This window comes from Rhinolophus ferrumequinum, chromosome 22 (genome assembly GCF_004115265.2).
Source record: "Rhinolophus ferrumequinum isolate MPI-CBG mRhiFer1 chromosome 22, mRhiFer1_v1.p, whole genome shotgun sequence".
In the NCBI taxonomy this organism is placed as follows: Eukaryota; Metazoa; Chordata; class Mammalia; order Chiroptera; family Rhinolophidae; genus Rhinolophus; species Rhinolophus ferrumequinum.
In genome coordinates this window covers 42,628,970-42,701,058 of record NC_046305.1, presented here as the reverse complement: position 1 = coordinate 42,701,058, position 72,089 = coordinate 42,628,970, and the positions used below count along the sequence as shown (strand labels likewise).

The 72,089-nt window shown below is 40.3% G+C and overlaps 3 protein-coding genes across 5 annotated transcripts in view; 1 reads left to right on the top strand and 2 right to left on the bottom strand.

Annotated features, from left to right (window-relative positions):
• LRIF1 (ligand dependent nuclear receptor interacting factor 1) overlaps positions 1-583 on the top strand; it is a 16,989-nt gene extending 16,406 nt beyond the window's left edge. For all 3 annotated transcript variants that reach the window (XM_033093228.1, XM_033093227.1, XM_033093229.1), the window contains one exon: positions 1-583. This exon is cut by the window's left edge and continues 928 nt beyond it. The gene's annotated coding sequence lies outside the window, so the exon portion shown is untranslated.
• A 20,683-nt stretch (positions 584-21,266) lies between these two features.
• CD53 (CD53 molecule) lies at positions 21,267-43,498 on the bottom strand. Its single transcript, XM_033093983.1, has 8 exons — positions 43,354-43,498; positions 32,793-32,872; positions 31,591-31,779; positions 30,039-30,113; positions 29,315-29,410; positions 24,050-24,130; positions 22,909-22,992; positions 21,267-22,100 (listed from the first exon to the last, which is right to left on the bottom strand). The coding sequence occupies exons 2-8, from the start codon at positions 32,853-32,855 to the stop codon at positions 22,029-22,031; spliced, it is 660 nt and encodes a 219-aa protein (XP_032949874.1). The 5' UTR covers positions 32,856-32,872; positions 43,354-43,498; the 3' UTR covers positions 21,267-22,028.
• Positions 43,499-53,366: 9,868 nt separating this feature from the next.
• On the bottom strand, positions 53,367-54,317 carry LOC117015075 (olfactory receptor 11A1). The gene has a single exon (XM_033093450.1). It carries the CDS (start codon positions 54,315-54,317, stop codon positions 53,367-53,369), a length of 951 nt encoding a protein of 316 aa, XP_032949341.1.
• Positions 54,318-72,089: the final 17,772 nt, after the last annotated feature.

Sequence of the window (72,089 nt, the reverse complement as noted above, 5' to 3'; positions counted from 1 at the left end):
TTAATTTCATGAAAGAAATGTATTATAGCAGCATTATTTTAAAATTCAAACATTTCTTGAGACTGATGAACACTTGTTTTGTAACTTTTACAAAGTAGTTTCATATAATCCAAAATGAGTTTTAGAATTCATGTTATACATTATATTGTTTGCTTAATGTGATATGTTATTGTTTCTAGGCAAAAACTACTTGTTTTTTGAATATGTACATATGTGACCTTGGACTGTGTGAAAAGTAAATGTGAACAATGGTCACATTTAATACTTTTTTAAAATTGTAAAGTGTGGTTTTTCTTAAAACCTGCGAACAGTTTCTATCTGGTTATTTTTCATTTGAAGAGTTTGGTAGTGGTGGGGGGATAGGATTGAAGGGGAAGTAGGAAAAGGTTATTTTAAAAATGATTAACAAATCTCTGGAAGTAAGGTCAAATAAAATATGTACAATGGCAACAGAATAGAAAACAAAATGCTGAGAGGGAGTCGAGTCGAACAAATACAAACTGTTCATCAACTAGATTCTACTACATTTTCTCTTTTGTAACAGCTTTATTGAGATAATTCATATAAAATTTACCCTTTTAAAGTACAATTCAGTGTCTTTTTTTTTTATTACGCACAATTTGCATACATCACCATGATCTAATTTTAGGACTTTTCATCACCCCCAGAAAACCTTATACACATTAGTAGTCACTCCCCTGACCCCCCCCAGCCCCCGCCCCTGGTCCTACCAACCACAGATATGCTCTCTGTCTCTATAGGTTTGCCTGTTGTGGGAATTCATATGCATGGAATGAGTCATTCAAAATATTTTGTGACTTGTTTGTTTAATTGCTGAATAATATCATTGTATCGATATATTACACTTTATTCATTTATGGACATTTGGGTTGTTTACACTTTGGCTGCTAGGGTGTTAGGTTACTATGAAAGTTTGGGTACAATTTTTTGTATGGGCATATGTTTTTAATTCTCTTGGTTTTAACTCTTAAGAGTGTAACTGCTATGTCATATCATAACTCTTTGTTTAACATTTTGAGGAACTGCCAAATTATTACATTTCAGTTAGCTTTCGCTCCCCCTACTCCAACAAAATGGATTTTGTCAAGGACACCAGTGACTTCCATGTTGCTAGATGCAGTGGTCAATTGTCACTCTTCTTAATTTATCCAACCATGGGAGCATAATTTCATGAATCATTACTTGCTTTGAAAAATCTTTAAACATTTCATTATTAAAGAAGCAGTACATGTACATTGTAGAAAATGGAGCAAGCTAAAATACTAAGAAAACTTCATATTCCCATCAAACTAAAATATTAATGTTATTAAGATATTAAATGTTGGGGCTAGAGATACGTAAGTAAAGACTATCAGTAAATACAGAGGGTGCCAAAAAAATGTATACACATTTTAAGAAAGGAAAAAACTATTAAAATTGTAATAATATATTCCAATAACCAAAGATGAATACAAGTCACGTTTGACTTCTGCAATTACAAGAGGTGCTCAAAGTGGTTACCATCAGCGTAATTTTAATAGTTTATTCCTTTTTAAAAATGTGTATACTTTTTTTTTTTGGCACGCTCTGTAGATACCTGAAGTCATAGGCCTGGATAACACCACTTGGGATAGTATAAACAGAAGATAAAATTGGCTCATGTTTGAGTACATTTAAAGGTTGGAAAAAATCGTAAGTGAATTTTGAGGATTGGAAGAAGAGAATGTTAAATACATTGTACTTTAAATCTTTGAGCTTTTTACTTACAAATCTTTTTCAAATCTTTGAACAAAGTAAGCAATATATCAGTGTTAAGTAAATTCAGCTAAAATTATACTAAAGACATTGCATCCATCTTTCATTTTCTTATGTATTCATTTCAGCCTACTTTCTCCTTTTGATTCTTCTGCTTTATTATTAAGGCTTTGCTGCCCACAAAATCTCAAGGACCCATATTCTCATATTGTATTCCATGATACTGAAATGTGGCTTGAATCCTTTACAACAAAATTCCCAAAATTTGTCTATGCTGATGGTCTCAAACTCCTACCTTATCCTTCTGAAATTCACTTAAATTTATCTTTATTGTTCCACTAAAACTGTCCCCCCGTCCCCCAAGGATTCCAACAATTGCTGTCTAATAGTCAATTCTTAGTCTTTATCTTACTTGACCTGTCAGTAGCATTTGACATTTTTTTAATAAGTCTGCCATTGAAATTTGTTCTTCACTCTGCTTCCAAAACACCGTATTCTTGTTTTCCTGCCACCTTATTGGCTGCTCCTTTTCACTGTCTTTGGCTGATTCCTTCCCTTCTCCATGATCTCTTAATGCTGTAGTTAAAGCTCAGTCCTTGTATGTTTTTTATTTTACATCTGTGTTCACTCATATGATCTCATCAAAATGCCCTCTATATTTAGTAACTCCAACATTGTATATCCTCCTTGACATATTCACTTGGAAGTCTAATGGACATCTCAAAATTAACACAGGTCATCTCCAGCTTCCAATTATACACACCTGAAATTTGCCTCAACCAACACCTCTTATGTCAGTTAATGACAAATCTAGGCTTCCACTTTTTCAAGTAGAAACACTTGGAGTCCACCTTGATTTCTCTTTTACTTACACTCTACAATGAGTCTGTTAGAAAATTTTCTTAGTTTATATTCAAATTATACGTGACATCTGATCATTGCTCACCACTTCTGCTGTGATTACCTTACATTATCTTTCATCTGGATTATTGAAATAAACTATCTCCCTGTTTCAAACCAAAGTCCTACACCACAATAGCCAAGTAATTTTGTTAAAAGTATAAGAACGGGGAAAGGACAAAAAAAAAGAAAACAAAACAATGGAAAAATGGGAAAAATGCATGAATAGACAACTCACCATAAAAGATATAAAAATGACCTTCAAACATGAAAACGTTCAAAAATTAAAACTAGAGAAATGCAAAGTAAAATCACGCAAATATCATTTCTCGTTGGTCAGACTGGAAAAGATTTAAGAATATGACAACACATTGCAAGACTGAGGAAATACTCGTAGCTTTGTTCATATATTTATTGCTAATGGGAATGCAATTTGGTACAATTCTTTTGGAGGGAAATTTGACAATGTCTAACAAAATTGCATATGTATTTGCCTTTCAACCAATGGGGCTGGCAGTTCTATTTCTAAGAATCTATCTTGAAGGTATGCCTCCAACAATATGAAAATATATATGCAAAAATTTATTAATTACAATATTGTTTTTAATTGCCAAGTATTGGAAACAATCTTAATGCCCGTACATAGGAGAGTGGTTGAAAAACCCATGGTATGTCCACACAATAGAATACTAAGTAGCTGTAAGAAAAGGAGGAAGAACTCTATGAACTGATAATGTCGTGATTTCTAAGATGTACTGTAAAATGAAAATGGTAAAGCACAAAAAAGATAGAAAATACATAGACATCTGTTCATTTATACAAAATAAATACAGAAAAATATAGTCTCTTTATGAGACTGACTACCCAAGGGAAAGGGAAAGGGATAGAAAGAAGGGGAATGGGAGTGGGTTAGAAGGGATGACGCAGAGTAACATTTCTCTGAACTTTTTTATAGCTCTGACTCTTAAAATTATAGTTACGTCTCGCATACTCTTCACATACCTTCAAATAAACATGATGAAGAGCAACCAGGAAATAGGGGAAGCCAAACTGGAATGCAAATAATAACAAATGGAAGTACATACATTACGAAAGAATAACACGATCACACTTAAGGGGATGGGAAAGAAAGAACTAACCTATGTAACTTAGAAAGCAATATCTTCACTGGGCACTGAAAAGCTAAAGCCTTAAGTGCTGTAATCTAGTTAGTAAAAGTGTTTCTCACAGAAGTATGAATTAGCACTCCTGAAACTACATGTATATTCGAATTGAACAAATAATTTCATATATTGTGGATGAGAGCCAGGTTTCTCATTGTTGAAGGAAGACACTCAAAGGAAAGTAGGAAGGCTAAAACAAACTGTGGTATTGGATTAGAATAACAGACATCAGTATATGCTCTTGGTTTTTGATATATATACACAGGTTAAGAAATGTACACATGCGTGTATGTGTGAGTTAGTGTATATTCACATATTTCTGTACTCTGTTCACTGAGGGCCTAGAAGCAGTGACAGTCCAGATCAGTGAGCACACCTCGCACCAGATCTTGGTTTCTAAACCCCATTCCCCAACATAAGGAACCAGGGCTTGGTGGAGAAGTTGATTCTAGGGCAGGCTACGGCAAGGCAAATACAGGTTGAGCCTAGAACATCTTGTGATGTCAGAAGGTAAAGGAATGCTCTAAAAAAAGATGGACGCTTATCAACAACAGAGGAGCTGATCTGAAGGAGCTCCTAATGGCCCAAACTGGAGTGATTTGAGCAACAATAAATAATGATGGTATTTAACTTTAATGCCTAGAATAAAATATACTCAGCCGATACCAACATAAAAATCATACATAAATGGGGGAGAAGAGGCAGCTCTAAGTAATAAATATACATGTAAACGGGAAATAAAGAATCATCATTGCAAATGCTCCAGTAATAACTGTTGCAGACAAGATTCACCAGTGAATGCTAAAATGAGTGGGCACAAGTTTGAAGAGAAACAAGATTTGCAGTCTTAAAATATTTTTCTAAAGACACTTTATAAAGAGAAATATAGTAACTTTATAGTGGAAAAAACTACCAGACACTATCCAAATGACCAATAACAAGACATACCAACATTGTGAATCCCTTGATATAATGCACAGAGAGACTATTTTGTGTGTGGTAGTCTCCAAAAAATACAAAACCTTTTCGTTATGGATTGAATGTGTCTCTTCTAAAATTCATACGTTGAAGCCCTAACCACCCCCACCCTGTGTGGCTGTATTTGGAGATGGGGCCTCTAAGGAAGTAACTGAGGTTAAATGAGGTCATAAGGATGGGGCCCTGATCCAATAGAGTTAGTGTCTTTATATGTGAGAAAAAAGGGTGCCCCCCACCCCCAACACCAGTGTGAATGCACTGAGGAGCCAGCTCGCTTGCACTGAAGAAAGGCTATAAGAGGAGAGGACATAGTGAGAATGAGGCCGTCTACAAGCCAGGTAGAGAGCTCTCACTAGAAACTAAATTGGCTAGAACCTTGATGTTGCACTTCTAGCCTCCACAACATGAGAAATAGATTTCTATTGTTTAAGCTACCTAGTCTGTGGTTTTTGTTATGACGGCCCAACTTGATTAATACTCTCCAAGCATGAGCAAATATCAGTGAACTCAGATTGACAGGCATTCTACAAAATTACTGATTAGTATTCTTCCAAAGAGTCAAGGTCATAAAAGACAAGAAAAAGAGTGAAATGTTGCAGACTGCAAGAGACTAAGGAGGGCGGGGAGGGAAGGGAAGAAAAAAGAACTACATGTAATATGAGCTAGGATTCTGGAACAGAAAAAAAGAACAAAAGTGGAAAAAAAATGTGAAATTTGAATAAAGTCTGCATTTTAGTTAATAATATTGCACCAATTAATTTCCTGTGTTTTTCTTTATTCTTTTTTAAAGCTGTTTTTCATTTTTCAATTACAGTTGACACTCAATATTATATTAGCTTCAGGTGTACGGCATAGTGGTTAGACATTTATATAACTTATGAAGTGATCCCCCCAATAAATCTATTACCCCTGACACCATACATAGTTATTACAATATTATTGACTATATTCCCTATGCTGTACTTTACGTTCCCGTGACTGTTTTGTAACTGCCAATCTGAACCTCTTAATCTGTTCTCCTTTTTCACCCACCCCCTCTAACCCCCACCCACCTGGCAACCTTCAAAATGTTCTCTGTATCTATGAGTTTCTGTTTGGTTTGTTCATTTATTTTGTTCTCTAGATTCCACACATAAGTGAAATCATATGGCATTTGTCCTTCTCTGTCTGACTCACTCCACTCAGCACAATACCCTCTCAGTCCATCTATGTTGTTGCAGGTGGCAAGATTTCACCTTTTTAATGGCTGAATAATATTCCATTGTATATATGATGTCAGACAATTAAGATCGTGAATTCATCCTAGAAAAAGTGCTACATACCTCATTGCTGAATATCACTACTGTCACCTTCAAAGTACTTCCCTTTGAAAGCTATGCACTGATGCCAGTGCCTAGTTCACCCTTCAAAGCAATTTTGGAACTCTTTTACTGGAATGGCCATCAGAGCTGTCGTCGTATTACCCGTGATGTCCTGAATGTCATCAAAATGTTTCCCTTTCAATATTTCATTTATCTTCGGGTAAAGAAAGAAGTCATTGGGGGCCAGATTAGGTGAGTAGGGAGGAAGTTCAAATACATAATAAATTTACTAGCTACAAACTCCCTCACAGACAGTGCCATGTGAGTTGGTGCATTGTTGTGATGCAAGAGTCATGAATTGTTGGCAAAAAGTTCAGGTCATCTAACTTTTTCACTCATCCTTTTTAGCACTTCCAAATAGTAAACTTGGTTAAGTGTTTGTCCAGTTAGTACAGATTCATAATGAATAATACCTCTGATATCAGAATTCCTCCTGGAATTCCATATTATGGTATGATTTTTTCCCATAGCCCTTATCATCATCAATATTCTGCATATTGTACTTATATCATTCTAGTATTTAATGTTGTTATACAATAGAGTTTAAGCTGCACTTAAGTTTAAGTTAGGGAAGAGGTTTTTAACTGTTTTGTTCACTGATATGTTGCCAGTGACCTTGAATGGAGAATGAAGAGTCACATGAAGGCTGCTTCACTTCCAATGTTGCATTCTAGTTTCAAGGAAGAAAGAAGTGATCAAGAATACAAAATCTGTATTCATGTATTATTGAACCACTGGCCAAACTGTATGACATGGCCACCTCTAACTGCAATGAAGACTAAGAAATACTTTGGCTGGGAGCATTACTGTTCAAACAAAATTTACTTTCTCTTGATAAAGAAGAAAAGGACTGGATACTGGGTACGTGACTAATAGTGTCTGCCACAAAAGCCATATCTACCACATTTTGACAAAAGGTTTAGGTGTATAAAGACAAAGAATGAATACTATAAACTATTCAGACAAAAATATTAATTACCTCAAAGGTAGGCAAAAACTTTCATGAAATTCTACTTTTGTTCAGTAACACTAAAGGGAAGACCCAGCACAACTTTTACAGAGTTCTGAGAGATAAAATGTAAATCAAGACTTTTTTACATATCTAAGTTTTGAATGATATATGATATTGAGAAAAAGATATTCTCAAATATTCAAGAGCCCAGAAAATATACTTATTTTCTCTTCTGGAATAAAATAAATTAGCAATAATTTACATAACAATAATTACTTAATAATAGTAATAACATATACTATTACAACAGCTCATTGTGTCTTCTTTAAGAAAAATATTCTTACCGCTGGGAGGCTTTGAACTACCTATGTCAGCTTGGCTAGGCTAGACTACATTTCCCAGAATTCCCCTTTGCGTACATTTCTAGTTAGAGACTCTTGTGGCGACTTGAAGGGTAAAAGTGAAGCAGTAGTCATTTTGTAGCTCACACACATTGTTTCTGATCTACTGTCATCTGGTTGCCATGAGGGGTGGCCAGGCCTGAAACTACTTCATTGTCCCCTGGATCTTTCTTTAGCTTATCTTACCTCTTGGTCAGGACTGTGTTTAGCTCTGTGACAAAGAAACTTGTCTTCTGCAGGACAAGGCTGAAGACAGCAAGAACTGGGACTGATAACAATCTGCCTTGTGGCCTTCGGCTTGTCCTTGTGTGTTCCATCTTGTTCTTGCTCTTGTTCAGGCCACACTCGTCTTTTTTTCTGACTTCTTGCCCTGTGGACTTCAAGTTCCAGGACCAGATGGAAAGATAATAAATAGAAGACAAGGTGGTCAGATTCCTGGAACAAATCCTTTTACACACACACAAATACACAGACACATATTACACATTCTAGTGGTTCTACTTCTCTGATTGAACTCAGACTGAACTTATAAAAAAATTCTACCCTGAACTTATAAAAAAAATTCTCCAATAATTTTTTTCTGAGTTTTAGAATTTAGCCTTTCAAAGATGGGTCTTAATTCACCTCATATTGATTTTTGTGTATGATGTGAATAAGGAGTCCAATTTTCATTTTGTTCTATATGGTTAACTAATTGCCCCAGCATTCTTAATGAACAATTCCATCTCTTCTTGACTGACCTGTAATACCTACTTTCTCATATAGCAAGTGTATGCATATGTGTGGGTCTATTTTCTGGTCTGCTTCTTAGGTTCTATTGGTATATGTATGTCTCAGTGGATACTTGAATCTTAAGTACAATAGCTTTAATATAAACCTTGGCAAGTACCCTATTTTACTCTTCTTAATCAAAAATATCTTAGCATTTTTTATACTTTGACACTTTTTTTTTAAAGATTTTTTTATTGGGGAAGGGGAACAGTACTTTATTGGGGAACAGTGTACTTCCAGGGCTTTTTCCAAGTCAAGTTGTTGTCCTTTCAATCTTAGCTGTGGAGGGCGCAGCTCAGCTCCAGGTCCAGTTGCTGTTGTTAGTTGCAGGGGGCGCTGCCCACCATCCCTTGCGGGAGTCGAGGAGTCAAACCGTCAACCTTGTGGTTGAAAGCCCACTGCCCCATGTGGGAATCGAACAGGCAGCCTTCGGCCGGCGTTAGGAGCACGGAGCTCCAACTGCCTGAGCCACTGGGCCGGCCCTCCTTTGACACTTTTATATACACTTTAGAATTATTTTATCAAATTCCATAATATAATCTGCTGGACATATATTGGGGTTGAATGGACTCAATAGGTTAATTTGGAGATAATTGACATGTATACAGTGTTGTTCAAAGTTCTGTGCTTTTCTGCATATAATTCTTACACATTTAGAAGGTGTGATCAACAAACACCGTGAATGTTTAAATAAAAAAAATTATTACAGTAAAAGACACATTGTCATTAATCCACCTCAAAATATTCTCCCTCATTTCAAACACACTTATTCCATCATTCTTGCCACTTTCTGAAGCAGTTCCGGAATTCCTCTTTCATGATTGTCTTTAGTTGTGCTGTTGTGACTGCCTCGATTTCCCGAATAGATTCAAAATGTTTTCCTTTCATGGTCATTTTGATTTTGGGGAAGAGCCAGAAGTCACATGGTGCCAGATCCAGTGAATAAGGTGGATGAGGACACACCATGATGTTTTTATTTGACAGAAATTGCCATATCAGAAGTGATGTGTGACATGCAGTGTTGTCATGATGGAGGATGAAGTAAAGACATTCATGAAAGGGGACTTCCAGAATTGCTTCAGAAAGTGGCAAGAGCAAAGTGTGTTCGAAGCAGGAGTGGGGTCAGGGGTTGGGGTGGTGGTGGAGTATTTTGAGGCGGATTAATGCCAATGTGTCTTTTACCGTAGTACTTTTTTTTTATTTAAACATTCACTGTATTTTTTTTATCAAACCTCATATTATTAGATTTATTTTTTATTTACTTGATTAAATTTTTTTTGATATCTGAAAAATACTTTTTGCTAAATACAATTTCTTTTTCTATTAGATTGTTGTTGGAATGTCAAAATACAATTCATTTTGTATACTGACAGTATACTTAGCAACTTTGCTAAATACTCTTAGTAATTCTAATAGTTTATAAGTAGATGCTTTGAATTTCCTACATATGCAGTCTTGTATCATATGTAAATAATGGTGGTTTTTGTTTCTTTTCTATCATCCTTTTATTCTATTTACTTTCTTTGCCTTATTCTATTGCTCTAGTCTAGAACCTCTAGTATAATACTAAATAATTATTTTCTTCTCAAAATAAAGGGAAAATTTTCAACAACTCTCCATGAAGAATGATGTTTGCTGTATTTTTTTGTAAATGCTCTTTTGTAGATTTATTAGAATTCTCCAGAGAAACAGAACCAATAGAGTGTGTGCGTGTGTATACATAGACATATTCCATATATATGGAACAAAATAAATAATAAAAATTTAAGCATAAATTAAATGCATAAAAATATGCAGTAGATAGGATCAATAAGATTAGAAATAGATTCTTCCAAAAAGTCTAGTATAAATTAAAAACTCTGGTAAGATGTGCTAGAAAAAAAGGAAAAGGCGCAAATTACAAATATGAAGAATGTCCAGAGATATTAAACAGAAAAAGTGCATTGTGGAGTATGGAGAAGGATTTTAAAATATTGGCTGATGCGATTGTGGAGGCTGGGAAATCTGCAGAGTAAATTGGCAGGCTGGAGACCCAGGGAAGTGTTGTAATTTAAGTCTGAAGCAGTCTACTGACAGAATTTCCTCTTCTTTGAGGGAGGGAGGTCAGTCTTCTTCCTAAGCCCTTCAACTGATTGGGTGAGGCCCACCCACATTGTTCAGAGCAATCTGCTTTACTCAAAATCTGCTGATTTGAATGTTAAACCCATCCAAAAAATACCTTTATAGAAACATCTAGAATCATATTTGACCAAATAACTGAGTACTGTGGCCTAACTAAGTTGATACATACAATTAACCATCATAATAGTTCCCTTCTGTTACTAAGCCATTAAGAAGTGTTTGTTTTCATTGCTTTGTATGTGTATTTGAATCCCACATCAAATGTTAAGTTCCAAGAGGACAAGAACCATGTCTAAGTAATTTTTTGGACTCCAACACTTTAGACATGCCTTGGAACATAGTCAGTAATCAAGGAATTGAACTGAAAGGAGCTACTATATAAGCAGCGTATGTGCGTTGAACATATAATTCAATTTAAATGCATTTGGGTTATTGTAAAAAGTGAATATCATTGAAAAAAAAGTAGAAAGCTACTTGAAATATGAGCTTACCCTAAAATCTTCAATCTTCCATGTTTGGGGATAAATTTCTTATTCCAGGTGGTAATTTGATGAGAAAAACTAATATTTACTTATTTATATTCTGCATCTTTCCTAGAAGGATTTCAGATAGTGAAGAAATAAAACCAAGATGGATTGAGCTCAAACTCAATAAAAGATCTTTTGTAAACAAACAAACAACAACAAAAAAAGTGTTTGTTTTAATAATCAGTGAAAGTTAAATTTTATCAAATGCTTTTTTGCATATATTGAGGTTACCATGTTTTTCTCCTTTACTTGGTCAATACGGTGAATTTCATTGATTTTCTAATGTATTCCAAACATGATGTTTTATCCAGGAATTTATTTCAGAATTAATTCTGTTAATATTTTGTTTAAAATTTCTGCATGTATTCTCATGACTAAGAACGGTTAGTTTTTCTTTCTCGTATTTTATTTTTTTAGGTTTTGATACTAAGTTTACCTTGGGTGTATTTATTTCTTTCCCTATACTCTGGAGGTTTTTTTTTTTTTAATATATGTAAGATTAGATTAACATCTAACTTAAATACTTGGTAGAACTCATTAGTGAATCCATCTGGGCTTAGATTTTCTTTATGAGAACAGTTTTGACTCTTGATTCAATTTTGTAAACAGTTATTAGACTATGTTTTCTATTTGAAAGAATTTTGATAAATTATTTCCCTAAGATTTCCCCCACTTTAAATCTTTTTATGTATTTTTATAAAGGTGTTCACAATGCTCTTTCTTCTTCCCTAAAACCTCTAGAAGGAACCAGACCTGCTGGCACCTTGACATTTTTTTTTTTCTGAGAAGAAACTTCTTAGTTCGATGTAGTCCTACTTGTTTATTTTTGTTTTGTTGTTTGCTTTGTTGTTTGCTATTTTTATGCTTGCAATTTCTTTGTTGAAGTTCTCACTAAGGTCCTTGAGCATCCTTATAACCATTGTTTTGAACTCGGTCTCTAGTAGGTTGCTTGCCTCTGTTTCATTTAGTTCTTTTTCTGGATTTTTCTCCTTTTCTTTAATTTGGGATGCATTTCTTTGTTTCCTCATTTTGGCTGCCTCTCTGTGTTTGTTTCTATGTACCATGTTTCCCCGAAAATAAGACCTACCTGGACAATCAGCTCTAATGCGTCTTTTGGAGCAAAAATTAATATAAGACCCAGTCTTATTTTACTATAAGACTGGGTATAATATAATATAATATAATAATAATATAATACTGGATCTTATATTAATTTTTGCTTCGAAGGATGCATTAGAATTGATTGTCTGGCTAGGTCTTATTTTCAGGGAAGCAGGGTAGTAGGTAGATCTGCTATGTCTCCCAATCTTGGCTGGGTGGTCTTATGTAGTAGTTGTCCTCTGGGGCCCAGTGGCACATTCTCCCTGGTTACCTGAGCTGAATGCCCCAGGAGTGTCACTTGTGTGGGTTGTGTGTTCTCTCCTGTTATAGTTGAGCCTTGATTGCTATTGGCACATCAGTAGGTGGGATTGATCCTCAGGCTGACTGGCTGTGGGATTTGGCAACATCCACAGCTTATGGGCTGCTGTGCAGGAGGCTTACCCCCACGGTGTGGGACACCCAGTAGGCTGTGGTGCCTGTTGAGACCACCCTTTGTGTGTGCCACTTGTGGGGCTAATCAGGTGGTACTCTGCTGTGGTCTGAAGCCAACCTCCAAATTTGTTGGTTCTAGGGCCTCTTGGGAGGGGTTCCAGTGCAGGCCCAGGTCATCCACTGCCTGTGACTGGCCAAGGGCTATGTGGTAGGAGTTACAAAAAGATCCGGAGTTACAAAAAGATCCGCAGTTGTTCACTGCCTGTGCTAAACCTGGAGATGCATGAGAGAGGCCATGCTGTGAAGTGAGGATGTCTGCCACCAGTACCAGGCCTGGGGTAGCTCCACAAAAAGCCAGGACTCCTGGAGGCCTGCTTCCACCTGCTGGTTCAGCCACTGATTAAGCTGCATGTGGTATGTGAGTTGGGTGAGGCAGGGTCTCAGGGAGTGACTAGAGTGGGAAGAACTGCAGTCAATAGTTTAATGTAGACTCTGGTTTGACGCCAGTGCTGAGCCTGGAGTGACTCAGCAAGTCTTAGAGCACACTGAAGCCAGTTGCCGCCCAGCTGGGGCCCATGGGCTCTGATAGTTTCCCAAGAAACAATGTAATGTGGGAGGGGCTGGCTGCTCATGGAGAAAGTGCCTCTAGCAGATGGGTGAGTTGGGTGGGGTAGAGTCCTAACTGAGTCAGCAGGGCAGAAAAGCAGAGCTTGCCAGGCCGATTAGATTTAGATTTGGCTTGTGGGGATGGGCTCAACATAGGAAAGATGGCCCCACCTGCCGGCTGCACGGGAGTAGGACCCCTCTTTAGGAAACTGCTGACTGTCCTCCAAGCCTCCCCCTGAAGCCACACTCCTCAGTCTGCACCTCACTCTGTATGTTTCCAAGACCACCTGAGTCACGGTCCCTCCGCTGGAGCCCAAGGTGAGTGCCTGCAAGTGAGTGAGTTAAAAAGAATGGGATGTTTAAGAGGACATCTGGGTTTCCTGCGGCCTTCCATCCCACCCAAACAGGTGGAATCCGTACTGTGTTTCACAGGCAGATATGGTGGGGGCTCCTCCTCCTGACACCAGTACTTTGAGCTGGGGCACTAGTGTGGAGGGGTCCTTGCCTCTCTGGGGAATTCATTCAGCTTTTGTTTGTCTGGAAACTCTCCTTCCATTTTGAAGGCCTTCGCACTTTGCTAGATAGTGCATTTTTGGTTGGTAGGTGGCTGAGATATCCCTCCTGATTCTCAACTACCACAGGGAGGTTTGGGGCCCATTCAACATCTCCATGCCTCCCACCAGTCTCAATGTGGCTTCTTCTTTATATTTTAATTATAGGACTTCTGTTTGGCTAGACATTAGATGGTTCTCCAGGTTGATTGTTATATAATATAGTGTAATTTTAATGTGTTCACGGAAAAATGTAGCTACAGTATTTATCTACTCTGCCATCTTGGATCTCTCCCTTAATTTCTCTTTTTGATAGCTTATTGTTGGTATATAGAAACAAACTCATTTTTGTATATTGATTTTGCATCCTGCAACTTTACTGAATTTATATATTAGTTCTAACAGGGTTTTTTTTTGTTGAGTTTTCAGAGTTTTCTATACCTAACATCACGTCCTCTGCAAATAAAGATAAATTTATGTCTTCCTCTCTCATTTGGATGCCTTTTATTTCTTTTTCTTACCTGATTTCTCTGGCTAGGAATCCCAGTACTACATTGAATAAAAGTGGCAAGATAGGACATCCTTGTCTTGTTTCTGATCTTAAAAGAACAAGGTTTTATCATTTCACTGTTGAGTATAATGTTAGCCGTGGGCTTGTAATATGTAATATGCAATGGCCCTCATTATGTTGGGATACATTCCCTCTCTACTCAGTTGAGAGTTCTTATGAATGGATGCTGAATTTTGTCAAATGTTTTTTTCTGCATCTATTGAGATGATTATATAATTTTTATCCTTCATTTTGTTCGTGTGATATATCACATTGATTGATTTGTGGATGTTGAACAATGCTTGCATACCTGGAATAGAGCCTACTTGGTCAGGTGTATGATCCCTTTAATATATTGTTGAATTTGATTTGCTAATATTTTGTTCAGAATTTTTGCATATGTGTTCATCAGGATATTGGCCTGTATTGTTCTTTTCTCATAGTGTCTTTGTCTGACTTGTTTACTTTCTGTAGTGGTAGTCTTTGATTCCTTTCTCTTTAATTTTTTGTGTATCTACTGTAAGTTTTTCTATGAGGCTAACATAAAAAATCTTATATTTACACAGTCTCTTTTAACCTAATAACAGCTTATCTTTGAAAGCATGCAAAAGTTCTGTATTTTTACACTCCCCCATTTTATGTTTTGATGTCACAATTTACATCTTTTACACTGTAGATCCATTGACATATTATTGTAACTATAGTTCCTTTTTAATACTTTTGCTTTATACATTTATATATTTTCTTGTCATTAATTGTAGTCCTTTAGGTTAAGCTTGGAAATTTTCTGAATGTATTTGTATGGGTGGTCTAGTGGTGATGAATTCATTCAGCTTTTGTTTGGGAAATGATCTCTCCTTCAGTTTTAAAGAACTTCCCACTTTGCTAGATAGTGCATTTTTGGTTGGTAGTTTTTTCTTTCAGCACTTTGAATATATCATCCTACTACTTTCTGGCCTGCAAAATTTCTGATGAAAAATGTGCTGTAGTTTATGGGCATAACAAGTTGCTTTTCCCTTGCTACTTTTTTTTTTTTTTTTAAATAATTCTCTCTTTATCTTTAACTTTTGACAATTTAATTATAATGTGTCCTGGTGTGGGTCTTAGGATTCATCTTATTTGGAACTCTCTCTGGGCTCCCTGGACCTGGATGTCTTTATCTTCCCCCAGGTTAGGGAAGTTTTCAGCCATTATTTCTTTTAGATGAGCTTTCTGCTCCTTTTTCTTTCTCTTATCCTTGTGAGATCCCTATAATGCATATTGTACTTGATGGTGTCTCATAAATTCCATAAGCTATCTTCATTCTTATTATTCTTTTTTTCTTTTTACTACTCTGATTGGATGGCTTCAACTTCCCTGTCTTTGAAATTTCTGATCCTCTCTTTCACTTGATCTCTTCTGTGGTTGAACCTCTCTGTGGTTGAATTTTTGGGTCAGTTAGCATGTTTTGAGCTCTGTTATTTGTCTTTGATACTTTAGAATATTTTGTTTCTCTTCACTGAAATTCTCCCTTTGTTCTTTCATTGCTCTCCTGACCTCAGTGAGTATCTTTATGACTATTTTCAACCTTCTATCAGGTATATAACTTATCTCTATTTCAACCTTCTATCAGGTATATAACTTATCTCTATTTCAACCTTCTATCAGGTATATAACTTATCTCTATTTCATTAAGATTTGTTTCTAGAGATTTATCTTGTTATTTTGTTTGGTAAATATTCCTTTATTTCTTCATTTTCCTTGACTGCTGGTGTTGGTTTTTATGCATTAGATAAAACAGCTACCTATTCCAGACTTGATACAAGTTTTGTATAGGAGATAAATCTCATTGATCAGCCTGGCCTGAGCCCCTAGTTGTCTCTCAAACTTTTGTGATTATCCAAACTTCCTTCTTTGTTTTCAGTGGCTCCCAGTAGTTTAGGGTGTGAAAGACACATCACTGTCCTAAAGAAAAGGACTGAAGTTAGCACCTAGATGCAGGCTGATTAGAAGTTGGATCCTCAGGTAGCAGCTGAGAAAGCCCATGTTTAAGTCTCTGCAAAAGAGTAACTTGGAAATGGTCATTTTCCCTGCTCCCTCTGTGCTGATCCAAGGTGTATAGCCATGGAGGAGGGGGTGCTCCTGCACCTGTTAAGAAGTGTTTCTTTGTTCCTTACAGTCCTGTGAGACCCATGAATGCAAGACCTATTGGATATCAGAGCCAGGTAGGTATTCCAGTGACCCGTCCCTCGGGTGAGACCCACAAATGCTGTGGCATCAGATATGTGTACAAGCTCCTTCAGAGAGACTTAGTTTTATTATTGGATCAGGCTGGAGGGAGAATATGGAATAAGTATATACCAGCTTTCTCAGTCTCTGAGGAGGATCACAGCCAGCCCCTAGTTCCTGTAATATTAGAAGCCTGGCCCTCAGACAGTAGCTTTCAAAGTATGCAGATAATTTTCTTTCAGGGAAAGACTGGGAGATGGATGCTTTTGTCTGTTCCCTTCGGGCTGAGCCTTGCGGGAGATCCACAGTGAGCGCTCATGTACTCATTACAAATTGCTTCTTTGTTTGCCACAGTCTTGTTTGTCTACTGGACAGAAGCCCCATTGGATTTCAGAGTTATGTGTTTTGGGATCCTGTCCCTCTGGTGGGATTCTTAAAAGTTCAGGCCCAAAGTTTTATGGGATCCAAATCCTTAACTCTTTGAGGAGAATCTGGGAGTTGGGTGCTTCTCCTCTCTGTACATGGGTCTTCTCTGAATCTGTGATTCAAATCTTCCTCTCCTTTTTCTTATAAGGACACTAGACACTGGATTTGGGAACCACCCTAAATCTAGGATGATCTCATCTCAAGATCATTAGCTTAATCACATCCACAAAAAAATCCTATTTTTAAATAAGGTTGTATTCACTGATACCGGGGTTAGGATTTGGACATACTACCTTTTTAAGGACACAATTCAACACACTACAACTACATTTTGATTAATTTTCTCATTCAAGTCTTTATGTTTATTAGTCTCTCTTCAGTTGTATTGAAGCTGCTGTTGAACATATTCATTTAAGTTTCTAAAATTTCGATTACCGTGTTTCCCCAAAAATAAGACCTAGCTGAACCATCAGCTCTAATGTGTCTTTTGGAGCAAAAATTAAGATAAGACTGGGTCTTATTTTCAGCCTAGGTCTTATTTTCGGGAAAACCACAGTATTATATTTTCAGTTTTCAAAATGCTTAGTCTTTCTTTAGTTTTTTCTCTGCACATATTTTAAAGCTGTTCGTTATTTTTGTATATAGAAAAGTATGGCTATTTATATTTTATGGGTCTTTTCCTATCGTGTTTTTTCTCTTGGTTCGTAGTGCCTTGTAGTTCCCCCCCCATTTTTATTTAAGTTGATTGAGGGTAATGTTGGTTAATAACATTATATAAGTTTCAGATGCACAGCGTTATAATACATCATCTGTATATTCCCTTGTGTGCTTATCACACGAAGTCTAGTCTCCTTTAGTCACCATATATTTGACTGCCTTTACTCTCTTTATCCTCCCCCATATCCCTCTCCCCCTCTGGTAACCACCAAACTGTTTGTTGTCTATGTCTATGAGTTTGTTTTGTTTGTTGCTTTTTGTTTTACATCTCACATAGGGGTGAAATCATACGGTTCTTGTCTTTCCATCTGACTTATTTTACTTAGCATGATACTCTCAAGATCCATCTATGTTGTTACAAATACTTTATCTTTTTTATGGCTAAGTAGTATTCCATTGTATATATGTACCACATCTCCTTTATCCAATCATCTGTTAAAGGACACTTCGGTTGTTTCCACATCTTAGCTATTGCAAATAATGCTGCAATGAACATAAGGGTACATATATCTTTATGAGTAAGTGTTTTCAAATTTTGCGGATAAGTACCCAGAAGAGGGATTGCTGGGGCATATGGTAGCTCTATTCTTAATTTTCTTTCTTTCTTTTTTTTTTTTTTTCAGTTTGAATCTTTTAATTTTTTTTTCAATTTTTTTATTAGTTTCAGGTGCACAGAACAATGTAATACTTAGACATTTATCATATTCTTAATTTTTTGAGGAACCTCCATATTATTTTCTAAAAGGCTCCACCAATTTACATTTCCACCAGCAGTGTATGAGGGTTCCTTTTGCAAACAATACCTTCATTAAGGGGCCAATATTCAAAATATATAAAGAACTCATACAACTCAACAACAACAACAAAAATCCAGTTATTAATAAAAATGGGCAGAGGACTTGAACAGACACTTTCCCCAAGAAGACACAGAGATGGCCAACAGACTTATGAAAAGATGCTCAACTTCGCTAGCTATAAGGGGAATGCAAGTCAAAATCAGAATGAGATACTGCCTTACACCTGATAATAGAATGGCTATTATCAATAAGACAAGGAATAGCAAGTGTTGGAGAGGATGCGGAGAAATGGTAACCCTCATACACTGCTCATAGTGCCTTGTTTTCTCATGTGTTTGGTGAATTTTGACTGTAAGTAGCTCAATTCCATTGAAAATTTTCATCTCTCCATGAGATTCATGGAGACCTGGTATGATGTTTGTTCCTTTAGAATGTGTGTGCGTTTTGTTTCTGCCAGAGCCTGAGATAACTTCTTGTTTGGGACTACTTTAAACTACATTTTCAGTTTGAGAGTTTGAGGATGACTCAAAATGTACACTTTAAGTCAACATGATAACCAGATTATGGATTCAATTTCTTAAGGATGTTGCCTTCCTCTGCTCCATTGTCAAGTTTTAGAGAAATTTTCATGTAATCTTTGGTGAAAAGGAGTGGTATTTCTAGTTCACTCTTATACTAAGGTAGAGCCCTTTGGAGGTCTTTGACTTAAAAGAGAAAAGACTTCTACTTAGACGCCCAACCTTAAGCAGACACTGAAATTTGCCTCTTCTAGTCCATGTGCCACGAGGCCGTGAAAACTGATACCCAACTTGACCAAGTTTGGAAAGTGCCCTCAAATTTCTCTTACCTCGCTGGTTCACACCATCAGTCGGTCTCTGGCTTGAGTATCCCTGATTTTCTTTCTAGCACAATAATGGTCTTAATAAAATGTTTCAAAGATTTTATACAGCATTTTAGATATTTATTGTGGGAAGTTTAGTCATGTTGTCTACTATCTTATCAGAATCAGAAATCTCTTTCTTTTTGAGCTAATTTGTATGGTTTCTATTATTTTAGAAAATTGTCTGTAGCACCTACATTTAAAAAAAAATCATTGGCCTAATTTTTTTCATTATTATTACATTCTGTACTGGGCTTTAAACTCTTACCTGTATCTATGGTTATGGCCCAATTTTTATTTATAATTAATTTGTACCTTTTTTCTCTCTTTTTCTAACTTGATCAGGCCAGTGATTAATAAAGGCAAATAAATAAGTGATTAAAATAAAATATGGTAAGATCTATGAAGTTTCTATGAGTGTTATGGAGGTACACATGAGACATTTTATTGATATTTAAGTGGGAAGATATGTAAAGCTCTCAGCATGCTGTCTCATACTTGGGAAGACCTCAATAGTTAGTAAACTTTGTAATTGTTAGGGAAATCTTCCTTAGAGAAAGGAGAGGGTAGGAATTGTCCAGAGAAAAGAGGAACAGTGGATGAGTGGGAAAAATTGACTTGTATTGATAAAGCCAAGAGCAACTACATAGACTTTAATGTAACTAAAACATAGAATAAGAGTGAGAATGGCAAGAGGTGAGGCTGGAGAACTCAGAGTGGGACATATCATGTAGGACATGGTAGACTTAATAAGGAACCTGGATTTTACCCTAAGAGAAACATAGTTATTGAAGGGTTTCAAGCAGGGAAGTATCTTGATTATATTTAAGTCTTAGAAATATTATTTTGACTGCTGTATGGAGAATAGTTTAGATGGGGCCAATAGTGGCTACTAGGCGACAAGAGATGGGCTGTTGAAGGAATACGGGCAAGAAATAAAATAAGGATAATGGATGGATTTGGTATTTTGTAGGTGAATCCTTAAAATTTAATGATTAACTGGATGTTGGGAGTGAAAGACAGACTAGAGTTAAGGACAAGCCCAGGTTTCTGGCTGAGGCAACTGGGTAGGTGGTGTTATCACTCACTAATACAGGGAACAAAGAAGAGCAAATGTGAAAGGTACGATAAGTTTCATTTTGTACATGTTGCATGTGAGATATTTCTGATACTTGAGAGAATGTCTTCTCTGCAACTTCTTTGCCTCAGGAAAGTGCAAAAGGTGTAGATTTTCCTATACACTACTACTAAAGTGACCAATTTTCCTTAAAGGGAAGTAGGAGATTCTACACAACACTTTGAGAATAGAAACCAATTCTTTCATACCTTTCTTTGACTTCTCTGCATTTGGCTCTGTATTAGATATGCTCTGATCTTTTGATTCACAAAATGTGGTTATCATATAAACAATTTAATTTAGCTTATTGACAATTTGATTTACCTTTTCCTGACCCAACAAACATGGCATTGTTGGCCACCTCTAAGATAGCACCCAATGATCTCCACCCTATAGTATCCATACCGTTGTTTAATCTCTTCCCCTTGAGTGTGGGTTTAACTTTCAACTTACTTCTAAGGGACAGAATATGGCAGAAATGATGTGATGACATTTCTGAATGATACTATCAAAGGATGATGGCTTGTTTTGGGTGCTGTATTTCATGCTCTATCTTGAATGTCTTGCTATGGTGAAAGCCAGCTGCCATGTCATAAGGCAGCTTTGTGCAAAGGTACATGTTTGCACAAAGAACTGATGCCTACCAAGAACCATAGGAAAAAGCTTGAAAGTGGATCCTCTTCCAGTTGAGCCTTGAGATGGTTGCAGCCCTAGCTGATATCTTGATGGTAGTTATGTGAGACATCATGAACCAGAATCACCCAGCTAAGCTGTTCCCAGACTCATGACCAACAAAAACTGGGAGATAATACATGTTTGTTGTTTTCGGCCACTAAGCTTTGGGGTAATTTGTTATGCAGCAATAGATAACAAATATTCCTGACTTGCTGGCAAGGCAATCAGTCTGAGTTATGTAAAGTATATTTGAGATATAAGAATGGGAATGTAGTGATTGAGATCACATGCTATTTTATTTACTAAAGAGTTAAAATAGTACATTAACAAAACTTCATGTGATAGAGAAAGAACACCAGAACTCTTCTGAATGTGATTATCACCTTCAGAGATACGAGTCCTTCTGAGTTACTCCATAGTTATGTAAATCAAAGGCTAAGAGATTGGTAAAGTCAGGATACGAGTAAATGGATCATTTCTTCTGGAAAGATTTATAATGACTCAATAATGCCCTTTAATAAAGAAATTGAAATGAAACCTCACTCTTTGGAGAAAGAGCAGCCCGTCGTTTCTGTAGCCAAGGCATCCTATCTAAAGGAAACTCAGGGTGGTGACAATGATCTAGTAAGTCTAGCTCCAGAGCGTCCTTCCCATTGTCTATTGCTGACTTTGGAGAATTACCTGGGCATGATTTAGAGACTAGAGTCTTGAAAATTCAAGTCCTGGGCCCATCCTTTGATCTTGAGCCATTAATGCCACAGGGTCTCTCGGCCTCTCGTGTCTGGAAAATGCTCAGGTATTAGTGTCACCATTTTGAGTGACATAGCTGCCACTGTAAATGATTGTCTTGATTCCTGAGGTGGGAAGGGCCTGGCCAACACCCTCTTCTCTGGTTGTATAAGACAGGGACCAAAACAAGGAAGAGATGGGAATTGAACAAAGATGTCAGTCCAGGAGATGATGATTTTGGGCTTCACACTATAAGTGGTTTTGGATTTCCAGTGATGAAACAAGTCTTTCCAGCAAAGGCAGTAGCAGGTCACAGCCCTAGGGATTGGCTGGTTTTGTCAATCTGGCAATTCAATGTCAGTGCAAAGGACATTCCCAACACCTGAGGAAAGAGTTGAGAAAATATGAGGTCTTTGTAGGAAGAGCCATCTCTCTCACAACCCCTGGGATCAGCCCCAAAGTAAAAGAAAGTCTTTATTATACTGAGACCACCCTTCTGTCATCAATTCCAATTCCTTCTCAGGTGTTGTCTCCTTTAGTTTCAGAATGGCAATGGGTAGGTAAGTGGGGAGTAAAGGTGGCAAGAGAGTGGAGTATAAAGTGTTGGGATATCTTTTGTCTCCTTAAGAAGTCCTTAAGAAGGCTTAAGAAGCTCTGCTGCTGGTATAATCACGTTCTGAACAAGTCAGCACTTCATGCAAGGAGTTAACTCTATTCATGCCCGAGGCCTTCTTGGTTTTCAAGCAGAGAAAAATTGTTTCCCTCTGAGCTCTTTGATTAAGTCTTAACTAATCTGTGATATACCCAAAAGACTTGGCTATAACAATAGTAGAAATATCACACAATAAAGAATATAAAACTACCCCCAATTAATTCCTGACTTAAACTGAGCAGAGAAACAACACAAGGAAATTGATTATAATTTTCATCACCAACTCTTGCTTAATATACAAGGCCAATTTTTAAAGTAGACTGTTTTGTTCATCACAAGCTTTTCTCGTAGGAATAAGTTGACCAGCTAGATCTTACAGTATATTTTCTGTATGCTTTAAATTGGTAATAACATGATTTGCTACTTGACTGGGGAGCTCATATTTATTGAGCACATACTGCATACCTGGTACTGTTCTGAAACTTTAGATGACTTAACTCATTTAATCCTCAAAATAGTCCTGTGGTTAAGGTCTTACCTGGATCACACATACACAGATAGTGATGATGCCAATATACAGGAAGTTGGACTCAAACCACACTGTTGCTTTTTTATAGCATCCCTAGAAAAAATTACAAATACAAATTATATTGCTGTATTATTCAACTTTACCAAGAGGTTTCTTTGGGAAGATACTTTGTATTTTGCCTTATGCCAAGAGACTTAGGCCAGGTGTTACATTTTTATTTTCTTTACATGAATAAAGAAACAGGCATAAAGTCGAGAATATTAAATTAGACTTTTCTGGTGTTCTTATCATTACAGTAACACCTGAAGAATTCTTAAATCCTCACACACTGAGTTCAACTAACTCCCAAACGGTATGTCAGCAACAGATGTCCTTATGTTCTTTGAAAATTTACTGCTGACTTGGTATTAACAAATGGGAATATAGCCTATGCAATGCTAGGATTGGTTGCATTTCAGCTTCTGCTTCAAAAACCAGTAAATCTGTCATGGCCCTACCAAGCTCCAGGGCAGTTGCTTGCTGGTAGGTGTTCCAGCCTTTCTGCACAGACCTAAAAAATTCCAGAGATTTCTAAACAACCCTAAGCGTGGGTAACTTGGGATAATAGAACCTTAGGGACTTGGTCGAGTTGAAAGATGATTTTGGCATCTTCTCTGGGTCTAGTCTAGAGGTCCAAATTAAGTAGGCAGTTTGCTTCAGTAGTTCCAACTTTCTCTCTCCCACCTCTTTACTTATGACTCATTTCACTGACTGGATGCTGCCGTCTCCAAAGAAGGAGAGCAGAGAAACGGGTAGAGGAAGAAGCTTTTCTACCTCAACCTTACAAATTTCACTTTCAGCCATAAGGAGACCCACTTCTTGCTCAAGAAAAATCTAGACATAATCCTCTGTCTCTATCACATGCTTTCCCCTTCTATTATAACAGTTTAAGGCAGCAAGATTCTTAATCACATCTCTAGTCTAAATTAGCTTGTGCCTTTTTTGTTTTTCCTGATTTGTCTGGTTACTTGGGTTGTCTCCCTAGTGTCTATTTTGTTCGAGGTTCCCTGTTTCTGGTTGGGAGGACTAGGTCCTGTATGACTGGATTTTCTAAGATAATTAAAAGTTTAATCAAACAGGCAAACAAACAAAAAGTTGTCCAAAAAATTACCTCAACTTTTGGATCTGAAGGGCAAGATGCTGGTGGGACGGTGGTCCAATCACTTGTGCCATTTATACCACAACACTGCAGCTGAAAGCCAAACACCCCAAAAATATAATTGTTAGAAGTCAGCAGAAAGAAAACTCTGGGCCTTGGAGAAAAGATGGGCCCTTCATACTTCATTCTATAGCAAAAATCCAGAATTGGCCTCACTACTATAGCTCCTTTGAACAAAGTGCTTTCAAATCCATTATATCATTTCATTCATATAGACTCCTTGAAGTACAGAGTGTATGTTTAGTTTATTCACACTTTACAGGTCGAAGATTAGATACACAGAGGACTTTATCATGAAGGGATTAGTTTGACCATAGGTAGACCCACCAACCAGTCTTAAGATCACAGAAAGTAGGACAATCAGACATTATGTGCTTGCTTACATGATGTAATAGGATGTATCAGCCATGCTAGTCTCACTAGAAATAAAACCTCCATCAGGCTTCCAGATTCACAAATAAGGGAGATAAAGATTCTCTGACACTAAAATATCTTGAGAAAGAAACTAGCCAGATCCAGAAAGTGGGGGTTCTACAGAACAAACAACCTAATTTCTTCCTACAAATCAATAGCATGAACAAAGAGGAATACTGTTATAAATTAAAAGAGATTTAGAGAGACATATCATGCAAATGTAACATGTGGACCTTGTTTGGACCTTGACCTGAATAAACCAAGTAAAACTAATTTTTTAGGTAGTTAGAAATATTTGATTGTAGATCATTTATTAGTGATATTAAGGAATTATTATAAAATTTTAGATATATTACAAACAAGTTATTTTACATGAAATCTAAACAACACACTTCTAAATAACACATGGTGAAAGAAAAATGTCAGGAAAAATTTTTAAATATTTTTTAAGTATACGAAAATGAAAATACCATGCATAAAAATCTGTGGAATTTAATAAGAAAAAGCGGTGCTTAGAGGAAAATGTATCTCATTGAATGCAAATATTAGAAAAGATCTAAAATCAGTAATCTAAGTGTCCACCTTAGGAAACTAAAAAAAGAAGAGCAAATTAAATTCAAAGTAAGAAGAAGAAAATAAATAGGAATTAGAGCAGAAATCTATGAAATTGAAAATAAGAAATCAATAGGGAAAATCAACAAAACCAAAAGGTGGTTCTTTGGAATGATCGATACAATCAATAAGGTTCTAGCCAGGCTAAGTAAGAAAAAAAAGGGAAGATACAAATTACTAGTATCAGAATAAAAGAGGGGTACAGATCCCATTGAAATTAAAATGATAAAGAAGAAATACTATGAACAACTCTATGCCTACAAATTTGATAACCTACATGAAACAGACCAATTCCTTGAAAAATACAATCTGCCAAACCTCCTGCAAAAAGAAATAGATGATTTGAATAGGCCTATATCCATTAAAGAAATAGAATCATAATATATAACCTTCCAAAACAGAAAGAACGAGGCCCATATGGGTTCATTGGTAAATTCCACCAAACATTTAAGGAAGAAATTACACTAATTCTCTATAATCTCTTTCAGAGTATAGAAGCAGAGGGACTACTTTCTAACTCATTCTTTGAGGCCAGCATTACCCTAATACCAAAATCAGACAATGACATAAGAAAAAACAAAACAAAACTAGAGATCAGTGTCTTTCATGTACATAGATGCAAAAATCCTCAACAAAATATTAGCAAATTGAATAAAAAAAAGCATGAAGAGAATTATACACCCTGACTAAATGGGATTTATACCAGGTATGTAAGACTGGTTCAACATTTAAAAATGAATAAGCACTAGAGATCTACTGTACAAAATTGTACCTATAGTCAACAATAATGCATTGTTAAGAATTGTTAAGAAGATAGATCTAGTGTTAAATGTTCTCATCACAATAAAATTGAACCAAGACATGTTCAACATTGGAAAATCAATTAATGCAAGTTGTTGCATCAAAAGACTAAAAAAGAAAAATTACACAATCATATCAACAGATGCAGAAAAAGGATTTGCCAAATCCAAACCCCATTCATAATTTTTTAAATCCTCAAAAGGTTGGAATACTAGGGAACCTGCTTAACTTGGTACAAAAATATCTACAAAAAGCCCTGCAGTTAGCATCATACTTGATGGTGAGAGCTTGAAGTTTTCCCACTAAAATCAAGTACAAGTCACTCCTTTTTAACATCATATTGGAAGTCCTTGTTAATGCAGTAAGGCAAGAAAAAGAAATAAAAGGTATAAAATTCGAGAAGAAAGACATAAAACTGTTTCTGTTTGCAGATGATATGATCATCTATGAGGAAAATCCAAAGTAATCAACATAAAACTTCTAGTACTAACTAGTAATTATAGTAAGGTTGCAGGATATAAGGTTAATATGTAAAAGTCAATTGCTTTCCTATATGCCAACAATGAATATGTGAAATTTGAAATTTAAAACACAGTATTATTTATATTAGCACCCTCCCCCCCGAAAATAAAATCCTTGGGTATAAATCTAACAAAGTATACATAAATCTATATGAGGAAAACTACAAAACTCTGATAAACAAAATAAAAAAAAGAACTAAGTAAATGGAGAGATGTTCCATGTTCATGGGTAGGAAGACCCAATGTTGTCGGGATGTCAGTTCTTCACAACTGGATCTATAGATTCAATGCAGTCCTAATCAAAATTCCAGCAAGTTATTGTATGGATATCAATCAACAGATTCTAAAGTTTATATAGAGAAGCAAAGGATCCGGAACAACAAACACAATATTGAAGGAAAAGAACAAAGCTGGAGAACTGATGCTACCCAACTTTAAGACTAACTATAAAACTACAGTAATCAAGACAGTATGGTACTGGCAAAAGAATAGACAAGTAGATCAATGGAATAGAATATAAAGCTCAGAAATAGGCTCGCATACATAGAGTCAACTGATCTTTGACCATGATACATTGGTTGAAGATAGTCTCTTTAACCAGTGGTGCTGGAACAACCAGACATCCACATGCAAAAAAATGAATCTAGACAGAAACTTTACACTCTTCACAAAAATGAACTCAAAATGGATCATAGACTTAAATGTAAAACACAAACCTATAAAACTTCTAGAAGATAATGTAGGAAAAAATCTAGATGGGCTTGGTTACGGAGATACCTTTTTAGAAACAACACCAAAGGTATAATCCATGGGGAAAAAATGATAATCTGGACTTCATTAAAATTAAAAACTTCTCCTCTGCAAAAACAATATCAAGAGAATTAGAAAAGAAGCCACGTACTGGGAGAAAATATTAGCATAAGACACATTTGAAAGAGGACTGTTGCCCAAAATATATAAAGCACTCTGAAAATTCCACTGGAAAACAAATAAACTGATTATAAAACGAGCCAAAGACCTTAACAGACACCTCACCAAAAAAGACAGATAACTGGCAAGTAAGCATATAAAAAGATTTTCAACATCATATATCATCAGGGAATTGAAAATTAAAAAACAATGAGATATCATTGCACACCTATTAGAATGGACAAAACCTGGAACCCTGATACTAAATGCTGGTGAAGATGGGGAACAATGGGAACTCTCATTCATTGCTGGAGGGAATGCAAAATGGTACAGATACTTTGCAAGACAGTTTGGAAGTTTCTTATGAAACCAAACCTACTCTTACCATAGGATCCAGCAACCATACGCCTTGGTATTTACCAACAGGAGTTGAAAACTTATGCCCCCACACACAAATAACTGCTCATGGATGTTTATGGCAGTCTTATTCATAATTTCCAAAACTTGGAAGCAACCAAGATGTCATTTAGTAGGGGAATGCGTAAACTGTATTATATCCAGGTAATGGAATATTATTCAGCGCTAAAAAGAAATGAGCTACTCAGCCATGAAAAGACATGGAGGAAACTAAGTGAAAGAAGGCAATTTGAAAATGTAACCTACTGTATGATTCCAACTATATGACATTCTGGAAAAGGCAAAACTATGAAGACAATAAAAAGATCAGTGGTTTCCCCGGATGGGAGTAGGAGGAGAGATGAACAGGCACAGAGCACAGAGGATTTTAGGGTAGTGAAACTATTCTGGGTGATATTATAATGACGGTTGTGTTTCATTACACATTTGTCCAAACACATAGAGTGTAAAACCCCAAGAGAGAACCCTACTGTGAACTACGGACTTTGGGTGGTAATTATGTGTCAATGTAGATTCATCCTTGGTTAAAAAAAAAAGTATAATTCTGGTGAGTAATATTGACAATAAGTAAGACTGTGTATGTGTGGGAGCAGAGGGTACTCGTATGTGGGAAATCTCTGTACCTCTCTCCGTTCTGCTGTAAACCTAAAACTGCTCTAAAAAATAAATACAAATACTTTTTTTTAAAAAAGGTTATTATCTTTATATTTAACGGGTGAAATGATATAATGTTTAGTATTTGCTTTAACATAGTCTAGCAAAAAAGCATAGGGGATTAGTTGAAATGACATTGGCAAAATGTTAACTGTTGAAGCTGAGTGATAGGTACTCAGAGGTTCATTTTGCTATCATTCTCTTTACTTTTGTATATGTCTGAAAACTCTATGATACATAGGGTTTTAAACTGAATTAAAAAATCAAGAATTGCGGATTCAGAGTAGTTAAGTGACTTTCCTAAGGCCACCCAATCCTGGTCTCTGGGTGCTAATTCCTGTGGTATGTCCTCTACTCCACACTGAGCAGACATGGCAGGGCCACAGGATGCTCCATGTCTGAGATACAGACTCTGCCAGTGCCAGGCTGGATCCCTGACCCTTCTTTATCTCCCAACACGCCAAGGCAGGAATGCAGAGTTAATCTATGTTTGTGGGTGTGGAGGGTGTCTGAGAACTGGGATGCTGGTGAACTAGGTGACAAGCAAGATTTGGGTGACTCAGGAATACAAAAGAGATTTCTTTGTCTGATACAATTTCTGTTTCTAGGAAAAATTTGGAAACTACACAAACTAATCTTGTATGACACGTGTGGGTCATAAACCATAAACCTATTGGAGTTGGTGAAGGATGAAAGAGAATATAGACAACTTGGTACCAATCAGACTGATTCCTGTCCCTCCTGTTTGTGAAGCCAAGCATATTCTGGAACTAATAGGCTGTGGAGCTTAGATTCTGACTGTTGAGAAAGAAAGTCCCCTCTCACCCCTGAGACTGAGGTTGGAAAATTAGGTCAGGGTTGCGCTGAGGAAGATTCCATCTGTACTCACAAATGTCTGGATGGAGTCCCACGCCGCCTTGGTGCTATTGTCCGAGTGATATCGCTGGATGCTGTCAGTCAGGCCATCAGCCACAGACTTCCTCAGCTGGGAAGGGCACGTTCCAGCAAAGGAGACATAGTAAAAAGGAGGTGAGTTCAAGGAACAAGGACTTTCTAGTATAGGGTAGTGGTTCTGTTTGCTCTTCCCTTCCAAATGATCTCAGAGCTACAGAAGGGAAGGGAGGGACGTTCTGGACATTTATATATATATATATATATATATATATATATATATATATATATATATATATATATATATATATATATATATATATAAGAAGAAGTGCTAAGGGTGAGATGGCATTGAAGGAAGAAGCACAAAATGGTCTCTTATGCTTCCAGAACTCTGATTTTACAAAGGAGAAAAGGGGACAATCAAAGAATGGGCTTTCTTAGGCACTGAAACATATTCTATATTGCTAAACACATGAAGAAAAGTAAGTAGGAGAAAGATAAGCTTGTTTTCACTGTTCTTGCTACTCATCTTTCAAAACCCATTCAAATGCAATATCCTTCATGCAATATTTTTCTCTCCCAAATTATAATAAATCTCCCTTTCCTTCAACCTTCCACTTCGCTTCTCCCTCTAATTATAGGGTTTATTTTGTGTCGACTTCTTCTCCACTGTCCCCTCCCCCTCACAACGACCGTGAGTTGTGCTCTTTATAACTTACCTTTTGTTCATACACGAAGAGCAGGATGGCCAAGGTCACCTCAGCAAGAAGGATAAGCAGCAGCAGGACAAAGAACTGGGACAAAGCAGAAACATGCTCACACCACTGATCCCAGTTCTTCCCCTACTCCCACTCCATGCTGGGAGCATCCAGTCATGTCTTTGCACGTGAGTGGTAGGTTCTTATTCCTGCCTGCTTGGGCCTTCATCAGCTTTCTTTTGTTCTGGGAGGAATATGTATTCTTTTCCTACAGCTAGACTCCAAGACTGTAGAGGGCGGATCAGCTGTCTTCTAACTGTGTTCTTTTCTTCCCAAGTGCCTATCAAGCTCTACGTGCATAATGCATATTCAATACCATTTGTTGAATCAATGAAACAATTTTGGCATCCACCTATCAAAACAGTTGAGCAAAAGACCAGTAAACTAAACCATGAATCCTTAGAGTTTGGGGCCTGGTCCTTTCTGCAAGAACAGGGCTATTTTGGGGTGGGGACAGGTGATGGTGGAAGTTGAGAGGAGTCCTGTATAGATGGGGAAAAGAGACGCTTTAATCATGGTTCTAATTCATATTTACCTCCAACTTCAGTTGCTTCCTCCCTTTATTGTTAACAGACACAACAGAAAACACATTTTCACTTATTTCCGCTCCTTCACCTTTTTACCCCAACATGAATTTTGACTACTTAAAACCTTTTCCCCATGTCTATTATCTTCCATCTTTTGCCAGTAGTCTGGGAACTCTCTGAGCACAGGGACTTTCTTATTCTATCTCTTGGCTCCAGTTTAAGAGTTGACCCATACGGGAAAGAAGATTAACCAAAGGACTTGAGGAAGAACCAAGGTGATTGAGCACCCACACTTACGGATGGAGTGGCACTGTTATACCAAGCTCTGTCCTGGGCCCACTGGAGAAGTAAGTAGCTCTTTTTTCATAGCAATTACAGGCAAAACTGAAGCCTAAAAGTGCTCCTCGGAACAGTTACCTGACAGGGAACAACTGAAAAGCTCTCATATCTCTCATATTAGACCTCAATGGCTGTAGCCTGGGCCCCTGCCTGGACTGGGTCACTCACACTATGGCGTATCTCGTGCAGATATGAAATAGGGAAGCATCCTCTGCCATATCGGGAGGATTGCAGTACTCAGAAGAACCTAGGGAACTAGTTGTTCCATTACTTAGTGACTCTGAGTCAGATCCTGAAAATATATACTAACGGGAGGAGGATTTAGGTAGATGGATGACACTTGATTTCAACCAGACATGAAAAAGAAACAAAATGCTATGAATGGAAGTTGCAGTGACAAATGTTTTTGTTAACGGTGTAAAATGGATTCCAAAAACGATAGCAATGCCCTCTCCCACCCATCCCTGGGACCCCAGTGAGAAACAAAATACTATTGGTCTAGATAGACTTGGTTGACCTGAGATGCCAGGTTTAAGTTCCTATGATTTCCCCTTGCCCATAGGTGAGCTGCCAAGAAACATCTTGCCTGGGGTGTAAGGCACCATGTCCCCCCACATACAGTACCACATCATCTGTGAGAGACTCACCGACATAAGCAGGCACTTGTTCTCCTTGATGGAGCCCATGCAGCCCAGAAAAGCAACCACCATGATAATGGAGCCCACGATGACAAGCACATTGCCCAGCGTGAGGGAGGGGAGGTTATGGAAGAGCACCCCAAAATTGTCGTGGACCAGGAGATATATCCCAAAGCCCAAAATGCAGCAGCCACAGAGCTGAAAAGAAGAATCACAATATTCTACAGTCAAACATGGTTCTCGAGGATCTCCTTACACTCTCACTTAATTGAGATTAGAATCACCTTTTTCCATTGGCTCTATCAAGACTGATGAATTCCCTCTTTACCCAATTTTTCCCATGCACCTAGAACACAGGTGACCCCAACATCTTCCTGTGATGTCTCACTCATGCCGCCTCCTACCCATGTCAGATACCAGGGGAAGCTCACTCCTGGGAGTAACACAGTATCTTCATGCTTCAGATTCTCTACTCCTTGTTCCCTCAGCTGTTTACATATGGTCTTCCATTACACGTGGAAAGCACAACCGTGTAGAGGGGAGTCCCTGTTTGAGAAGTTCATCTTGCTAGGTAGAAAATTAGAGGAGCCAACTTTTAAGAACATTCTCCTACCATGTTTCCCCGAAAATAAGACCAGGTCTCATATTGAATTTTGCTCCAAAAGACGCATTAGGACTTATGTTAAGGGGATGCCATCCTGAAAAATCATGCTAGGGCTTATTTTCCAGTTAGGTCTTATTTTCGGGGAAACACGGTAGAAACAAATACTATCCCATGTTATATCTGTAATTCAATTGCTAAATCTCCCCAGAAAAGGTGACTTCCCTTTCAATCAGCTATTCTTCCAAGAGGCCCAGGAGGGAAGATGAAAGCTAGGAAAAAAGAGGTACTCAGTACACAGAATGTAGAGTCTTAGGTTTCTCATCCATAGATGTCAGCAGTGAGCAGTAATAGCCTAAAGCCCCCAGAGAAAGAAACAGCATCCCCATAAAGAACCACACTGGTTACCTTTCAATTCTGCAAGCTTACACTGTGGCAAGATGGGAAGAGGGGAGGAAAGTATTTTCCCTCCTTCTTAGGCTGGGCATACTGCACATGACCCGGGCACACACAAACTGCACTTCACACAATTCTCCTCAGTAGAGGAGAGAGAACTAGAGTGTAGCTGAGAGGTGGTGAGCTCAGCCGTGCTCAGAAGAAACGCACTTACCCAAAAGAGCAAGTTGAAGAAAAACAGGACATACTTCAGCAATTTCAAGCTACTCATGCCCATGCTGGGATATTCTTGCACTAAAGAGTGTAAGGAAAAACAGGAAGTAAGTTACCTGACTCTGCAAGGTGGCTCCAAAAATCAGAGGGCACACATATTCAGGGTTCAAGGATCTCCAGCCTTACCTTGGGTTTGAGCTATGACTTTTCTCTGGAAAGTTTCCCCAAACTCCCTGCTCTCTTAGTCTCTGAACTGAGGTACCAATTGACTCATCTTGGACACTCAGTTTTGCTCCAATTCAACAAACCAAGGATGCTTAACATGGAATAAAATGCTCTAGAAGTAAGCAATCGAGCCATTCTTGGAAGAGGGTGAGTCACAGTGACACACACACACCAGGCCAATACTCAAGGACTAGTGTCTGGGCACTTACTGAAGATGGCAGCACTGGGGTCAGGGATAGGCTGTGGAGAAGGCCAGCGGCTCAATGAGCCATTTCCTTAGATGCCCTGAGATGCACATGCATATTTCTAGTGGTCTGTGAACCTCTCTACACGAAGGTGGTGGGAACATATTTATGCCTCCTTTATTCTTTTCCTGAAGAGACATTTATGGTGTTTTTTGTTCTCAGATGCTGTGGTAGATGCAATCGTGACTAAGCAGTAGCTATCCTCCAGACACGTCAATCTTATAGCAGAGATAAAACTGGCCAACAAATATCCAATGGAGAAATGAAAAGAGAGCTTGAATTTTTAAAAAAACATAATGTTTTTCTTGGTGAGGACATCAATATCCAAAATCTGGTCATCAATTCCATTGATCCAGACACACAATTTTGAATTTTCTCTCAGAAGTAATGGGGTGCTCTAGAGTGACTCATATTTTAAAACTACACATGAGGCTAATGTGTAAAACAGAATGTCAATTTCTTTTTTTCTCCCATTAGAACTATGCATTTTACTGGTGCATAGATTTGCTGTGTCAGGGTACCCAGAAATCAGATGGTCTTGAGAGATGATTCGTCAGGCTGCAGATAAGCCTGAAGAGCTACTTCTGTTCCACAATAGAGTAATCTCTGTTGAAAAGACTAAATACTTATATCTATTTCACACTGTTTTCCTCTTCCTTTACTTTGTCCTCTTTTCCTCCCTTTCTTGTCTTGACACTCAGAATTATTCCTAATTCTTCATCATAACTTTAACCAAGTTAAAGTTAATTAGATTTTAAGTGTGTCCCAAGACCCCAAGTGGATGCCTGAAACTGTGGATAGTACCTAACCCTACATGTCCTATGTTTTTTTCTTTATATACATATATCTGTGATAAAGTTTAACTTGAAATTGGGCACAGTAAGAGACTAACAATAATAAGTAATAATAAAATAGAATAGTCTAACAATATACTATAATAAAAGTTATGTGACAGTGGTCTCTTTCAGAACATCTTACTGTACTGCACTCGCCCTGCTTGTGGTTATGCGAGCTGATACAATGCCTACACGATAAGCCTACACGAAGTGTAGTGAATTGCGTCGGCATAGACATAGTGTTAGGCTACTGGAAGGGTCACTATGATACTGGGACAGTTGATGTGATAACCAAGATGGCTGCTAAGTGGCTAACAGGCAGGCATATACAGTGTGGATACACTGCACAGAGGAATGATTCGTGTCCCAAGTGAGACAGAGCAGGACGGTGCAATGTAAACCTTACGAATTGTTTGTTTCTGGAATTTTCCATTTAATATTTCCAGACCATGGCTGACCATGGGTAACTAAAACCATGGAAAGTGAAATCAAGGATAAGGGGGGACTACTGTACTTGAGAGGTGAAAAAAAAATGATGATTTACTACACAGGCTTTGAGGTCAAACTTAAAGTCAACTCTCACAAATGCCACTAAACAGCTATCTGAGATTTGGAAATCTACTTAGCATTTCTAGTCACAATTTATTCCTATGTAAAATGGGGTAATACTTACACCTGAGAGGGTGGATGTGAACATTTAATGATCTTACCACAGAAATTGACATATGGCCAGTACTCAACAAATGGAACCCGTGATTATTTAGTCTTAAAGGACCACTCTTGTTTCTCAAGAGTGGATGATAGATTTGAGCGTCTCCCAGGCCTCTCTATATTGACCACGTCTCTCGTAGACTGAGATGCATCTATGGAAAAATAATCTTATTCATTTTATCCAGAATTTTAAAATTAATTTAACTCTTAAGTTGTGACATTTACCACTCTCCATCTCCAAATTCTTGAGAATTCTTACTGTAGCCTTTTGCACAGTAATAAAAGATGAATATGTCAAGTCCCAAAGAATAGTACCAAATGCCATGGGAATTCAAAATTTTTCAGCTGTATTAATGACGTAATTGACATTCAAATGAGTGTAATCTCTTTAAGCAGCTAAATAATGACATTACTTCACAGACAGAAAGAAGAACCTCTTCTTTCGCCATCCTGATTTTTTTAGTTATTCAGACTCACACTAAATTGAAGGAGAAAAACTGCCCATTTGGTAAATATTGTCACTACTTTTACCACACGCAATGATGGCCCCAGTTTCCACATATTCCCCCTTCCCTTTATTCACTGTGACTGATCAGTTATTGAGCTCCTACCCTATCACCCCTTCCAACTCCACCGCTTGGAAGAACTGACATGCATCCATTGTCAAAGTCTGCAACTCCTAGCCCCATGACTCATGGCTCTGTGAGGAAATTCCCTGACGTCAGCTTCTAGGAAACCTCCGTGACCAAACTGCAGTTAGCTGTGGCCACCTCCCACAGCCCAACAGGGAAGCCAAGGATTAAGTTTACACTTTAGTTTCCTCCAAGCAAAAAGCTTGAGAAGGTAAACCGTCTGGTGGATTTCTAGTTCAATCCCTCTCTTTTCTTTGACCCATACTTGCATGGCCATCCAATCTGGTCTTGAACTTAATTAAGTTTAAGTTCAAAACTAGATCTGTTTGATTCCATCTGTTGGCTGACATGAGTGGCCGGTGGCCAGCATGAGTGGCCGGCAGCTGGGGAGAGCTGCCGTGAGCTACTGTGAGCGGCCGACCGACGACTGGCGACTGACTGCCTCAGCCAGGGGGCAGCGCAAGGCTCATAATACCAGCATGGGCCAGGGAGCTGTGTCCTACACAACTAGACTGAGAAACAACGGCTTGAACCAGAGTGGGGGAGGGGGAGGAGGCAGGAGGAGGGAAAAAGAAGTGGCTAAGGTCGGACAGGAGCTTCAAGAAACTATCAATTCTTGATCTCCAGCCTTATCCGATCCAATCCTAGAGACCAATCTGGAGCCACAGCAAGATAGCTTTGGTGTTACACAGACTTTTTTATTTATGAGATACTAATAAGTGTTCCTCAAACAACAACAAATTAAACAATAGGGAGTGAGAGGAATCCGTGATCAAATAATTTTGGAAGTAAATGGGATTAAATAAAAACAAGCCACAATAAAACAATAAACAGGTTTTTTTAATGAATTACTTCTGCTGAGAAACTTGTTATATGCTAATGTACACTGTGGGTCTCTAAGAAAAGTCTACTTATATAACCACAAACCCATTCTTATATTGAAGATTACTTATTGATGGCTCAGAGAACATAGTGTTCCATGGAACACAGCTTGAGAAACACTAGTAATGGAATCAAACAAATCTAGTTTTGAATTCTGGCAGTGCTACTTACCAGAAGCATGACCTTAGGCTACTCACTGAACCTCTCTAACTTTCACAATTTCCTCATCTTTAAAATGACATCAATATCGGTTAAAAAAAAATTAAGGATTAAAAAAGGTCATATTTGGGCTGGCCCGGTGGCTTGGGCGATTAGAGCTCCGTGCTCCTAACTCCGAAGGAGTTCCCACGTCGGCCAGTGGGCTCTCACCCACAAGGTTGCCAGCTCAATTCCTCGAGTCCCTCAAGGGATGGTGGGCTGCGCCCCCTGCAACTAGCAACGGCAACTGGACCTGGAGCTGAGCTGCGCCCTCCACAACTAAGACTGAAAGGACAACAACTTGACTTGGAAAAAAGTCCTGGAAGTACACACTGTTCCCCAATAAAGTCCTGTTCCCCTTCCCCAATAAAAACAAACAAACAAACAAACAAACAAACAAACAAAACGTGGTTAGGTTGGTGCAAAAGTAATTGCGGTTTTTGCATTTATTTTTAACCTTTTAAACCACAATTACTTTTGCACCAACCTAATATTTCCTAGATGGCTCAGTACCAGAGTGCCTAGTTCAGTGAACACTGAATAAAAGATCAAGTTCAGAGATCAAGTTCCCTACCAGCCCATTTCTGAGGACGACACAGCTTCCTGCTAGATTTTCAGGAATAAAATATATCTGGGGCCAGATCTTTGCTTATCTCATTATTTTGTAAATAATTAAAAAAAAAGTTTTATGTGCCCTTTGCATAAAAATTCAAACAATAAAGTACAACGAAGAAAGCACAAAATCTTCTGAAACCCCACCTCCCAGAGATAACGACCATTAACGTTTTTGGTGACCATCTTTGCAGACATTTCTCTACATACATTCCTCTCTATACAGATCTATTTGCCAGTCTATATGGAAGAGGATGACGCTCCGCAAGACAATCGTTGGCATCCCATCCCTTCCTACACAGAGCCTGTGCAGGTCTTGTGTTCATCAGTGAAGGATACTGGGGGCCTTGATTAAGAAGTTTTTTCTAGGGTGGACGTGTGGCTCAGTTGGTTAGAGTAGGAGCTCTGGGCAACAGAACTTTGCCCTCCGCAACTAGAATGAAGTCAATGAGCTGCTGCTGAGCTTCCCGGTGGCCAGATGGCTCAGTTGGTCGGAACGCATGCTCTCAACCGCAAGGTTGCTGGTTCGACTCCAGCAAGGGATGGTGGGCAGCGCCCCCTGCAACTAAGATTGAACATGGCACCTTGAGCTGAGCTGCCGCTGAGCTCCCGGATGGCTCAGTCGGTTGGAGTGCGTCCTCTCAACCACAAGGTTGCCGGTTCAACTCCCGCAAGGGATGGTGGGCTGCGCCCTCCACAACTAAGACTGAAAGGACAGCAACTTGAAGCTGAACGGCACCCTCTACAACTAAGACTGAAAGGACAACAACTTGACTTGGATGGAGCTGATGAGTCCTGGGAAAAACACACTACTGTTCCCCAATAAAAAAAGTCTTGGAAATACACACTGTTCCCCAGTAAAGTCCTGTTCCCCTTCCCCAATAAAAAAAAAATCTTTAAAAAAGAAGTGTTTTCTAAACAGAAAGAAAAATCTGTTCTCTATGAGGGCCCCCAAATTAAGGCTCTCTTGCCAAAATAAATTTAGATCAATGATATAGTTCATTGAACCCTGAAAAAAAGACCGAGTTCTTCATAAACATATTTTATTTATAATCCTCACGTCAGCTCTGCAACTTTGGTGTCAATAGCCCCACTTTGCAAACAGGAAGTCCAAGGCTCAGACAGCCTAGATAACTGGTACGAGATCACCCCACTAATGATCAGCAAACACGGGCACAGGCCAAGGTGTTTCAGCCTCCAGAGCCCACGCTCCTTTCACTGCTCCTCAACTCTCTTGCTACAAAATGATGGGCCTCCAGAAGGACTCCCTCCATCTTTCGGTTTGCACCCCTGTGAGCAGTGGCTGAGGCGGGAGGGCGGGTTAGGCACGTATGTCTCTTCCAGGGAATAATAGGCAATTGTAGGGGGAGAGGTGATACTAAAAACAAAACAAAACCAACAACTTTTAGGCGTTAGTTTCCTCTCATCTCTCCATCACTTTGGCAACGGAACATGTCTATCATCTTATTCCTCCCTGATCTGGTGTGGTCTGGTGAAAATTTTTTTCCCTTCAAGGCTGCTCTCAGGGGAGAGGAGTTGGTGATTCGTAGAAGAGAGAAAGAAGGAAGAAGTAAAGATGAGAGAAAAAAATGAAGAAAGACAAATCCAGATGATCTTGGAGACTCATTTTCTACCATTTGGAAGTTTAGCAAGATAATAGCTCAATAAAAAAAATCACAGATACTACTAGCAACTGAGCTGAGACAAGGACCTTTATAACAAGACCACTCTAAATCAGGAACAGTTACATCAAACAGTTACCACTAATGCGGAGTCAGTAGACTAGAGGTTCTCTGTCCTCACTCTAAAAATGTGTAAAACTTTGCCGTGAAGTATTCCTGTCTGAGAAGCCTATCCCTCATGCATACAAGCACAGCCCAGTAAGGACAAGGCTCTCTGTGGGATAACGGAAGCCACTTCTGTGGTTCGCCTATAAAAAGTTTGAATAACCAGAATCTAGTCATGAGGAAACATCAGACAAACCCAAAAAGAACATTCTGGAAAATAACTAGCCTGGAGGCTTCAAGAATATCAATGTCATAAGATACAAAGAAGGACTATTCCAGATAAAAGCAGACTAAAGAGACATGACAGTCAAAAGCAATGTATGATCAGAGACTTCCTTTTGCTATCAAGAATAATGGGGCAATTGGTAGACTCTGAATAAAATCTATGAATCATCAGTATTACTGTACCAGTGTTCATTTCCGGGTTTTGATCATTGTAAAGTGGTTATGGAAGAGCATGTTTTTGTTTGTAGAAAATACACACTAAAGCACAGAGGGAGAAAGACTATCATGTCAGCAATTACCCTCAAATAAGAAAGCCAGGGAAGAATAAAGAAAATCTGGTAAAATGTTAGTATTTGGGCAATCTGGGTGAAGGCAGTTCAGAAATTCTTGATACTATTTTCACAACTTTTCTGTAAGTCTGAATTTTTGTCAAACTAGAAATTTTTTCAAAAGAGTTTAATATGAGTAGTTGATTTAAAGGATTCTGATTTCAAAATCATTACAACTTAAGTCCCTGGTAGTATAAATACTGAGATTCTACCATCGCTATTTTTAGAAGAACAAACGTCTGGATAATTCTTAAATGCTTCTATTTGCTCCTATATAGAGTGAATATTAAACCATGAGTTCAAATTTACTTGGACAAATTTTAAAATATGTGAGGTGTCAAAATCATTTCTCACCCCTATTCCTCAACTAGTTCTCTTGAAATATAAAATGTCAACCAAAATTTTGACAAATTAAATGTAAATTAAATATATGATTTGCTAGCTTATTGATTTCAGATCAATTGGATTTATAATTAAGTTGTATTTATATTTCACTTAAGTTAAAGTGCCCTGGAAATTTCTTTTTTTTTTCTGGAATGTGATGCTCTTTTTAATTAAAGTTGATGGAAATTTCTTGATGTGAACAAGAAACAAAGTCTAATGATGCCTATTTAATAAGAAGTCTATAAGAAAAGGGAGTATAGTGTGTGGACGAGAGAGAATTTCATAGAGAAGCAGGAAATAGTCTAAATAACAAGTTTAGTAATTTTAGGACTTTGGACAAGTCACCTTATCTGGAAAATAAGTAGATTGGAATGTTACAATAATAGCTAATACAGAGGGTGCCAAAAAAATGTACACACATTTTAAGAAAGGAAAAAGACTATTAATATATATCGATAACAAAAGATGAATACAAGTCATATTTGACTTCTGCAGTTACAAGAGGTGCTCAAAATGGTTACCATCAGCGTCCAGACACTTCTGATTACGGCGAACGGCTGTTTGAGCAACATTGACCAAAGTGTTAACATCTCTTAAAAATGTGTATACATTTTTTTTTTAGCACCCCCAGTGTATCCTGGGCTGTCACTATGAGTTGGGCGCTTTATTTGAACCTGAATAATCTCCAAGTTTCCTTTAAGTAACAACATCCTAAGACTTGGAATATAACACTTCTATTTTAAATGATTGTACAAATGTATCCTTGTGGCATCTTTTCTTTTCAACAATTCTTGGCCAGTACACATGATGTATTGAAGCTACTGCTACTTCCGTGTGCTGGTGAGACGGGGATGAATAAACGGCTTGCCTCTGTATCCCAACACAGACCCATGGCCTCCACTCTGAGGGATCACACATTGGCTTTGGAAATGCATTCTCTTCTTCTTTCCCAAAGCCTACTTACCGACAGCCTTCCCAAACTGACCCCCCAACCCCCAGCTGCCATCCTCTCCTTCGGTGCCCCAGCAACCACCTGGAGGCCCGCTGTGCACAGCTGTCTGGTTTCTCTGTGTTACTTTCACTCCATCGCTCTGCATCTGTGGTGGCAGCTGGGTCCTGGAGCACCCTGAGGGCAAGTGCCCAATCTCTAGGCCCAGGGTGATCTGCCTGCATACATCAGATACTTACTTGGTACAGGAAGTGCTGTGGGCTGACTAATGTAGGAACACAAACCAAACCACCATAACTAAATCAACACAGCATTTCCCGGAACAGAAGCTGAGGGAAAAAGAATGGCTGTAACCTCACAAAGAGCTCCACCTTTCACTCTACCACTGGCAAATCTAGGCTGAGGAGGAAAATATCTGCCTCTTCACCCTCATTTCAGGTCATATTCCATCTCAGGGGTAGCCCCATCCAGGGCTAGGCCACCTGCCTGGTGAAGGATCTCGCCTTCCACTTTCAGGTGCTGGGATTCTAGAACCAAGGAAGGGAAATGGATATCCGCTTCCTGTGGTTCTGCAGTCGTGGCTTGTCATGTTCCAGTCTTGCTTACTCTCATGTCTAACATACCTGGGGGTTCACAGGTGTTGAGTTTGCATACACTGTGCCCTGTCTTGAATGCCATTATCCCCAGTCTCCCCAGCAAACTCATACTTCTTTGAAAGTGGAGCCAGGCAGTCACCCCTTCTCCCAGGGAGTCTTTGGCACACTCCTAAACTCCCCTACATTTTGTGCACACACTCCCTCGATTATAGAAAAGATAACATTTTGTTGAATTTCTGTGTAGTATTTGTGTCTGTCCCCCCATGCTAGACTCGACAAACACTTCGGATTTGATAACCACATCAGCTATCTTTGTGTCTCCAAGCACTTAGCACAATACCTAGCCACTGGTATGTTGCAAGACTGGAGTAAGGAAGAGGAAAAGGCCTCAGCTCCGAGTCTGAAGCCTTCTGAGTAGACAGAGGTCAACCTGAGGACATAAGAAACTGAAGACCAACAGAGTTTGACCTCTCCAGTTTGTGTCTCCTGTCAAGTACCAAAGGGGAAATCCCTTAGGTTATAGTAATTGTGAAGGGCTAGGTTTTGAATTGTTCCCTGTCGGTATAAAGGTGCCCAATCCTTTCATTTAAAGGCTAATTATTCTTAACCAGCCCACACAGGAAACATCACAGGAAACCATGTTTTAGCTCAGTCTCTGCTCCAATTAAACTGCAATTTCAAAACAGTGTAGATTCTGGTAGAGATTGAGAAAGCAAAACTTCTTTGTTTAGCCAGCAGCTAAGATTCTGCTTTTGCTCAACTTTCTTCCAAAGCAGTTGTGTACATATCTAATATCTCTTTTCTCCTATGGGAGTTCCTTACGGGCAGGCCTATTTGCTGGACTACTGTCCTCCTACCTTGCCACCACCGGTCCCCACCATCATCTTCCAAAGCCCAGTGCCTGGACCCAGAGGGTACTCAACAGTTGATTATTAAATGACTTTGTTGAAAAGTCTGGCCTTTATTTGTAAATTCAAGGCTCAGTAGCCCGAGGTGCTTTGGCCTTCCCACCCCTCATTGTGGGTGGGTGGTTGTGATCCTAGGGAACTTTCCTCTCCCCTCCAGGAGAGATACTTGCTGGTCCTGGAAGGAGAAAGCTCTGATTTAGAGTCCTTGTGGTGACCTGACCTAGCAATTGTGGTGGTCACAGAAAGCCAGGGCCAAATGTGGCTATGACTTTCTGAGTCTATGACACCTCAATCACTAGTTATAGGGCATGAATTAGAAATATTGCAATATCAAGTTTCATTGATTGGTGCATGTCATATTTATTAATATTCATGTTTTGCACTCCAAAGAGGAAAACTGAATATTGGGGGAACTCTGATGATCACAACGCACTTCCTGTCATTTGAAAACAGCCATTCTAATCATCTCTTAGAGGCGTCTAAATTTCACCTCTTGAAACACAGGTACTGACCACGTCGTCTGTTCCTGGCTGAGCTGGGTGTTGTGATTTGCAGCAGTCCTTGTATTTAGTGGGAGTCACTAAGTTTACTTTTGAAATTTTCTCAAATGAAGTAGACGTACATCTCCCAGCTGCGTTTCTAAATGGCTCTGGCTGTTGGTTCTCTCCTTACTTTGAAATCATAAGACCAATCTGCTAAAGACCAAAGCATGTAGGAAATCTCCCCAACTTCATGTCACACAGGCAGCTCCAGACATCATAAATGGCCACATACAGAATTTCAAGTTCAGAAGCAATTTAAGGATAAGAATGTCCTGACCCGAAGAGATATCGGAAAATGGGAACCTGCTTAATTCTGGCCTGATTGCCTTTAGAGAGTTACTAGGATCTTGCTGATCCTTTCACTTCCTGCACAATATTTGTGAAACAGAAGCAGGAGATTTTAGGGTCACTAGCGAGGTATATAGAGACCCCTAAGAAGATACCCTCTCCCACATGGTTCATCTCTGCTCTCAAACCAGATTAAAATGTCATCAATCTTACCTTTTGTAGGCACTTTTCCTCAGTCCTTTAGACTTGATGATTGTCCTTCAGGTGGCTGCGACAAAGCTGTTACAACGGAAGTCCGAGGCTATTTGTGTAAAACGAGAAGTGAAGGAGGAATAAATGTGAACATACGGCGACAACAGGAAGTCCATATGTGGAGAGGGAGGAAGTGAGCCTGGGCCCACCCTTTTAAGCTTCAGAGATGCAATCCTTCCCCTGTGGCTTTTTAGAAGCTTGTTCCCATGACCCACCCAAACAGATTTCTATGAAACACAGGAAAACTCAAAGACCTAGTTGGTTCAGGCACTAATCTGTGAGTACGGTGAGTTCTTGGATGATTCGGGCATCAATTTTCATCTAGAAAAGGACAGTGCTTTTCAGTCAAGGTGGCACCTCAGAATTACCTACGAATCTGTTCAAGAATGAGTTTGTCTGGCCCCACCACCACAATTCCTTATTCAAGTAGACTGAGACTAGAGTGCAATCCAATAATTAAAATTTTAAAGTTTTCTAGGACTGAGACTTAGGAATGTGTGTTAAGACAGTCCACCTTCTCACCTTTCCTCCAACTGCCTTGCAGAAATCTCTAGTCTCCAGTTGGATTGGGCCACCATTTTCAGACTGTTGTGTCTCAGGAGCTGTACTGGCCTTATGTAAGACAATTGTTGAAGGCAACCCCCAAGGCACAATCCAAGGGACGCTGGTAGAAATGATTTGGTTAATAGAAGGAGCCCCAGATTTAGAGCCCAAAGATCTGGGTTGCAGTCCCAGCTTTATCTCTGCTAGCTGTGAGATACCAAGCAAATCTCAACCTGTCAGCTTCAGTTTATTAATAGTAATGTAAATATAATATCAATGGAGCCACTTTGAAATGGAGTTGGAGCTGCCATCCCAAGGAACTGCCTTGCACTTTCACTATTCAAACCTTTGGAATGTTAAAGCTGGGCAAAATAACCTTTGGACTGGGCCTAAAACAGCACTGGATTCCAAATAATTGTTTGCAGAGGTAACCAGAAAGCAGACAGTATGACTAGCAGACTAAAAATTAAAGACATTCTTTATAATTAACATCACTGTGTTAGCTTATCTGCACCCGTAGAAATTCCTTCCTTAGCTTATTCACACCCAGGAAGAGTCCTTCCTTCTCTTCATGTAATTGGTCCCCTTCCATTTCTCATAAATACCCCTTGCTTTCAACTCCTAACCAGAACACTTTTTGGGTTTCTGCCTGAATCAGTAATTCTTGAATAGCTATTCTCTTGGATCTCAAATAAATGCTTGTTGCCTCTCACTTTGGCCCTTTATTTTTAGGTCAACAGTAACATCTAACTATAATCCTACTACCGTGTTTCCCCGAAAATAAGACCTATCCTGAAAATAAGCCCCAGTTACGATCGTCAGCCAGATGGATGCATTTAGTATGTTATAACAATGTTCCAGAAGATGACATGAGTGTATTAGAATAAATCTAGATTGTTGTACATGAAAAAATGAGACATCCCCTGAAAATATGCCCTAATGCATCTGTTGGAGCAAAAATTAATATAAGACCCAGTCTTATTTTCGGGAAAATATGGTAGATAGTTAATGTTATATCCCCATTTCCTGGTGAAAAAAACAAGAGGCTCAAAGAGATTAGATAACTTGTCCAAGATTACACAACTAAGAAATGACAGAGCTGGGACTCAAAGTCAAAGTCACAGAGAATGCTGTATGACCAGATTTTGAAAAATACGTTTCCAGTTTTCACTCTATTGTATCCACTGGGATTTTCTTAGACTGAAAGAATCAAGGGACTAGATAATAACCCTAATGTATTCCTAGTCAGCTGTGAACTTGGGACCAATCACTGAGCCACATTGCTTTCATCTGATAAATGAGGAGATGGATACTTTCCCTGGTGCTTGACTTAGAAGCATGCACCTGGGAAAGTTGGCTCTTTCTGTTTTCCTTCACCCTGAGACACTCAGATTCTGGAATAACCTCTGACCAGGGCAGGCTCATGGGAAAGCTGAGTTAAACAAAGATGGAAATGTTTTTCACTGCAGAACTTGTCAGTCCTTGATATTTTCTTAATATTCTTTAAATATGCAGATTTCCCCAAACTTATTTGGTCGTAGAAGAATGTGTGTGTGTCTGTGTGTGTGTGAGTGTGAGTGTGAGTATGTGTGTGTGTGTGTGTGTGTGTGTGTGTGTGTGGTTTTCCCCAAGGAACAATTTTTCAGTGTAACTCTACCTTAGGAAATGCTGTTATAAACTCTCCTCTCCTGCGCTGGCATCAGCCTGAGGAATCACTGTCCCTCCCTTGGGGCTGCTGTCACACTGACAGAACCCTGAAGTGGAGTTGATGAGGAAAAACTTCTTGCTTGACTCACATTTTCTGTTATCTCCTTCATCCTGATGGGATGGGGTTGATGACTGTATCTCTGTGCCAAAGATGCACAAATCAAAGATGCGCATCGATCTCTCATTCGTGCTCCACACAGGCACCTGAAGTCCAGTGTCCAAAATTCACCTTAGCAAACTCAGTATCCTCCCACTCAGGCCTGCTCTCCACCCCTCATCGTCACCTCAGGGAAAGGCCTGATTCACTTCCCTTTTGCCCACATCATAAACCAGGAGGATTCTTAGGCTACTCTCTCTCCCACACCACCACGTATTAGTCTTAAAAACTGATTCAAGAAGACAATTTAGGTGATACAGACAAACTTTATTTAACCCTTCATAAAGTGGACAGTCTCCATTTGGAAAATTACAAAACAGGCAGAAGGTAGGAAGATTTTATATGGTTTAGGAACAAGGAAGAGAAAAATAGTAAATATCTGATTGGCTGGGGCCAATAATCGTAGCCATCCTTGTTTGGGATGAGAAGGCCCCGAGTTGGCTTGGCGCTTAGGTATCGGCTGACTGGATATATTGCATTTCTAGTCAAGAGGAGCGTTTACAGGGACACAAAAATCATCTAAGTCTCAGTTTGTTTACATGGTACCGGGGCGGGAGTGGCTCTATCTTGTTCCTAGAAAGTTATTTCAACAACATCAACCAAGTCTTTTAAATTATACCTTTCCTAAATATTTCCCAATCAGGCTACCTTTCTCCAACTCCAAAGCCACTTATACCGATCCTTGTCTCTCACCTGGGTTACTGGATTCCAGCCTCCTTCAAGATCAACTTGGATGTTTTCTCTCTTGGCCCTAAGAAGGAGAGCCTTCTAAAAATACAAATTTAATTATGTCACTTTCCAGTTTAAAACTATTTAATGACTTCCCATAGGTTTTAAGCAGCTCCTGTTAACTCCTAACGCTATCTCATCACTCTTCTCCATCCCCACCTCCATTGTCCCACCATGCTGGGTTCCGAATTCCTTTGAGTGGCTTAACAAACCAATCTAGTTCATTGCCCCCCCCCCCCTCTCTGGAATACTCTCTCACCTCTTCATCTGACTAATTCCTACACATTCTCCATCTCAGTTCCCTCAGGAAGCCCTCAACAGGACCAGGTGCTCCTGTCACGTGCTTCCATTGCCCATAGATATCACCCTGTCAGTCACTGTTCACATAACTGTCTGTTTTCCCTACTAGACTCTGGCTGTGGTGGTAGGTTCTATGATGCTCTGTGTATGTTAAGTGGTTGTGTCTGGCACATAGGAGTTGCTCTGTTAATATGTGAATAGCCTCAGGAAGTGTGAGGCCTGCAAGTTAGGGGAACTAGCGATTTGGGTAAGGAGGAGAAGGGAGGGGGGGAGAGAGAGAGAGAGAGAGAGAGAGAGAGAGAGAGAGAGAGAGAGAGAGAAGGAGAGGTAAAGTCAACATCTATGGAGGGAAAAGTGGTTATTAGAGAGGGGGTTTTAGGAATATCAGGAAAAACATCGCAAGGCAAGAGTTGCTCATGGCAGAAATGGATGACTCTTTTAGCGGAGAAAACTTTTCCTTTAGTGTATTTCTCTCCATCATCCCATTGGGAAGGGCCGATCCAAGTGCTGGACAACCAGAAGCAGCTGTGGCCTAGAAAGGGTGGAGAATTGTAGATCCACTTAGACCCAAACCTACAAGATTTCACTGAGAACTAATGTGGTTTATGACCATCAAATGTTCACAATCCATTTGGATATACAAGAAAAATAAAATGGAGAATAAGATAATATCAAGGCATCAAGGTAGCTCAAAAACTTTGAAAAAAAAAAAGCTAAATTAGGAAAGGGATCTCGCAGTAGCTCAGACTCATGGCTTGGCCTTCTCAGTGCATGGTGTATTGGTCAAGCATTCTATGTGATAATGGAACCTGGGGATGTAGGAAACATGCAGGTGGCCAGACAAAGAGTGGGAATATAAATTTTAGATGCTCCATTCGCATGCAGGAGTGCCAGCCCAAATGCATCCCGAATGGACAAAACTTCATACAGAAAAAGAGAGAGCATTGGGTCCTCATTTGGGCCTTCTTTTAAAGCATTCTAGATGAGTATGTTTGTACTATGTTGAAAGTAGTCACTATTGAAATATGAAAAAAATACAGGTAGAATTCCCAAGCTTTCCCCAGAAAGTTACTCAAGTATGCACGAATATTAGAGCTGGAGAGGCAGAGATGCTTGTGAGAGTTGTGAGACTGGAAGCTTCAAATGGGAGGTGAAAGTTAATCAGCATCATAGATGTTTTGCTTACGGACTCTGAAATTAGAGTTTCGTAGAGAGTACAATAGAACAATTTTAAGAAGAAAATTCTCCATGTAATTTGATTGTGATTATGAGTTATAACTTAGAAAAAAATGTGAGTGCTTAAAAGTCTAACATTTGACTTCATATCATTATTTCCCTAGATATTTCTGGAATTTCAAAAAATCATTTATATTGAGAAACAAATTAAAAATTTGGGTTTCAGAAATTGCAGAGGTATTTTTCTAGAGCTCATACTGTCCTTAGGGCCTGAATTAAGTAGCCATAACACATCACAGACATTACGTAAAACAGGGCAGAACTGTTTGACAGTGTGGCATCTGGGACAGTAGTGCCCCAAGGGGCTGCCTTGGATGAAAGTTTGCCAATGCATTCACAGAGATACTTCGAAGAAGTCACTGAACATCTTTGAGTCTTGGTTTCTTCATCTGTGCTGTGGGGATAATTTCTACTTTACAGGCGAATGAGGACCAAATGAGAAACGATGTGGAAAAGCCTTCTTTATAAGGCTTAAAGTCTGAATATTGATAATTAACCTCAGTATATTCCTTAGAAAACACCTAGCCAATCTTCCGGACTTTCAGATTTGGAGGCTGGGGCCTAAAGTTATCAAAAGACTTGCCTCAGGCCTGTCAGTTAGATAGGAAGTAAGCAGATATCCCAACTCAGTGGTTAGGGAAAAGGTCAGAACCCAGGAGGATGCACAAGGTGTGGTCCCATCGTGCTGCAGACTCGTGATTTCCACATGAAAGTTGTGACTCTCTCTTATTAAGGTCCCATCTTCTTGGAGCTCATGTGCGTGTGGCTCAGTGAGAAACCACTGAGACTGCATGACACCGTGCGCAAGACTAGATGAGCTTTCTTGTCCTCCTGCCTGAGCTCAGAGATGGCAGGGTGACAAGTCTCCCTCCAAACACAGCTACTCTCTGTGATGACAGCAGTGGCCACGATCTCCTCTCCCAACTCCCTCATCCAGTCTTGACTGTACATCTCTATCCCCTCCTGTACATCAGCAAAGGACTGCCCGGCCCTGGGACGAGACTCAGGAACTCGTAGGTCATTGTGTACCCTTTCCTGTGCTTCTCCTCAGAAGGGATCTAAGTCTGGGTGAAAAGAAGCTTTTTTTTTTTTGCAGGCCAACACACTCCTGAGCCTCAAAGAACAAATATGTCAGGGTGCGGCCATGCTAACTGTGGGTATCCAGTACCCCACAAGAACAGGAATCCTTCGCAAGCCAGGGAAGTCATTGGCAAGTGTTGCTTTTAGACTAACTTGTAGAAGAGAAGTCAGTTACAGAGATTCAGAGGCTTAGAAAATGCAGTGCAGGTCACGGTGACACACAAAATCACCCACAGGAGCTGGTCACCTTAGATGCTCTGGCCTTGACCTTATAGGACATAAACTAATCCAAACACGACCTCTGTGTTTTTGTATATTTTTCCAACAGGGAGAATAAGGGGAGCTATCATGAAAGGTCTAAGAAAAAAACATGTGTGTGTGTATATTTGTGTATACTTATATAGCAGCAAAAGTCTTTATTCAAATCAAGTTTGAAATAGAACAGCAATAAATAAGGCAGATAAAAGTAGAACTGCGCAGGGACCACAGGGGTGGGGCTCAGAGGCTGCTCATCCTCTTCCTCCCTGGGGTGTCTTCTTAGGACCTTTGCACAAATCTAAGGATAGAAACCCACTGGTCCAGGAGACCAGACCCCTGGGTTCTTTGCCAGTGTTGGGTTTATTTTCAGTTGTGGGACCAGGGCTTCTCCGGTCCTGTAGACATCGCTAACTTGGAAAGAGACTCCCCAGGCTTTATGTTTTATTGCCATGGATCAATGGCAGGGGGAAACCAATTCTACACCCAACAGCTGCTCTTCCCCATTTGTGGGGATGGGAGTTGTTGTGGCTTCCTGCAGAAGAAATAATGGGGAAATGTTTCTCCCAGTTGATAGCAAGTGTGCCGGCCACAAACATCCTGAGGCTTTGTTACCTGCCTGGAGGTTGGGAGCGTATAAGATGTGTGATGTGGGGCCTGGGCTGGCAGGGGATGCCCAGGGCGCCGGCATGTACCATGATACGCTACACGCCCCCCTGGCCAAGTGTAACAAAACAGCGATCCCACAGGCAATTCTGGCATATCCAAGGAGAGTTCCTTATGTGTCCCTGGGTAAGGAGGAAAGCCACTACGTTGGTAGGTCATTTGGCATACGGGTAAGATGCCTGGCCCCAGAAACAGAAGTACTGGTCTATAATCTCGCAGGGAAAGTCCACTTAATTCCCCCAGGTTATCACTTCCCTATCTGTGAAAGAAGATAGACTGACTAATACGCACATGTTTCTCCGGGCCTGATCAAATATATGGTGATGGAAGGGGAGCTGACTCTGGGTGGTGAACACACAGTGTGATTTATGGATGATGTGATACAGAATTGCACACCTGAAATCTATGTAATTTTACTAACAATTGTCACCCCAATAAATTTAAAAAATAATAAAAAAAAAGAAAAAAAAGAAAAAAATAAAAATAAAAATAAAAACATCAATAAAAAAATTCTGAATATTTATTACTTTATAATATAAAAAATGAATTCTTACTACATAAGCATTGGGCTAGGATTTGGTGAAGAAGGTGGAACCTAGGAGAAAAGCCACAAGGGCTTCCATTTACTGAGCTCTTCCTGTGAGCCAGACAGTGCACTGTACATATGCTTACTTGGTGGCAGTGTGAGACAGGCATGGCATTTCCTCCTTTACAGATGAGAAAGGCTAAGATTGGTGAGTGTAGGTCATTTGCCCAAAGCATACTGCCAGAAAGTGACAGAAAGTGCATTTCAAACTTGCCCGTGCCATAAAGCCTGCTCTCCTATCTAGCCATCCAGCTTTCCCCAGAGCTAATCTGACATGAACAGTTGCCACAGCTGAGGCACCAGTGGGTAGTTGAAAGCTGGCTTTTATTTTCCACCGGAGTGCCCTAGGAAGACCTCATAATATTTTTGTCGTTTAAAGAGGAGCAAGAAGACAGCAATTTTCTCTTCATAAGACAAAGCCTGAGAATGTTTTCAGACACCCAGCACCGGCTCATCTGTGTCGTTTCCAGTGAGGGTTTTGTGGAACCCCCATGAATGGTGAGCATACTCTCTTTGCTAAACTCAAAAAAAAAAGAAAAGCTTCAACAAAAAAGTTTAGGCAAGAGATAATCCTATCCTCAGCACTGGGGCAGCATAATCTGTGGGAGCCAGACCAGGAGGCAGGCAGCACGTGAGTGTGCAATGCTGACCTCAGCTTCTCTGCTCTGAAGTTAACTCAGCTCTTCAGAGCTCCATGGAGCAAAGAACAAACACATGCCCACCACACCCTGTGTTCTAATACCGAGAGCGTGTGCCAGCAGGAAGGGGAGCGAGTCCAAGCAAGATCCTGGCAGGGCCTGGAGAAGGGGGTGGCACTCAAGAAATAGGAAGTCCCAGCTTCCAACCAAGCCTGCCACCGTAGCAGCAGGAGAAATGGAGCACTGCAGAATTTGGCGTGGGTCCTTTGCCTCGCCTCATTACCCCAAATCTTCATTTCCCATTTCCAAGTCCCAGAGTGCAAAGCATTAGAAAATGCTTTGCCAAGGCCACATCCACTCCAGAGAAAGAAACTGGTGTATAATTAACATCTTATAATTATTATTACTGTTGTTATTTTTGAAATAAGTTTATTTTTAGAGTAGTTTTAGGTTCTCAGCAACATTGAGGGGAAAGTACAGAGGTTTTCTATATAACCTCTGCCCCCACACAGGCACAGCTTTCCCCGCTATCAACATCCCCACCAGAGCGGGACGTTTGTTACAACTGATGACCTTACGTTGATAATTATCACCCAGAGTCCATACTTTACATTATGCTTCAGTCTTGGTGTTGCACATTCGAGACATTCTGACAAGTGTGTAATGACATGGATCCACCTTTATAGTAGCATACGGAACTGTCCCACTGCCTAAAAATCCTCTGTGTTCTGCCTAGTCAGTCCTCCCTCCCCCAAACCCGGTTGCCTGGGGCAACCACTGATTTTTTCTTTTCTTTAATTTTTAACAATTTCTTTTTCAATTATTGTTGACATATATACAATATTATATTAGTTTCAGGTATACAAAACAACATAATGATTAGACATTTATATACCTCACAAAGTGATCACCCCAATAAGTCTCTTACCCATCTGGCATTGTACATAGTTATTACAATATTATTGACTATATGCCTTATGCTATCATATCCCTGTGACTATTTTTTTCAATTATACTTGACATTCAATATTATTTTACATTAGTTTCAGTGGTACAGCCTAGACCCACTGATCTTTTTAATGTCTCCATAGTTTTGCCTTTTCCGGAACGTCATATAGTTGAAATCATATAGTATGTAGCCTTTTCAGATTGGCTTTTCTCACTTAGTAATATGCATTTAAGTTTCTTCCATGTCTTTTCATGGCTTGACAGCTCATTTATTTTTAGTACTGAATAATATTTCGTTGTATGGATGTACCAGTTTATTTTTCCATTCATCGACTGAATGACAACCTGGTTGCTTCCAAGTTTGGGCCATCATGAATAAAGCTGTTATAAATATCCATGAGCGGTTTTTGTGTAGACATAAGTTTTCAGTTCATTTGGGTAAAAACCAAGGCGTGTAGTTGCTCGATCAGATGGTAAAAGTCTGTTTAGTTTTGTAAGAAACTTCCAAACTGTCTTCCAAAGCATCGATCTCATTTTGCATTCCCACCAGCAGTGAATGAGAGTTCCTGTTGCTCCACATCTTCACCAGCATTTGGTGTTGTCAGCGTCCTGGATTTTTGTCATTCTAATAGGTGTGTAGTGGTCATTTTATTATTTTAAATTTCAAATCACAAGTATAATTTTATACTTATATATGTAGTTTTACATTAGTTATTTAATTGTTTGTCTTCCCCGTATAGACTGAGTTTAGTGAGAGCAAAAACTGCCTGTTTTTATTTGTTTATCACTTAGATGTAGTACAATTCCTTGGATGGAGTAGACCCTCAATGAATACCTGAATGAATGAGTGACCAGTCTTCCCAGCTCATTTTGGATGTGAGCTTTTACATAAGGATCCAGGTCTACTGAAGATGATGGTACAGAATTTGACCTGTTTAGACCATTGCTGGGACACAACCAGTTCACCAGAAACTGTCAGAACTCAGCAGTGTCCACAGCCATACTTAGAGGCATCTGGTCATCTGGCTTGGGTAGTTCCTGGTTTAGGTAGTTGCCTTTTATATAAAATCTAAGTGACTCAATCCAGTTCATCAACCCTTGGACAAATATGGCATTTTTCCTTTTTGCTTCATCTGAGGAAACCTGGCTTCTTACTGAAGCACTTCTTTAGGGCTTCATGAATGTCTCTGTTTCTTAGGCTGTAGATTATGGGGTTGAACATGGGTGTCAGGATGGTATAGAGCAAAGAGGACCCTTTGCGCAAGAGTTGGGATGAGTTGGCTGAGGGCACAAGGTATGTGGCAATTAATGTCCCATAAAACATTGTGACCATGGTGAGGTGTGAGGAGCAGGTAGAGAAGGCCTTCTGCCGACCTGTGCCAGGTGGAATTCTTAGGATAGCAGCAAGAATGCAGGAGTAAGACGCTGTGATGAGGAGAAATGGGACCAGAGTCACTGCAGAAGAGGTGGCATACGCGATGGTTTCAGTCAGTGAGGTGTCCATGCAGGAGAGATGAACCAGAGGAGTAAAGTCGCAAAAGAAGTGATCGATTTCATTGGGTCCACAGAAGGTTTGTCTAGACAGTAAGACCATAGTGATTGCTGTGAGGAGGAAACAGCAGAGCCAAGAGCTGGCAGCCAGCCTAATGCACAGGGGGCCAGTCATGAGGAAGGGATAGTGGAGAGGTTGACAGATGGCCAGGTAGCGGTCGTAGGACATCACAGCAAGCAAGAGACACTCTGTTGCAGCCAGGGATCCGAAGAAGTAAAATTGGGCCAGACAGCCAGCCACAGAGATAGTTTTCTGCTCAGCTAGGATAATTAGCAACATCTTGGGGACAATGTTGGTGGTATACCAGATCTCCAGAAAGGACAAATTCACTAGGAAGAAGTACATGGGGGTGTGGAGGTGATGGTTGAACAAAACTAGCAGAACAATGAGGAGGTTTCCAGAAACAATTAAGATGTAGAAAACTAGAAACATCATAAAGAGGAAAATATTTAGGTGTCGGATGGAGGAAAATCCTCTAAGCACAAATTCCGTTATTGTTGATTGGTTTTCCCAGGACAAGGTCACCATGCCTTGGCTTCCTTAGGGATATAACATGCAAAATGCAGAAAATTCTAGCTTACACATAGAGCATGGACCGAGAGAGATGATATTCATGCCCCACTCAAGTTTTTGGAAGTTCTTTTTGTTTGGGTAGAGAAGTATCATCCTTTTTTCCCCAACGCCTGAAGCGGGAAACAAAAGAATTTAGAATAAGGACTTGCGATGACTGCAACTTCCTCTCTCACCACCACCGCCTTCTTTTCCCACCTGTATCTTCACTTCCTCAAGAACAATGTCAGGCTTTGTCAGCAGGAAATGTAAGAAAGGAGAAAAGGAATACAGAGGGAAGGAAGGACAAAGGAAAAAGAAAAAGTATCACCTGCTCGATGCCCTTCCTGAACGTACTATGGTGGCTTGGGGAGATATGGAAAAACAGGAAGAAGATCTAAAAGGAAGATGGGCACATTTTGGAGGTTTTGTGAACTCTCACATAGGACCTAGAGGATCAAGGGCCCAGGGAAACCTTCCTCTCCCACCTCTTTAGGGAAATGCCCCCCGTTATGTCTTTTAGGCATTCCTCTCCTTTCAGCTTCTTAGTGAGTTGAGAATTCAGTTTCGTATTTTTGTTTTTGTTTCCTTGATACTAGCAGGAGGAAATCATGTGAGTGACATTTGAGATTCTCTAATTCTGAGGTGAGCGCCCATGCTGGTGTCACACCGGAGCAGGTGTGCTTCCTCTCACAATTGTAAATAGGTAAAAAATCAGGCCATTGAAAAGATTTTATCTAGGGCTTCAGTAAAAGGAAAAAGAAGATACAGAACCAGGTGGCCCTCGGGCTCTGTGTGCAAGCAACCGATTCAGTATAAGATAGCCGCAGGGTCTTTGGAGTGAGATAAGGAAGCCCAAGTCTCCCACTCAATTCTAAGCTGGTTCAAGCCATCTATCTCACCACAAGGCTCAGGGCATAAAGAGAAACTGCCCAGAAAACACTGCCGTGCAGAGTTGAAGGCTGAAATCACTTTATTATTTTCAATCCCTTTGTACTGGATCTGCCTCTCCTTAATTACGGAAGGACCAGATTGCTGCAAGTAAGCAAGTGGAGATGGGAAAACCCACTTGCAGATAAAGAAAGCACTGTGTGGGTGTAACAATGAGGCAATTTTCGTGAGAAGCCAATAACCCTCAGCAAAGCCAGGGGCTCTGCTTTATGAGTCGGGCTTTGAATGAGGAGTTTAACTTTTCTGAGACAGCTTCTCATCTGTAAAATGGGACACAGGGTGGGAGGACTTAACATGTAGCACGTGCAAAAAGCATATAAACACAAAGATTGGGACATCACTGCTGCTCCGGGCTGCCAACATTCCTGAAGTTCACCAAGAATTGCCTTGACTTTGAAGGGGTCATTGGCAACAAATCCCAGTTTCTTCTGCCACATCGCGCAGTGTTTTGTGCATGCAATTGTGTGAGGAAGTAAGTTCTTCCTGCTTTTCTTATCATACGAACAGCCTCTGGCAATACATCCATTCCATTTGAAATTGACCAAGGGTCTTAGGTACCATTCTGTGGCACCATACTTCCAGCTTTCCAAGTGGCTCACAGAACTAACCCTGAATCTGTGCTGACCCATAGTCCTGGTGCCCTGGGGATGCCCGGATGCTGAGCTCACTGAATGGAGCATGGGGGAAGGCACGAAGAGAGGACGGCTCTTCATCCCTTGCAAAACACAACTACGTAAGGATCTGAGACCTCAGAGAGGGAGGCTTCGGTCCTCACAGTACACAGACGGACTCCTGGACATTGCTGCTTCTACTGTGGCTATGGGGGACCGAGAGAATTCCCTCCCTCTAGTCTTCGTGAGTCCTTAGGGCTGGACTTATAATTGGCACAAGACCAGATTGACAGGAGGAAAACACAATCTAAGACATGCCCACGGGACATCATAAATGATGATGCTCTCTGCAGTGAGGAAGCAGCCGGCTTTGTATACTTTGTAGACAAAGAAACAATACATTTGTGAAGAAAGGACAGGGTGAAGACACGTAGGTTTGGGTGCTCATTACTGAGGACTCTAAACAAAGTTTGGGCTTGGGTAGTAAATTAGTAAAGGAGTAACAAGCTTTATTTAAGCAAGCTTTTTGGCTCTGGATTCCTGACATCTAGCAACAAGGGTGTCTCTCTCAGCCCCTCTGCAGCAAGGAGGGCCCCCTTCACAGGGGAGATTGATTTCCTGCATTCAGGAAGACAACGGAGGGTCAGTGTGCCCTTCTTGCCCTGGCTGCTTGTCAAGTAACTTTAATACAGAGTAATCAATGTGCCGTTGTGGGATATTTGGGGGCTGCCTGTCCTGGGCCCCAACACTGCCAATGATATTACTTGATCCCAGGCACGAAAAATGTATAACTCACTCAATCATCACACCAATGCTATGTGGTGGGTACGCTTCTGATCCTCCCTCTCCAGATGGAGTCGCAGAGAGGGTAAATAACTTCCCTGTGGTCATCAGCTAGAAAGAGGCCGAGATGAGAGTCAGACTCACTCTGGATCCCTTGCTCCTAACCACTAACTGCCTCTCAGCACCTGCGGACGTAGACTAGTTTGCATTATCTCACAGAGGGGGGAAGAGGAAAGGTTCCACAAGACAGCGTTTCTTCCCAGTGTTAACTTCAGGGCAAGAGAGGCCGGCTTTGTTGGTTGGTGAGCGAGTCACCCCATAAAGGCTGAGGAATTCTGACAGCCTTCTCTACCTTTCTCCTGGACTGGCTTTCACACTATGTCCTTGCTTTATCATCTTAAAACAAACCATGTCAGTCCATTACCTTAAAAAAAGTCTAAGAATACTTTTTGAGACGTGCACAGGCAGTTGCCACTTCCCCTCCTCCTGGCACTTACATTTCTGCGGAGGGTGATGCAGAAAGGCATGACAGAGAATGGAAAGCAGGTGAAAGGTGGGAGGGAACTGACTGGATAGGCAGTGATGCTGCTTAAGAGTCCAGGCCTTAAAGGTAAACAGGCCTGGATTCAAATCCCTGCTCAACCAGAGACATGTGGGCAAAGGCATTGTACGAGCTTTAAGGGAAGAGCCACTTGGCTGCCTCCAGGTCCATACAAAGGAGGCTTTTGCAGGCAGCAAAGAGGCAAGCAGCCACTGTCTTCCCCTACGTCCTCAGGAAAAGTGAGGGTATCGGGAAAGTATATTATTGAAAAAACAAGAGGGATGGACTTGGCCGACGCGCTCTGATGTTAACTCCACTCAGATACGCTGCTTGACTCTAGAGCCACAAGCCCAAATCACACAGTATGTCTGTAATTCATGGTCACACAGGGTAAGTGCTCAATAAATGGTAGAGCTTTGTCTGTCTTACTCTCCTCTCCATCTCTTTCTCTTCCACCTATGCCAGCAGTTCATGGTCTCTTTTAGGAAGGCATCTGCTCCCCTTCACTGGAGATGTCCAGCAAGAACAACTTACGAAGACAATTATGGGACACGGAAATCCTGGAGAATTATTTGGATCGGATCATTTTTAACATCTCTTCCAAACTTGAATTTTTTTTTCTTCTAGTTGGGAAGTATTCCACTCCCCAGGGCACACGCAAGGAGCTTGTGGGAAAGAGAAGAGGCTTGTCGCAAAGCAAAGTAAAAACATAAATACTCAGTGAATAATCACAGCTTTTGTTGCTTCCACTAACAAAAAAGCAAGGGAGGAGGACCTGAAGGGTCTCATGTACTATCTGAATGGGATCCATTCTCTGAACTGAATTAAGTGGCCAATGAATTCACCAATCAATTTAGCCAACACTAGGCTTATGGATAAGGACTGTGGACTCTTGCAAGCTGCTGGTTAATTCAGTTGAACAGTTGGGCAACCAGATAGACAAATAGTTTGAATTTTATTTTTTTTTGTCACTAAACTAATAGTTGATTTAGTATGCTAGGGAATTGTACCCCTGGCCTCAACTAGCAAAAGACAGACATAAAACAGGAAAAGCTGAGGTATACAAAGCAGAATGAGTGTTACCTGTCAGTGCCTTACAGGGGTTCACTCTTACTTTGGGGATCCAGGCCACAGACACCAGGGCATGTCCATCTCTCCTGAATTCAGAGAACTGGGCTCGACATCTAGAATCCTGCTTTTCTCCAGAAATACACTTCCTTGTGCAGTTGACAGAAACTAAGTTAAAGCCGTTTTAACCCATGGACCTAGGAGGCCAGTTGCGTTTTGGCCCCAATTTCCAACCTCCTTCCTCTGTGTAAACTTGAGTCCCTCTGTGGGCAAAGCCATCACCTCCCCTGGGACTGCCGCTCATGGTCGTTTCCCAAATGATTGTGATGCGGAGTTTCTGTTTATCTTGCAAACTATATGAAACCAAGCTACCTTCACTTTACAGGAAATCTCTTTTTCCTTTGTTTTGTGTTACTCTTCGACTTTAATCATGACTCTGTATTTATGTGACCTTTATAAAGAACTTTAATTTAATGATTGAACATGCATGAGTATGTCATGCTTTGGGGGATGGGTTAAAAAAATATTTTGAAGGAAGTATTCAATCTGTTTCTATCCGCTGGAAGGAAAAAAAGATTGTGCATTTCCTTCCTGTGTAGATTTGGTGAGGCAGTGAAACAAGTATCTGTGATAGCAAACATTTATTATCAAAGCCATTAATTAGGATTCTAAAGAACGTGTGTCCTCCCGGTTCAAACTAACAACTGAAGAGAGTCTTGCTCTAGGAAATGTAAGTTTGTGAGTGACAACCTTATGGAATTAAAGTTATCATTTACTGACAGGCGTTAAGGAACTGGAGAGATATTTGCTCACAGTAGCATATTAATACAGCTGCCCCATAGGTGTCACAAATGAAACAATGATACAATAATCCATGAATTGCAACCACCTCTTTTGCTCTTTAGAAATGAACTATTTTCTCTATGCCCTAGTACCCAGACTTTCCGAGACCTTGCTATTTGCCACTATTTGAATTCACAGACAAATATTTGGTTATGAGGCCGCTGGGTAGGATGTCCTGAATGAAATCTACTAAGTAGCCGCCATATTCCAGGCATTGTGTTCACCCTACGTTATCTGTTTGTAATCCTCACGACTCCTCTGCATTTCCCCCAGTTTACAAATGAGCTTCGAGAGGTGGGGTGACTTGTTCAAAACTATCCAGACAGAGGAACGTGAGGGAGCTGGGAACAGACTGAAAGTGCTGTGAGGACAGAGCCTGTCTATTTTAGTTACTACTGTATCTGCCTTAGAGTAGTAAGATTTTAAACAAATACTTACAAATAAAATCAATGAATAAATATGTGAGCACATGTCCGACTTTGTCCTTTCCATTTTAGCAAGCTCTTTCCTCCAATTCACAAAATGGTACGATTATCCTGCCAAGTTAAAGGAAGGGCTCTAGAACCCGAGAAGCGGCTGAATAGGTGGTGGAAGTGGTTACTGATGTTAATTTTTTTAAATGGCAAATTATACCTCAAAAAGTCAAAGACCACTGATAAGAATGGCCAAGATAATTTTATTTAGAGCAAGACCATTTAAGAGAAGCCTGCTTCAGGATTTGAGCCAATGAGTTATTTTATAGGAAGGCTAGTCTGCTATTTCTAAGAGTTTGTGAAACCATTTTCTATTCTTAAAAAGATATTTATTTTTTCGAAACCACTGATACAAATTTATTTAAGAACACAAGCTTCAAATATGTTCTGCAGCTGGTACAGATTCAGCTAAAGACTTCAATTCTCAACTCATATAGCACAGCACAAGAAACAAAATTATAACTGATCTTTTGATGTCAAGGAAGATTTAAATTACAGTGTTTATAAACTGTAAGGTGAAAGACTCTAAAAAAGAAAATAAAAAGGGTTAAAATAAAAACATTTTTGAGCCGAATATGTTAACTTCAGTTATTCGACATGAGTGGGAGTGTGACTTTGTGTATATACAGTAGTCCCCCCTTATCCACAGGGGACACCCTTCAAGACCCCCAGTGGATGCCTGAAACCGTGGATAGTACCAAACCCTATATGTACTGTTTTTTCCCGTACTTACATACCTATGATAAAGTTTAATTTATAAATTAGGCATGGCAAGAGATTAACAACAATAACTGATAATGAAATAGAATTATAACAACATACTGTAATAAAAGTTATGTGTATGTGGTCTTTCTATCTTAGCAAACTGGCATAGGAGAAGGCTTAGCATGCTAGCCACTCATTGTGTGCCTGCTAGAGGCTGGTGCCTGGCTTTAGCAAGGAAATGAGGGGAGAGGTTTGGGGAGGTGGGGAGTCCCAAGGTCCTCTGCCTGCCTATGCCTGCCCACCCCTGCTCATGTGCACACAAACTCACTTCCCTTCTTTTCTCTCCCTCTCACCTCCCAGTCCCATTTCTCTCTCTCTCTCTCTCTCTCTCTCTCTCTCTCTCTCTCTCTCTCTCTCTCTCTCTCTTTCTCTCTCCCCTAATCCTCTCCTTCTCCTAATCCTCTCCCTCTTATTATTTCTTGTCTCTAGCTTTATCTCTCTGGATCGCTTTCAATCTCTGCCCTCCCTTTCTCTCCCCTTCTCTTCTTTCCTTCTGTGCCCCCCTCCCTCCCTCTTTTTGATGTTTACTAGGGTGCCTCCCTCCACAGCTCTGCCCCTGTCTCACCAATACGCCTGCATGCACACACACGTTATCTTTTATACTGTATTTTTACTGTATCTCTTCTATGTTTAGATATACAAATAGTTACCATTGTGTTACAATTGCTTACAGTACTTAGTACAGTAACATGCTGTATAGGTTTGTAGCCTAAGGAGCAGTTGGCTGTACCATAAGCCTAGGTGTGCAGGAGACTGTACCGTCTAGGTGTGTGTAAGTGCACTGACATTCGATGAAATCGCCTAATGCATTTCTCACCATGTATCCCCACTGTAAAGCGATGCATGACTATAACCAAAGAATAGACTATCCACTTTCTAAACCTCTTGTGATCAGTTTCCTTTCCCAGAAGTTGCAGAAACCTTTGCCAAAGGGAGACAGTAAAATGCTCTCCCCCATTGGTAGCCAGAGACAGAAGGCAGAGTGGAAGGAGACAGAAACTCCACAGGTCCTCATACTCCTGCCACCTCTAGATCCCCCTTCTTGACCGCAGTTTTCCTGGTGGGCTCATGGCTGCCTTAGCTAGCTTGATCTTCGTGGCTGAAATCCAGCAAGGCCTTTCATCCTTAAGGTCACCACTAGATAACAAACATTTCACCAGAGAAGCAAATCAGATTTCTTTTTATTTTCCTTTCTGAAAGTTTATTTATCTTGAGATAATTATAGAGTCACATGCACTTGTAAGAAATAATATAGAAAGATCCTTATACCCTTTCCCCAATTTCCTTTAATGAACACATCTGGCAAAACTGCAGCACAACATCAGAACTATGATATTGCCATTGATAGTCAAGATAAAGAATATTTACATCTCCACAAGGATTTCCTAGTGGTTCCTTTTTATAGCCACACCTACATCCCTCTCACCTCCACTTCATTCTGTTTTTTTTAAATTTTTATTGGGGAATATTGGGGAACAGTGTGTTTTTCCAGGACCCATCAGCTCCAGGTCAAGTTGTTGTTTTCAATCTCGTTATGGAGGGCGCAGCTCACTGGCTCATGTGGGAATCGAACCGGTGGTATTGGTGTTATGAGCACTGCGCTCTAACCAGCTGAGCCAACCAGCCGCCCCCCCACTTCATTCTCAACTCCTGAAAACCACTAACCTGTTCTACAAGTCTATAATTTTATCTTCATCCTTATCATTTCAAGAATGTTATATAAATAGAATCAGACAATACCTAATCTTTTTCGATTGGATTTTTTCCCCACTAGTTTCCCAGAGATTCACCGAGAAGAACCCAAAGCTATTTATTTATTATAGTTCTACAAATATTATTTTAAATAAACATAATATCCAATTACATAAGCACAATTTGGACAATTATGGAACAGAACATGATAAAATGCATCTACTTAAAAAAAGATGTGTTCAAAGAGTAGATACTAACAAGAAATACAAGAACCACTTTAAAAAACAGCAACATATAAATTGCATCGCATATTCAGAACCGTCTCAAATTTGTACAAATATGTAGAGAAAAAATACCAGAGGAAAATTAAACTAGATACTATTCATAGTTGCTTGGAGGTAGTGGGCTTATGGGTGATTTCTTTCTGTGTTTCTTTGTTTCTTCCTTCCTTTCTTTCTTTGTTTCTTTCTTTCATGCTCTCTCTCCCTTTCTCTTTCTGTCTCTCTCCCTCCCCTCCCCCCACTCTCTTCTCTCTCTCTCTCTCTCTCTCTCTCTCTCTCTCTCTCTCTCTCTCTCTCACACACACACACACACACACACACACAATCAGAAGATAGACTTTACCTTAAAAGTTTTTTTTAAATAGAATTCAATACTGTGTTACTGTATTCATAGCCTAACTAGGACAGGCAGTGTAACTGGATCAAGGAGAATTAAAGGCAGAGGCACTTCAGAACTCTGGACAGCTCACCGGAAGTACAGCTGTTCCGCCTGTGTGGAAACAGCTTTCATCCCAAGAATGTGAGATTTATGGAGTTGGCTGTATCTGACTAAAACAATTTTATATTCGGAGCATTTTTGCCTATTTCCCCCCAGATTTTCCCCTTGGAGTTATGGAATCAATCTCATATTTTCAAACTTTTCTTTGAAGCAAGGGGCAATTTTGTAAATTAAAGGTCAGAGGCAAGGAGATTAAACCAAAACAGGATGTTGCTAAACATCAATCAGCATTTTGGAGACTAGGATAATTATTGCAGGAATTTATCCCACTTGCCTTAGCCCAAACGCAGGCTTCAGATTTATTGTTTTTAATCAGAGACTGTTCTAGATGTCATTAGCTAGTCTGTTTAAGCCCTGGATATATATGATCTTAGAATGCTCTTCAGACTTCAATAACAACTTTGATAAAGAGCTATTTTCTTTCTTTTTGTCTTCTTTTCTTTTCTTTTTTCCTTCCCACCCCTTTTTTAAATAGTTACTGTCCTCTCTGAGGTCACTGTGAGAAAAACACTAATGAAACAGCGGAAGCTGAACTATTTATGGATTTGGACTACAGCTGCCCTAATGATGTTGTGTTATAATCATACTAAAGGAAACCAAGGTAAACAAGAATGGAGTTTTAGATTAACTAGAGTTTTAAAAGATTAGGAACCAGAGGGCCATTTAAATAGTTTCTCCCTACAAAATAAGTTGGCTAATCATAATTGAAAAGGGAGAAATCTTAATTGTCCCAGGAAATCTTAAAAAAAAAAAAAATCTATAATGGCCGACACAGTCCCCACTGCCCGGGGCCATGCTGCAACGAGTTAAGCAGTCTCATGCTAAGTTTAGTGGATCAAAAAGATACAAAGCAGCCGGGGTCCTGTGTCATCTTTGATCCATGGTATCATCTTCTTCTGGATTGCTTACTTCTGGACTTCTCAGTATTTTACAAAAAAAATAAGCCTAGAATCTTTGATCCATGGTATCATCTTCTTCTGGATTGCTTACTTCTGGACTTCTCAGTATTTTATAAAAAAATAAGCCTAGAATTTTTTAAAGGTACTTTAGAGGGCTTCTCTAACTTACAGCTAACTATAGTCTTCCGAAAAGTGTAGGGTAGTCACTTTTGCAGAACTGGGTTCATTAATATTTATGTACCATGTGCTTTCTATATGCTAGGCACTGTGTGACACCCTACAAATACAAAGAAGGTTGTTCTGAGTTTTGTGAAGTGTACCTGCCTTGGTTCTTTAACGTTTGGAAGGCTGTGATAGAATAGGTATTCCTATGTCTTATCAGTCTTCATAGGATGGTAGAGCAACAGCAGAGTAACTTTGAGCTCAGGAAAACAATTTGAAGAGAGGTTACTCTTTAATTTAAGAATTCTTGGTCACAAGGATATTCTTTGGTCTAATAACAAGGAATTGACATAACATAGTAGTTAGGAGCATAGACTCCAGAATCACAGCAGGAGATTCAAATTCTGACTCTACCATATAGGAATTGTAAGACTTTGAGTCAATAAGTTGACCTGCTAACCCTCAGTTTCTTCATCTGTAAAATGGGAATAACAATGCTACCTCCCTCACAGAGCTACTATATGGATTAATGATCTAATGTACATAGAACATTCAACAGTGTCCGTGGCATGAGCTAGGTGCTCAAAATCTGAGGTATTCTTATTATTATTTAAACAGAAACATGAAATTACAGTTACTGCCTACATGTACTAGGGAAAGATATGAGTCATAGATTGTTCTGGAAGATAGGGGAATGGATAAGGTGAGTCAGGAAAGACTTCATAGAACAGCTGTACTTTAGCAGCACGCAATCTGATGTTGGGCCAATTTGAAGTCAGTTTCTCCCAAAATGACAGTCAACATCAGGGATCTAAACAAAAACCTGTTTCGCCACATTCCATTCTAGCTGTCAACCAAGTTATTGGCTGTAGTGAGTGATGCATGTCTTGGAGAACTGGAGACCAACCCTGAGCCTCATGTTGTAGTGACCTCCTTACCATCTGGCACGAGCCTCAGAGGCATCAATCACAGGGCCTGTTGCCACGTATCTAAGTTTTATAGTCCCTGAGGATGTTTTTCTGAAATGTGCATATTACACCATCTCTTCAAAGAAGGAAGGTCCTTAGCAGGAACTGCTCCATTATTCACGGTCCTCCAGGGACCCATATGCTTGTCATATTAAGAACCTGCCCATAGAGGATTATACTTAATAACTCTAGTAGTGTGTAGGGGAGGAGCTTATTTCTAAATCTTAATTACATAATCATTGGATCATTTTCTCATTAAAACCAGTTAAGTCTAAACAAATCTACAATCCCTTGGCGTTTAATACTCTTAACTTTTAATGACGTCCCTCAGGCTTTAAACAAAGAAAAGTATGAAACTTTTAAACAATGATTCATGGAAACTCATTATAATTATTTATCTAATCCCCTCTTTACCAGCGTATTCTAAGATCATCAATTATTAAGAGCTGTCAACTCTGCTCTCTTCTTAGACCAAGCTATTCCAGGTTGAAGGATAGAAGTGTCTGGGAAAGATTTCCCCTTCTGTCTGTGCTCCTTTTACCAACCTTCCCTCTCTCATTCATAAGCATGGGGTAGAAAGGTTCTGGATGATCACCTGAGTTATATTCTTAAGGGGTAAATGTAGGTAGTCACAGGGTTTCTTTAGCAGTTCAACCATGTCAGAGAGCTCATGCCTTCTCAGCAATCTTTGGATCTTTCTCCAGTGGTCACAAGACTGCCGCAGCATCTTCAAGCATCAAAAAACAAACCAAAAAAAGCCTTTGAATAACTATACACCAAAGCAGAAATGGACAGACAAGGGTTTCTCCACATCTCTTATCAAAAAGGAAAATCTGCCTAGAATTTCTTCAGGAGACTACTACGCCTTCTGTATCAGCCAGGATTAGATCTGGCTCACGTACAAAGCTTCGGCACTTGACTTATCAATGTAATTTTAAGTTTCATCATTTTATGAAAATGTCAATGTCAAAACACCTTAGCCTCCCAATTTCTGGACCTCCTTTTTGTTTCAGCCACTGCATTCCTGACCACATCGTATACTTGATGCATTCTCCGTCTCCGAAATGATGAACGATGATGACTAAAGCCTAGTGAACTTCTAGCTGTCTCCCTCTTCACTACCATCACACCTCTGATCTGATAATGACATTCGATTGCTTTGCCTTAGCGTCTCCCTTGTCCTTGACATCTAACAGTCCCCTCCAATTTTTGCTTTCACCTTTCTCCAGCGGAGACACCTACGGTGTCACTGCTAACCCTCTCTTTTTAACATCCTCAACTCTCTGTCTCACAGTTTCCTTGTGACCTCTGCCCAAGGTGGATTAATCCAACCATCTGGCCCTTCTACATAAGGGAGCTGTGAGGTTTAAAAGCACTCAGTTCAACAGTTGGCAAGCACATACATGTTATCTGCTATTATTGTGTCTTTCTTCCCAGAAAATGTACTTTGAATCCCTGAATCCCATCAATGGTCCTCTAGGGAAGACTGCTGGTCCAGAGTGGGCTTCCTGAGGACTTTTAAAATCCCTGTTACCTTGCTTTTTCTTCTGACCCAGAAAGACAGCAAGCATAGTGGTTAAGGGACCAGACACTGGAGATGCATTACCTGGGTTAAAATCCTCACTATGTGATGGACAATAAGAAAGTTACTTAACTTTTGGTGGCTTAGTTTCCTTATTTATGAAATGAAACTGGTAATGATAATACCTCGTAGGGATGCTGTGAATATTCCATAAGATCATCCATGTAAAGCCCTTAGAAGATTGTTTGTCCTGTTGTAATTGCTCCTTAAATGTTAATTATTATTGTTATCCATTCTATATTCTGCAAACAGTTATTATGCACCTACCAAGTGTGAAGCATTGCTAGATACTGGTCACTATTAAAACAATCCCTATCCTTATGGAGCTTAAGAGTTTCCAAGTTAAAACTTGTCAACTGTTGATTCATTTTGTGGAAGCTATTGTCATTATGATCTTATTTGGAGACAGGCCTTCAGGGGGATTCATCTCAGATGACACTTCTCTTGCAGAATCTGTTTCAGAGAGGCCACCCAGCCTTTGCTTCTTCCCTTCGTAAGATCCAGGAATCCTACTGTTTCCTCAGGTGGTTCCAACCCTTAACTCTAATCACCTCTCTGTGTTCAGCCTCTCTGACTCCAGTGCCCTACTATTTTGTGTCAGGAGAAGTAATAGAACCAGGATTGTAGAGTAGTTCAGAGGTGTCCTAGGTTCAAATCCCAGCTCTGCTGCTCCTATCCGACAAGTTATTTAAACTCTAGAGCCTCTTTCCTCATCTGTAAGATGGGGATAAAGCAGGAACTACCTCACAAGGCTCTGTGAGCATTAAATGAATAAACATATAACAATTGCCTAGAATATTGCCTGGCACAGAGTAAGCTCTATAGGAGAATTTGCCATGATGGTAATTATTAACTTAAAAGTGGGTCGATACAGCACAGAACCTATGTGACCAGCCTGGGGCGCTCCTCCCACAAGTGTGACTAATGATTGTGTTCTTCCAATCCACCGACAGCTTTTTCTGACACCGTCTTGACAAGTCTTGGTTCTAGGAGACAGAAGAAGAGAAACCAGAACTACTGAGAACAGAGGGGATGTAGAAAAAATGGCCATACTAACACTGCTAGTTAGGAACATGCACTCCCCCTCTGTGGCACCACAGGCTTAGGGGAGTCCAGTTCTTTAGAGAAAGCCTGCCACGGTTTATGCAAGAGCAGAGGTGCGTGCCATGTGCCCAGTTCAGCATTCCTGTCTCACCACTGCCGGCATGGTCCTTCTCTCTTGTCTGTCTGCAGGGAGCCGGTGGCATCAGGGTCCTTCTCCGGGTTTTCAAGAGAACCCAGCTCAGGTTTGGGGCTCAAGTCACAGATACTCTTGGAATCAGGAAGTCAAGGAGACGTGATCTACAGATGCACCACCAGAGGGCAGAGCATAACCGCAGGAATTCGAGTCAGCAGCTGATGAGCCCACCGCCAGCCGCTGGAGAGAAACCTCCAGAAGGCCTGGTTGCAGTTCTTCCCAATTTCGTTTCCCTGTGGCTTGGCCCAGGATCTTGGAGCTCACTTTATGATTACAGACATTCCGCCTGCTCAGGGCCCTCACCCCAGCTGTGCCCAGGCAGATGTCCAGACATTTCTCAGCCACCGCTTGCCTGATGAGAACAGGAGGTGAGGGAAGACAGTGTGTGGGGGGGTGGGGCAGAGGGACAGTGCTATCAGCCAAACGTCATCCCAGGCCAGGGGATGTCCACTTCCTGGATACTGAGCATGTTCATTTGATGCAAAAGAAGGGAAAGAAAGGCAAATCAAGATGAGGGCCTAGTTTGTCCCTCTCTGTTGCTGCTACATTTTCACATCCTAGACCCCTGAAAGCCTTGGTTTTAGTTGAGGGCCCTCAGCTGGGCAGATTTAGATGTAGCTCATCGGGCGATCCTTCATTAGCTGGTGTAAAGTGGCATAATTCCTAAAATAGCAGCCCCATGTCACAAAATCCTCCTCTCGTAGTTTACCTTAGAGTTATGTTCATTATGAAAACAAAGGGCAGAGTGGGGGTTGGGGTGGAAGGTGACAGAGGTCTGTACTCCAGTGCCCCATAGGGAATTAATAGTTGGGGTTATCTGTGGTCACCCAGAGAAGGCCGGAGTGGTCCCCATCACTGGGCCTTCTGACTTCCCCATCACCTCTAGCACAGGCAGTAGAAGACAATGCCTCCTGCCCAGACAAGCACAGAGCAAAGCATCTTGGGCCAGGAAACAGGAAGCCCAGTTCTAGCTCCAGTTTCACTCCTGCCTTGCTGCTGTCTTCTGGGGAAATTACTAAACTCGTCTGGACTTAAGTTTCTTGCATTTGAAAATGACATTTCCTCTTGAAGGGCGGTACTGCTGGGAGAGGGGGAAGTTGTTTTAAATCTAGGATTTGTCTATTCCGTTTCTAAATGATTCCTGCTCAAGCCTCAGAAAGATATCTGAATAAAGAATAAGGAACCAAGATTTACTGAATAGAGGTTATCTGCTAAGGTCACGGAAAGAGTGTGAAATGTCAGATTAGTTGATTTCACTCTGTTCACACACACACACACACACATGCGTGCACGCGCTTCCCATCCCCAGAGTTTAATTAGTTTCTCCTGGCACAGGAAGCGTGGCACATCTGGAATATTGTTGACTGCTCTGCAAACGCCTCACATTTAGTGTATTATTAATCTGTTATGCAACTCCTCTTGTTGTGATAATCACCTTTAGCAATGTCTCATGGGAAAATCTCTGGCAGGCAATCTTGAGAGCAGTGTTTTAGCCACAGTCACGCCCACCTCACCCCCAACACACTTTTGGATCATTTTCGCCCCACTAGGATCTTGGGCAAATCACTTACCCTCTCTGGTCATCATGCTGTTTACAGTATTTTTAAATCGGAAGTCAGAAGGAGGTTTTATTTTGCTCCCTCGCTTCTTCTCTTGGCACTCCCTTCTCCTTTCTCCTTTCCTCCATGGTCCCTGAGGCAGGATTCTACACTCCAGCCATTCTCAACTACTTGTCTTCCCTGATGCAGCCATTCTTTGTTACCCTCGTACATGCAGTGCTCTCTGCTTTGAATTCCCTTTCTTAAAATGTGCATTTTGCGACAAACTCCTGCTGATCTTTCAGGCCCCAGCTTTGATGTCATCTTCTCCAGGAAGACCACACCTGTTCTCTCCCCCAGCACTGCCTCCTCTGGATTAGGTGTCTCTGTTCTACACGACCGTAACACCTGCACAGGGCCATTGCCTAACCAATTTGTCTTCGTTCTGGACCAGGAACTTATCTTAGAGCATCCAACGTCAAGCACAGTGGTCTGGCCCTCATCATACCGTGTTTCCTGCTGGGTTTCGTTTTTAGTATAGATTTACATGTTCTTTGCCCAGACCCTGCTTTCGATGTCAAGTAGAAAGTCATGGCAATGCTCTTAGATACTCCTGTTACTCTGGCAGAACTGTACTCCTGGGAAACCGCAGCGTTTAGTCTCTATCCCAAACGCTGGACATATTTGTAAATGGCTTCTGTTGAGCACTGGAAACTTCCCAAGAAGAGGAAAACCACGTCCATCTCATGAAGTTGACAATACGTAAGGAGCTTTCATGTGCCATTTAATACTCCAAACTGCCCTCAGATATGATGGTCTCCCTTGATAGGTTAGGAAACTCAGCCCCCGAGGGACTGACTCAGGGTTCCAGAGACAAGAAGTCGTAAAGCTGTTACTAGAAGCCAGGTGGCATCTGTCCCTGGACTCCAAATCAGGGAAAATAATGCATCCTCACTCTTTCCCCCACCTCCCAGCCTCCTCAGACAACAGTGTCAGCGCTATGCTTGCAGAAGCCTCAGGAAGAGTTGCAGAGGCAGGTGACTGAAGCAGACAGCCCTGCAAGAGCCTGTCTGCCCTGTGGTCTCAGGGAAGAACGTCGTGTACTCTTTCTGTCTCCAGCTCAGCAGCACATTGATCCCACACTTGGAAAAATCAATGTTGGCGAGGACGGGAGAAAGATCTGCTCAGACGCATTTGTCATTTGAGGTGCCCTCAAACATATTCCCACAGCCTCTGTTCCATCATCACAGCCACTGACTAGACCAGAGCACCTGTCATGGGCAGAGCCGAGTGTGGGGAATCGGGACCCTGAAATATCAGGTGAGAGGGAGCTTAGAGACCCCTGGTCCAGCTCTGCACTGCACAGTTGAGAAGTCTGAGGCTAAGAGGTGAGTGACCTGCTCAAGGTTACACAGCCTGGAGGTGACAGGGCCAGGATATAAAACTCAGGTCTCTGGATGGCATTTCCATGCCCTGAAACCTGGGTCACATTATGCCCGTATGAGTATGATCAATGTCAGGAAAACCATTAGTTAACCTGGCTTCCTTGGGGTGCCACAGACTGTGTTGCTGTGTTCCTCCATAAACGTACATTTGGAAGACATTCTTTTATCACCAGAGCCTGGTTTGCTTTGGGCGGGCGAAAGACGAAGGATACAGTGGTATTTGGGCATATCCAGGAAAGTCCTGACAAACAGATGGCTACTTCGGACCCCACAGGGTCCCACAGTAATTTGGTTCCACAGTGAGGATAGCCCAGGATGGAAGCTCTCGAACGGCTCTCCGCTCAGCATATTAATTATTCATCATGTCCTTAAATACTCTTCTGTGACGAAATGCTAAGTGACATGAAATATGCATCATGATGTACCCAGTACGGGGCCAAGGGTAGAATTAAGCAGAACAAATGTGATTTCTGATTACATCGCTTTAATTCTAAGCACTGAACACCCCAGGCAGCTAGGACTCCATCCCATTCGGAAAGAAAACCAGGAAACTAGATTCCACAACATCCCTTTATGTGCTGCCAAACCATCTTTAGACTCTTGGCAAAAAGTTCTTTCCTTTTCTTCCTTCCTTTTTTTTTTTTTTTAAACTTGTAAAATCTGAGGTTGAACGTCTATGCATGTATGTTATGCACCCACATAACCACCACCCCAGATCAAGATATAGAACATTTCTAGCAGCCCATGCTTCTCCGTCAGCACCATCTCCACACCCCCCCACACAAGAAATCACTATTTTGACAAGAAATTGTTTGTATCTTTAAGTCTAATTTAGATCTTCCCTTCTGTCATTTCTGCTCACTTCCTCTCATTTTTTAATTTACAGGCAAAGGCCACATAGTTATCTGCTGCTTGCTGTTTTGGGGTTGACTAGAGTGGAAGCCCAGAAAATGAGAGGCTCTTAGGACAGCCCAGGGAGAGAAGATAGTGATGGGTCTGGAGCAGTGGCAGGGAAGATGGAAAGGAGGACAGACTTGTGCGATGTGTTTTGGAGGTAGAGGGGATAGGATTGGATGTGACAGTGAAGGAAAGGATGGAGTCAGGCATGATCCATAGGTTTTGATCTGAGTTTCTTCTTGGAGGGTGCTACCATTTGTGACATAGGAAAGATGGCAAGCGTTCGGGGGTAAGATGAGATCAAGAACTCTATTTGGACTAGTCAACCTGAGTTACCTTTTCTGCATCCAGGTGTAGAGTCCAAGTCACCTAGAGCTCAGGGAAGATGTCAGGCATGGAGAGAGATTTGTATTTGGAAGCCATCAGCCTATAGATGGATTTCAATTTCTGGAGATGGCATGAAATTACTCCAGGTAGACAGAGGAGAGAACGGGACACAAGACAGAGCCCTATAAT

What these genes read in the sequence shown, in the direction of transcription:
- CD53 (XM_033093983.1), bottom strand. Translation starts at nt 32,855, where the DNA reads ATGGGCATGAGTAGCTTGAAATTGCTGAAGTATGTCCTGTTTTTCTTC. An exon ending in ACAAGTGCCTGCTTATGTCG is followed by an intron (nt 30,114 to 31,590) that starts GTGAGTCTCTCA and finishes GCTTTGTCCCAG; the next exon opens with TTCTTTGTCCTGCTGCTGCT. An exon ending in TCTGTGTATGTGTGATCCAG is followed by an intron (nt 22,101 to 22,908) that starts GTAAGACCTTAA and finishes CTCTTTCCTCAG; the next exon opens with GTGTTGGGAATGTCCTTTGC.
- LOC117015075 (XM_033093450.1), bottom strand. Translation starts at nt 54,317, where the DNA reads ATGGTGACCTTGTCCTGGGAAAACCAATCAACAATAACGGAATTTGTG.